The sequence below is a fragment of the Amphiprion ocellaris genome, chromosome 7 (assembly GCF_022539595.1).
Source record: "Amphiprion ocellaris isolate individual 3 ecotype Okinawa chromosome 7, ASM2253959v1, whole genome shotgun sequence".
Classification (NCBI taxonomy): domain Eukaryota; kingdom Metazoa; phylum Chordata; class Actinopteri; family Pomacentridae; genus Amphiprion; species Amphiprion ocellaris.
This window is the reverse complement of record NC_072772.1, coordinates 23,233,658-23,294,605: the sequence shown is the minus strand read 5'-3', so window position 1 is coordinate 23,294,605 and position 60,948 is coordinate 23,233,658. Positions and strand designations below refer to the sequence as shown.

The 60,948-nt window shown below is 39.1% G+C and overlaps 3 protein-coding genes across 4 annotated transcripts; 1 reads left to right on the top strand and 2 right to left on the bottom strand.

Moving 5' to 3' along the window:
• Positions 1-491: 491 nt before the first annotated feature.
• LOC111581229 (ATP-binding cassette sub-family G member 4-like) lies at positions 492-32,063 on the bottom strand. Of its 2 annotated transcripts, XM_055011871.1 has the most exons (16): positions 31,857-32,063; positions 29,580-29,650; positions 21,816-22,084; positions 12,790-12,907; positions 12,440-12,572; positions 12,243-12,293; positions 10,915-11,060; positions 9,283-9,406; positions 8,977-9,091; positions 8,725-8,867; positions 6,958-7,056; positions 6,667-6,835; positions 6,412-6,512; positions 4,602-4,760; positions 4,393-4,511; positions 492-1,972 (listed from the first exon to the last, which is right to left on the bottom strand). In XM_055011871.1, the coding sequence occupies exons 3-16, from the start codon at positions 22,069-22,071 to the stop codon at positions 1,747-1,749; spliced, it is 1,959 nt and encodes a 652-aa protein (XP_054867846.1). In that variant the 5' UTR covers positions 22,072-22,084; positions 29,580-29,650; positions 31,857-32,063; the 3' UTR covers positions 492-1,746. The 2 variants fall into 2 exon arrangements, with proteins under 2 accessions (XP_054867846.1, XP_023145099.2); XM_023289331.3 differs by lacking the exon at positions 29,580-29,650 and having other exon boundaries at positions 31,857-32,061.
• A 6,904-nt stretch (positions 32,064-38,967) lies between these two features.
• Positions 38,968-41,870, top strand: LOC111581215 (transcobalamin-1-like). The gene is made up of 4 exons (XM_023289306.3): positions 38,968-39,126; positions 39,212-39,356; positions 41,454-41,590; positions 41,670-41,870. The coding sequence occupies exons 1-4, from the start codon at positions 39,057-39,059 to the stop codon at positions 41,729-41,731; spliced, it is 414 nt and encodes a 137-aa protein (XP_023145074.3). The 5' UTR covers positions 38,968-39,056; the 3' UTR covers positions 41,732-41,870.
• A 12,910-nt stretch (positions 41,871-54,780) lies between these two features.
• LOC111581214 (transcobalamin-1-like) lies at positions 54,781-58,330 on the bottom strand. The gene is made up of 5 exons (XM_023289305.3): positions 58,088-58,330; positions 57,522-57,609; positions 56,830-56,971; positions 55,181-55,317; positions 54,781-55,093 (listed from the first exon to the last, which is right to left on the bottom strand). The coding sequence occupies exons 2-5, from the start codon at positions 57,580-57,582 to the stop codon at positions 55,032-55,034; spliced, it is 402 nt and encodes a 133-aa protein (XP_023145073.1). The 5' UTR covers positions 57,583-57,609; positions 58,088-58,330; the 3' UTR covers positions 54,781-55,031.
• Between the last annotated feature and the right edge of the window lie 2,618 nt (positions 58,331-60,948).

Here is a 60,948-nt window from a genome sequence, read left to right as displayed (position 1 = left end):
AAATAGTGACTGGACATAACTGTTTGTTACTAAGATTTGTAATTTTAGCATATAAGGCAAATCTACATTCAAGATGACAATGTTTGCTGTAACTTGATCAGGTTATCATGAAAGAAGAAAAAAGCCTTCTTGTTATCCTCTTAAGAGTTCCACTATTCTCGTCTCTGAACTGAACTAATCTATGTTGAGAACTGCATCATAGTTTTTCATGGCTGCTCAGAATTACCACCTTGAAAGACCTGAAAGAGGTTCTACATGGGCTGTTGTTGTGGTGAGAACATGAGAAAAGGTTCTTGCACTGGAAAGTAGCCGGTTCTTTAGAGACTGGATGTACAGCTCAAACATCTGGTGGTATGTGAGTGGAGCCGGTTGAACAGGTTTAGGCAAATGATTCCTCACGTTTTTCTGTAGAGGCATTCCAGCAGTTTCCAAGAAAAGGACGAGTGTGAGATTTCCTTTAAAGTAAAAAACCGAAGTAACTGACGTAGTGAGATCAGTGTTTATTGGAATATCAGTAAGTGTAAATAGCTGTACAGTATTCCTAAGAATATGTTTCAACAGAGAATGAATTAATGCACATAAAAGAGGTCATAACATCAAAAAAAGAAAAAGAAACAGTTAATACAATGTAACATACTTTCAGTTACATTGGATTCTCTTTGGTTGCTCTCTAAGTGCTCGAAATCTTTGTAATGTGCACAAGCATACATATACTTTTTTGGATTACATGTATTTCAATTGAAACATGAAACTTTAGATAGCACCAAACATGACTGCATGAGCATGTTGTGTCCTTGTGGCATTACTGGATGTAGAGTGGACACAAAACAATAACTGCATATTAACTTATCTATTCTGCTTAAATACATTAATATCATTGCATATACATAGGGTATTAAAGATAATACTGAACAGTGTAAAATGATTAAGGCTTAACGATTTTATTGCAACTAAGATTTGAAAGATTTTAGATCATATTAAGGAAGTACAAAAAATACTAAATTTCTTCAGGCAATCACAGTAAAGCTTAACTTACAACTATCAACATGTTAAAAAACAATTTTGCTCAACAATGATTTAAAGCACATGTTTTGGGGCTCCACTGTCACCCGAGTCACATGACAACAAGAATATTGAACAAAAATAAACTGTTTTCATACAGCAAGCATATAGAATGATCCCATGATTATTACTGAAAAATGCTCATTCATTTTCACTCTTTCAGGCACAAGACATCACACTTCTTCTCCAGTGCAACAGTTTAGCCTCAGTTTTTTTGGCTTAAAGAGTAATGTAAACACTCTGTTTTCTCAAGGGGGCAGTTTTGTGGACAAAGTCCCAACAGAACAGCAGCACAGTGCAGAATAAACATGCATGTCCATTCTTTTACTGCATCACTTCCAGCTTGCTCTCAAAACATTTCTATCTTATTAAGTGCACAGTATATGCTGCTGAATGTGGCTCAGTCTCACCGCTGATGTGTCTCTGTGCACACGAGTTAAGTCTTGATGAGGTAAAACAGGCGAATGTTGATTTGTAAGCTGACTCCTCACTGCTCTGCATCGTCACCTCCACAGCTGCTGGCAGGAGAACAGAATAAGATATGTATTCTGTCCTTTTAGCAGCAATAAGTAAAATGAAATGAAACAAATTCCCACATGACATGTTCTCTGTGCACAGAAAGAGTCCACGTCTGGAATGACAACAGGCACGACTGTGAGTTAAGGTAGATGAGCCCAGTGAAACCTATCTCTCAGACTTGACCTTGTAGCGGAGGACGAGGTAAGTGGCCAGTCGTAGGATGATGAAGAAAACACCGAGGACAATGAAATCTATGTAGAGCTTTGCATCTTCCACATCCAATAGCTGCAGAACTTCTTCAGGCTGTTGGAACTTACACACCTTCCCTGGACACTCCAGCTCTGAGCGGTTCATCCCGTAGATGGACAGGATCACGCCTTCAAAGCCGTACCTGCGGCAGAGACACAAAGACTGAGGCGAGGTCATAACTGCAAACAACTTGAACTCTGATTCTGTCACAGTAGCTCAGATGGTAACCTTTATAACCTCAAGCAGTTTCTATGCATTTTTTTGCTGCTGTCAAACTCTCTTTACTGTGTTAACTTTTCAATGTGATATAAAGTCATTCACCTCAGTGGAAACAGTGGGTAGAAGTAGAGAGAAGGGAAAAAAAATGTCTTTTGTGCAGCATAACATTGTTATAATAAAATTAATTATCACTTTAATTATTTATTTTACACAAAAAATCTAGAAACTGGACTTCACATGTACAACCTTTTCTCAAGTCGCCACAGGTGTTAACAATACAGGGGGTCCTCGACTTATGTCGGAGTTCTGTTCCTACGAATCGATGTAAGTTGATTTTTGCCATAAGTCGGAACTCCAGCGAAAATGTAAACAAAGCCGTTACATGCATCACTATATGATCAGTTCTTCGGAAAAGTCATGAATACCAACGACTTTCATGCATGTATGACTCATTTTACAAGAAGATAACAAAATATTGTAACGGGCTGATATTGTTGTTGATGTTGAGGTTTCAATGTTTATTGTTCAGTTCAAAATTTATCTAATGTCAGTGAATGTGCCAGGTTTAGTTAGCTCACCTCTGATTGGCTGAGAGTCAGCAGTAGTGAGTGTGTGTGTGTTGCTCCGTGCTGATGTGTGTGTCGAGCGAGAGAGAGCTGGGAAGACGGCTAATTCTAGAGCTAAGTTATGGGGTTTTTCTAGTTATTCTGGCGTTGGCTACGGCCCACAGTATCCTGTGTGAAGGTTCAATAAACGACCAGAGAACCAGATAAAGTCTCACTCATTCATCACAGAGGGTCGCTACAATATGTTGACCTGTTTTTACAACTTGACCCATGTTTGTCGGTGTTTCGCCCTGTTCCGAACGTTTCATTATATCTAATTTCACTTCCATGGAGATGGCTTTGCTTTTCTTCGAAGCACTGCCATCAGAAGAGTCTGACTTATGCTTGGAGCCATAATGAAGGACAAAAAGTTGGTGAATGCAGCACAATCCAAGGTGGCGTACAACCGGTGAATGTAAACAAAGTTGTCTTATAGCGCCGACGGAATCGTCCACTCACCAACTAGTTACACGTAACCAGTTCCGACATAACGACAAAACACTGTAGTTCGAGAACGTCGTAAACCGAGGACCCCCTGTACGTGAAAAAGCGATCTTTTTACATACTATAGAAATTCGTTACTTACATTTTTGCAGCCTATACAAACCAGACATTTACAGATTTCTATACACTACTTTGCACATCAACTTGAGAGAAATACTTCACCATGTAGAATGTATCTTCCAACAACATACTGACAGCTTGGTCCTCTGTATAGCCTTTTTGAGCCATGTTGCATTCATTTTATTAATCATGTATGGTATATTTCCTCGTCAGCCTCTCTAATTTGCTTCCATGCTTGTCTATTCTGTGTAAACATAGCCTGCATCCTTGAAAACAGTTTATTTTTGACAAAGTTTTGATTGAGATGTAGGACAAAATTTTGATGGAATATCACAAAATCTGCTGAGTTTATAAAATGCTTACATTCACTGACTTATAAATCATGTAATTTTGGTAGTGTTTTAAATATAACTCCCCAACCTGCTGGGTTTTAGGTTAGAAAGGTTTAAAAAGGTAATGGCTCTGCTAATCTTTAAACCTTTTTAGCAACAGGGTTGCTAAAAATGGTTTCATATTTAATGGTTCTAATGGTTTAATCCTTTGGGGATCATGAATAGTCAAACCTTTCTACAAATGTTGTGCCAACGAGTACAGTAGTCGTTAAACAACAGATTCAAGTTATTACAATATTGGGTTAAATAAAGCCACTTATTTTGACTGACATTTTGAATGCATTTATCACTAATGATAACATTGTACTCGATCAGTTAAATGCTATGACTAGGCTACACAGCTGTATTGTGCTGTGTTGTGAAGGGTCAGCACTCTGACAGTATGCCAGCAGTTTAACAACGTCATCTAAACCATTTCCCTAGGAGTGAAACCAAAATGGACATACCTGTAATGTCACAAGTAATACTTCATTTTACAGGTAAACTGTAATAACAACTACAGCACAAACTAATAAATTTACTGTCCACCTTTTTTCTGTCTTTTTTTTCTGGACAGAAACTAAATATGCTTGGTTAATCCAGAGCCTGAGTTTGTGTTATGATGCTTTGTTTCCAAGATTAATCAATCAGTTACACAAACCACTACACATAATACAGACAATAACAAACAGTTTAGTCATTTGATGATCGTATAATCCACCCAGCATCCATACATGTAAACCTAAATAAGTATAGTTGTTCCGTTATGTTTGTTAATGTGAACTGAAGCTTTGTGTACACACCTGACATAAGACACATAGGAACTCCACTGCAGATATTTGGGGATTGTGTCAAAGTTCACAAAGAATCCAGAGAAAAGCAGCACTGGGATGGCTGTGACAGGTCCAACAAATGTGGCTACCTGTGGGAGGATGCAGATGGCATGAGCTATATTATACTACTACAGCATGAGCTGAGGCATCTCCCAGTGAACAGTGCAAACCTGCAGTACCTGTAATGAGGTGGAGGCAGCACCAACCAGCAGGCCCAGGGACTGGGCTACCAGGGCAGTACAGGTGGACAGGGCGATGAAGAGCAGGTAGCGGGTGGCCTCAGGAGGCTGCTCTGTCATCCAGTACACTATGCTGCAGTACATGATGGGGCAGATGACCTAAAAAAAAAAAAACATCAATAACTTATAGTAAAGGAATAGTTCACCCCAGAATACAACATTTGTTCAGTCACCTTCAGAGCAAACAGCACTAAAGCTGGAGGCACAATGGAACACACACAACTGCAATAAACTGTTTTTTCATTCTAATACAGGCATGTTAGGAACAAAATGAACAATCAGTTTCAGTTTAGGAGCAAATGAGATATTGATGACTGAGGACACACATGCTGATTGTTACTCCGCCAAGGAACGTGGTGGAGTTATGTGACGATCGGCGTTGGTTTGTCTGTCTGATAGCAACATTTCAAGTCATACACCAACTGTGCAGCCTTGTCAGAGTACTGCGCTCTCTGTGCTTTTCTAGTTCATTGTGAGATGTCTTCTCTGCTCAGCACAGCAGGAAAGAGTCTGAGCTTCTGTCTACAGAACCTTCACTCATTGGATGAATTTGTTCTTCCCATCATTTGGAGTAAAGTCTAGAGGCCACTGTGGTAAATATCTAGGAGTTCTGCAGTTTCAGAAATGCTCAATGTCACCAACATAACGTCACATCAAAGTCATGGACACCACAGTTTTCCCCCTGAAGCTCCTGATCTGTACCTACATAGTCTTGCTGAGTCAGCCCATTCTGTAGAACATAATGGTCTGGCTGCTCCTCATCATTCTACTATGGGGGAAAAATGCTTAGCTTTATTTGTATTTCTAAACCAATCACAATCGCTTTGGTTTTCCCTCAAAATAATGGCAGACGGAAACCCGTCACTAAAATAGATCATTTTAAAAAAGAAAGAAAAAAAACCTAGCAGGGCTGCCTCACTGCAAGATCCAAAACCCTCCGCAAAACTTGAAATTCTACCAAACTGTTGTTTTCTGTAGTGAGGTGGATTCTAAAAACAGTAATAAGCAGATATCAGAAGGAGAGGAGAAATCTGCCTGAAATAAGCTGCCAATTACAGACTTATATCCAGTGGGTCAGGCTAGTACATATATGATGTAATTTACCTTTTGGGTTCTGTAAAGCGTCTTGAGACAATCTGAATTTTAATTGGTGCTATATAAATATAACTGCATTGAACTGAATTGGCTCAGTGGCTTGGCGGTTAGCACTGACACCTTGCAGCTAGAAGGTCCCTGGTTTACGTCCTGGCTGGGATCTTTCTGCATGGAGTTTGCATGTTCTCCCTGTGCATCAATGCATCCCCCCACAGTCCAAAAACATGTGGAGGGTAATTGGTGATTCTAAATTGTCTGTAGGTGTCAGTGTGCTTGTTTGTCTCTATGTTGTATAGCTAATGGATGGTTGACTTGACTGAATTTACTCCACTGCTGGCACATGATTGGATAATTGATAACTCCACGAATAAGCAGGTGTGCAGGTGTTTCTGGCACAGTGGCTGGTGAATGTACACAAATATCGGTAATCATTGACAGTTGATTGAAATTTGCTGAACAGTCAGAAAAGGACAAACACCGTAGAAACACTGGTGGAACACGAGCTACTCCAACAAACTGATGATGCCTTCAACTAACACTAGAGTGCAGTGGTGTGTAGCTATGTAGTTATATTTTGATATGTGTTATAGAGCCGTCAGCACCCAGGTCCTCAGTGAGCCCACCCACCTATCCAGCTCCAACACCACCAGCTCACCTGGAATGGGATATCAGCCATGGTCTTGGCCAGGTAGTAGGCTTTCAGACTGTACCAGTAGTTAAGGTGCTCCCTCAGAAACACAGACATCTCCAGAGGAACTGCCAGACAGAGCATTAAGTATTTACATACAGTACAAAAATCAATATCAACTCAGACATCATGGGATGCTAAAATTGGACCTCATTAATTAACAATGTGAACAATAAACAGGATGTGAATATGAGTCTATGTTCTCCTCTTGGTTGTACTCACAGGTTAACACAGTTGGCATGAGTGCTCCAAACATGAGGAAGAGCATAGAGAAGAAGAGGAATCCAGTGTTGTTAAACACCTTGCTGGCATCATTGCCAATGTTCAGATAGAGCAAACCTATTAACACACCTATGGAGATGTGGGACATCAATCGGAGGTGAGTCAAAACCTGGGAACAAAATGACGACAGAAAAAAAAACATCCAGTCTCAGACTCAAATGATCTTTGTACAAGACAAGACTTCATCTGATCGGTATGAGGTGGTCATGTTTTGAACGTGTCACCACCCACCTGGTCTCGACATATAGTTATGAAGGTTCTCTTGAAGAGGATACAGAACTGAGTTAGTGTACTTGTGGCAAAAGTATGGCTCTCCACGTGGCCGGTGTCCTGGAGAAATCAGATAAAAATCAACTCAGCACAAAATTGCAGCCAAGATCAGGTTAACTGGACAAAATGATTTGATCTAGAAACCAACCCCTCCAACCACTTTCCCACAGTAGAAAACACCATGGTCACATGTTTGGTGTGCATCACTTAGTTTGTGGTGATTCTATTAAATACCTGGAAATAAAAGCTGAAATGTTGATCTCTTGTCTCATATTCCTCTTTCGATGTCAAACCCAAATGTTTTCAGTCTACTGCAAAAATAAAGGAATTGGCCTCACTGGTCCAATACTTTTGGAAGGGAGTATATTTGATAGATTTTAGGTTCTCAAATGCCAGAATTTGATGATTATCCTTCTTTTACATCAAGTCCTTTTAACCTTTTGATGCGCAACATGGGTCAAAAGTGACCCAAATCCAATGGAAAATGGGTATCTCCTGACCCACACTGCATCAAAGGGTTAAGATCTTTAGCTTTTAGACTATGGAGGAGGACAAAATGTCACATAGCTTAATGTCACACAGGACTGTTGCAAAATGCGATGGACACGTTAATTTTTAATTGTTTTTGGACCAAACAATTCATTGATCAATCAAACAAATATCAATTAAAAATAACCCCCTTTTTGCTCTTCCTGATCCTGTACTGTATATAACTGATCCAGTTTCCACGCCGTGTTTCAGAACTCCATGCACTGTCCCTTTAGAAACCCTCAGTCTAGCCATGATTTGATATTTATAAAGCTCCTCTCTGCTCAGAATAACAATCTGATTTATGGCACTTTATTCTGATGCCATGTTTCTCACCATCACAATGCTGTTTAGTCAGCAATGATCTGCTGGAAACTTGACATAAAATAAAAATTTCTAACAGGAGAACAACGGCTGTAGGCTGATATAGTTGAACAAGGCTCTGATCAGGCAATAAATCTACCTAAGGGTCATCGGCTTCACTTGGAAGACACAATTCAAAAAAATCAGACCTTTGTACAAAGAAGTAACATGGTGCTGCCACTGATCTGCTTCAGTCTGATTGCTGACAAAGAAACAGAGCACAGTCTGAAATACTTGTTGTTACTTGCAAGAACAGTTTCAATATGCTCTAAGACCTCTAGACCCCACTATATGAAGCTACTACCGGTAGACTAAGCTCACTTAAAACAATGACTTAAAGAGCTAACTTGGTCAGCCAAAGGCAGGAAAATTCATCACCCAGCACCACTATTTCTTAACAGAGTTACTTTTTAGATTCTCTGAGTGTTCTGCCAAGAAAAGATTTGACCCAGAACCTCCTACAAAACCACAATAGAGTGGTATCAGTGTAACTCCTGGCAGGAAGTTGAAGTGTATTTACAAAATTTCAAACTATACCTTTAATGTAAATGTACCATCTATCCATAAACTATATCCACTATCCTTAAGAGGGTCATGGGAGGGCTGAAGCCTTCCAGTTGATACAGGAGTGACAGGTGGGTTAGATGCTGGACAGGTTTCCAGTCAGTCACAAAGATGGTTTAGTATGCACCATGTGTATGTACGAATAACATCAACTAAAGTAGAATCTATGTAAACTTGGCTCTGATATAGGTAAGGACCTCCTTCATGACAGAAAATATGAAGTAAAATAGAATGAGCAATGCCCAGTACATCAACACATTATGTCCTACGCACCATGGGGCACTTTGTTGCACAGACTGACTGCCCGTTCGTGTCGCACTGATTCTTCTTCTCCTCTAATGCACACATTCCACCCTGGACTGCTTCAAACAGCACAGGGTTCAGGTCTCCATATTCTCCTGATGCTACTTCAATGACTGAATCAGGGAGAAAAGCAGAGAGACGTCAAAATATGGATTGATTTAAAAATGCTTTTCGACTGTTCTCGGCAAAGTGTGAGAAACAGAAGAATAAATGTGGACATACTGAAGTCTGCAGGGTTGTGGTAGGTAGGACAGTAGAGGCCCAGAGTCTTCAGATAGGGGATGAGGTACGGGACTGTGCCTTTGTAGATACACTGTCCCTGGCTGAGGATGTAGAGCTGTGGAGGAACATGATATTCAATGCTTACAAGACCACAACTTCATAGAAACTTACAGAAGAGTTATAGAGCAGCTAATGACATGCACACACCATAGTTTCCCATAAAATTATCCATCCATCCATCCATCTATCCATCCATCCATCCATCCATCCATCCATCCATCCATTCATGCATCCATCCATCCATACCTTGTCAAACATCTCAAACAGTTTGGCGCTTGGCTGGTGAATGGTGCAAATAATGGTACGTCCTCCCAGTGCTAGGGAACGCATTAGGGAGACCACTTGGTAGCACGAAACACTGTCTAAACCACTGAAAGCAGAAAGGCAAAATACATGAGCAGTCATTTGAAAATAACAATCCATCTACCATTTTACACATTGGATCTCCTGTTTGATCTGTATGGAAAGTGAAGTTCAGTTCAATTCAATTCAATTCAATTCAATTCAATTTTACTTATATAGTGCCAATTACAGGTCAAACTGTCTCAAGTCGCTTTACAGAACCCATATGCCTGAACCTCCAGAGCAAGCCTTAAGGCAACAGTGGCATGATAAACACCCTTTTAACATGGAAGAAACCTTGAGCAGAACCTGGCTCTTTATGTGGGGGGACCCATCGCCTGCTGGCTGGCGGGTTGTGAGGGACAGAAGAGGTAGAGAGGTAGAAATTGTAACAATGAAAACAACACTGTCTCTTGGAGTCTTCGCTGAAAGTCAACTAACCTTTTTGTCAAGCATGGCAAAAAATTAATTACCAGGCCATCTAACGCCATTATAACTAGAACTGATGTAACATTTGTCATGACTCCTTTTTGTTGCAACAAATACCTCTGAGTTGCAGTTGAAGATTTTTACAAGATATTCACTAACATCTGTGTCACTGAGTCATTATAAGGCTGTTATTAACTCTCTAATTTACAGTATTGGTTTGACAGACGTCCATTTCTGTTGGAGATTTTCAGCTCTCACTCTGGCCTGGTGATAATGACAGAGAGACTTATTGTGTTGTGGAGCGGTTACTGACTGAATTCATTTCCTCAGGTGTACAATTAAAAAATACATTTGAGTTTAATGGGTTAAATTTAGTGATGGGCAGCCATTTTAAATATATCATTGTTCTTCACTCCTTTCTATTCCAGATAAATATGTCTAATCTGAGGAAATCTGATGAAAAATTGCCTGATCCACTGACTGCTTGTCTTTCCTGTCCCATGTCACTAAATACTATGTATGTTATCATGACCAAACCTATCAAGTCTTAATAAACCTGGGTTAGTCTGATGTTTACCGCAGCAAATCACTACTTTATTCATTATGAGAACTTTAATGAAAGAAAGTTTTAAAAAAAATGCTGGGATCTCAGTGTGCCCAACTGCCTGCATTTGCCAGATGGTACCACTATCATTCAGAGGATAATTGCACCATATGTCCAAATGTTACAAGACTAATTCTCATTACAAATATGCAGTGAGATGTGCTGCTTGGACTGAGTCTGCCTTTGGCTTCCTCACAATTTTCTCTTTTCTATAACAAAAGAATTAAAAATTTCAGTCCCAAAGTTCACATTGGAAATCATACATTAACAATAAAAAAATAATATTAATAATAATAAACTCTGCAAAGTATAATGCTAGTATAACTAGAAAACATAACTCGAAGTATTTGTATCGTACTCACATCCAAGCTGAGACACTGCTTCCTTTGGCTACACCTGCAGTAACCTACCGACTTTAGATTCAATTGAGTTAATTGGAGTTTAATTCAAGTCTTAATTTTGCATTTAATCAACAACAGCGCATCACTGACTGTCTGACTTACCTGGTGGGTTCATCAAAGAACATGACTGGAGGATTGTTGACCAGTTCAAGGGCAATGGCCAGACGTTTACACTGACCGCCAGACAGTGAGCTGGTACGAGTGTGAGCACAGTCAAGGAGCCCTAAAGCAGTCAGAATCTCATTCACCTGAACAGAATAGGGAAAAGACAGCTCAGTTCATCAGTTAGCAAATGAAAAATGGTCTTGTGACATTTATACCCACAAGCCTATTTTGAAAAACAGGACGATGGAGAAATGAACATGAAAAAAATGCCAAGTGGGTAAAAAAAATGGGGTTTTATAAAGTACAGCTGGGTAGAGAGAAATCTTCTGATTGAGTTTTTTCTCTATTCAGCACTGCCTGCTGGCTTCTGGCTGGATTCAAACTTGAAACCTGATTGATTGCAATGCAATGTCAAACCCAGCTGCTAGTTATAGTAAATGTCGTTTGACAAATTAGTCATTCCTGGTGAAGATATTTATGCCACATTATCATATGATAACTTTCCTAACATGTAGGACAGGCAGATCATGCTATCCTGTAGGTGTGACCCACAGTCAGCTTCAAGGCCGTTATCTTTGTTTCTTTTTCTTTGTAACAAAACACAAGACAGCCAGTATGATATACACCACTTTGAAATGCTACTGCTTCTTTACATTCTTGTTTCCAGAAGTCTGTCCCTGGCTCCTCCTTCCCAGCAACAAGACCGCAAGCTATGATTGGTCAGGAAAGAACATGTGGTCTGTCATTTCACTCACAGTACCACAGGAATGTATGGCACTGTAATCACCTGTGACCACCTTTTCAGACACAACTACTGTGTAGTTTGATCATAAGTTTGTGTTAACAGTGTAATGGGTGAAAGCATGTTTTTGTCACTTCTTTAAAGCCATACACTTCCAGTTTTAGATTATTATATCTCTTCTGCTGTCATGGTTTGAATGTATTTGTTTTGGACAAAAGCATCTGCTAAATCAATACAACATCACATCTGATAAGAATAGATTTATATTGGAAAAATCAAGTCTAAACAGTAACTGAGGTAGTTGATAACGCAACTCACAAAGACCATTGTCAGTTGCTTGACCGATAAGAGCTAAGTGCCGGCAAGTTTGGCACATTTCATCCAAAGTGGTTAGGTGTGTCAACAGAACGGAGTGTGTCAACAAAAACTGGGCATACCTCCATGTTAACTGGTACTGGCTGGTTAAGGATAAATATGGCTTACGTGTGTCTGAGGTCATGGTTTGGTATTCAAGGGCTAATCTTAGGGTCATTGCCTTTTTGTTGTGTGTGTTAAATTGTTAGATGTTATGTGTTTAGCTAACCAGTTCTTTCTTCACATCCATAGTTTCATCCAGCTTTAAGTTGGCTGAAACCTGCAGGAAAGAGAAAAAATGTGCCATAATCATGTGGTAGGAAAGCTACTGAACATCTAAACAGGAAGAATTTCAAAATAACATCAGAACGTTTCAAAATCAAAACATCTTGTGAGCCTGAGTTGAAGTATTGATTAGCAGCTCACCATCATGGCCTCCCTGGCAGTGAGGTGTGGCAGCAGCATGTCTTCCTGCATGATGTAGCAGGACATTTTCCTGAATGTCCTCAGGTCCCTGGGTTTCCCATTTACCAGGATCTGACCCTTCATCCCTGATTCCCTGAGCAGCATCAAGCACAAACACCTCACAGTTTAATGAGAAACAGACTGAACACATGATACACACACACATGGGCTGCTACACCAGTTGTACTACTCTGGGCGCTGTGTTAGCTATGCCATATGGTTGCACAAGAAACCTCTAATTTCTCTCATAACTTTGAACACACAATTTCAGTTCTTTCACCTTCAGTATGAGCAAATCTTTGCTCTCTCACCTGTATCCAGCTAGAATGTTCATTAAGGTGGACTTCCCAGCCCCTGAGGGCCCCATGATTCCTATCAGCTCTCGACTGCAGAACCTTCCAGACAGGCACTTCAATAAGGCTTTGAAACCTGGAAACAACAGAGCAGCCATTCATGATGCTGAACAAGAAGAACAAGGAAAATATCGTATTATTTGACAAGGACTTAGTGAATGCCAGCAAAATAAATACATTTACTTTAGGGCTAATTTTGAGACTGTCATTTTAGATTAAAAATATCCACTGGTAAATAAAATACAAAAAATCTAAATGATGAACCCTCAATACTTGATATACAAATCAAGATGAAAGAAACAATTAAGATAACTGTTACCTGAAACAGTATCTTTACATCAAGATTAATGTAATGAGGTTCACGATAAATAGTAAAACTGAAGTCATCACAATGCAGGCGGCTCCAGAGTTGCAGATAGTAGAATTTAACTGGTTTTTAGCAGATGAAACATCAGCAGTGCATATATTTATCAAGATAACATATAATTAAATATTAACAACGGTAGCAACAGGATTATCCAAATCGTGTTTGATGGGGTCAGGTGTCTCACTGGTGAGTGAGTGCTTTCTTAGACAAACACAGCACACCTTCTAACTGTACTCATCAAACTTAGAATGTTATGATGTATCAAATCTGTTGTGCTGAGCATCCACTGTCTGCTTTTTTGATATATGCAAGAAAAATGTACTTTTATGTACAAAAGTTTTAGAAATGCCATAATAATCCAGCTGCAGAATTTCCTCAGTCAAACGAGAAAAGAGCTGGTCTCTGCTTTAGTCGATGAGTAGTTACACTACATATCACCATACAGTATCAAATGCTACACTTAAGTCTAACAGCATTAACACAGAGTTCTCATCTGCATCAGCTTTCAACATGACAATATTGTTTACAACCTTTGAGAGCAGGAGTATCGCTACAGTGCTGCATAAAATGCAGAAAACTGAAAAATAAAAAACACAGACTTCATGTCAAAATCCAATGGTCATGCACAAACAGCTGTGCCACCACACACAAAATGTGTGTGTTTTTTTTTTTAATTGCCTACAGCAGACAGATGTTTTGGAAAAGACTCAGTCCAACATCAGCAAGCAGCACTTTGCCCTTAAACAGCTCGGTTGAGTCCATATGGTTCTTGGTTTGTGTATCATTCACCTCATGTCTGTACTCAGTGAAACAAAAGTGTGTTTCTGATTTTTGCTTGGCTGACTGAGCTCTGGTCTCATTTGAAGACACTTCTGGCTGGAGATTTTACAACACAGATAATCAGCATTCACAAAAACAACACCTTTTTTACCTATAAGGAAGCGCTAATTCAAATTAGGTTTAAATCTAATAAAGAAATATGTTTAACATGCATGAATTTTATCATTATTTATTCCTTATTTTACCAGGTAGGATCAGTTGAGAACAATTTCTCATTTACAGTGATGACCTGGCATGAGGCCTCAGCAGGAAGAAAGATAACAAACAAAGAATACATACACAAAAGGACACACAAGTGTTTAAACAGAGATTAAAAACAACCTAGATTAATGCTAGCAATTCAATGAAAACAGTCAGCATGTGCAGCGGTCAGCTAGGGTCTGCTGCAGCTTCTCCTTAAACATGTAAGGTGATGGAAGAGATGACAGTCTGAGAGATTTTTGGAGGGAATTCCAATCGATTGCTGCAGCAAAGCAGAAGGAATTCCAGCCAAAGACAGTGTGAATCTTGGGAATAGAGAGTAATAGGAGGTCACTGGACCTCAGGTGGTAGTTGTTATGGGAGGGGTGTAGGAGGCCAGAGAGGGTTGAATGGGTAAAACTATATGATTTATGTAACATCTGCATATCTACCAATTTAAGGTTTCTTGGGGCATAGAAATTCTGTCAGACAGACAACAGCACTGTATGAAATAATCCTGCCCTGAAGTGAATAGGGGTTGAGCAAAGTCAGCAATCTAGGTTTATGAAGGACAGTGCGGCTATTTTTGAAGACTCTGAAAACCCGAAAAATGACTCCCAGTGACCATCACATGACATTATGCAATAAACACACCTGAATATATATCCTGACATGTTTAGATGCAGATGAGTCTCAACAAAATACTCCAATGTTTAATCACATAACTGAGAGATGAATTGCAGTTTGTGTATTACCGGGTGTACCTGACTCTGAGATGACGTTCCCTCAGTGACAAAGGCTTACTAGCTAGAACTCAGTGTGTTTGGGACAGGCTTCATGCATTTAATTATAGCTGTGTTGCCCTTTTCTCTCGGTTTGTCGTCATTTCTACTAAATGGTACAATGTGTTTTTTTTGGTGACACATAATTTTCAATTTTAAATAATGGAACGTGACATAAAGTTGGGTAACTGGTTGCTTTTATTTATCTATTATCTCATTGTTGTTTTTATATCACGCAATGAGTATATACTTGCATCTCATGCACATTCACCAAGTCTATATAAATGTGCAGCAGCATGATGAAATGATGAAGGCAACATTTATATAGATTTTACTTGATTTGTGAGAGTATCCTATATTTTTCCTAAGGTTATGATTTGACTTGTCTACCTGATGTGAAAATTTGCAAGTCTACAATGGAATGTTCATCACATTTACAAGACCTGACTCTGCATGTTAATGCAGCTACAATTGCTCAGACATTCCTCTTGTGAGTCTAGTGTCAAGTCAGTATTGGTTGCTGCTAATGTTTCATATTGATCATGGGGCTACTTGTATCTGGCATGGTGATTGTTTCAAACAGAAAACTGCTGCTACCATCAAATGCCAGAAAAATGATGAAATTCACTTGGTGCTTCATTAAACACTGTGTGACACATTCTATACTGTGGCTGTGCAAACACAGTCAGAGAGCTTTTTATGAACCTTAACTGAACAAGTTGAAACACATGAATGATACTTCAGACTAGAACTGAGCAGGACATCAATAAAAAGCTAAATATATCTGTTACTCATCTACAGAAGTGTTTATGTGAAGTTTCTTTAAGGTATGACAAGAAATTCCATTTGTAAATCCTGGCACACACTTGAATTCAACACTCCTCACCTGAAGTACCTCTCCTCCCCTCTGTCCTCTGGCTCACCCAGCCAGCTGCATTATTGATGTCCTAACCTGTCTCAGATAATGCAGCACTTACTGGAAACCTCAAAGGGTGTGCTCTTTACATCAGACTCATACACAGAGACCAGCCAGTTCACAGCATCTGTCACTTCCCGAACACTGATACTCTGGTCTCCATACACTAGCTCTTTGCATTTTAGGGAGAAAGTAAAACACTCTAATAATCTAAATGTTGAATGAGTAACTTCCTGCTTGCTTTCGAGCAGAGGATGTTAGTCCAACAAATGAGCAATTTGTGTGTGGACAGGTAACAGGGCCTTTGTCTTATTAGCTGCAGCACAGTGCAAAGGTTGAGGACTAATTTCTGTTTAAGGCTGTCAGAGTGAAGGAGATTGTTAAAAATAACAGTACAACTGTTTGTACCAGCAGTACAAACCTGGAGAAAACACACTGCTGTTGTTCCCATGGAGGCATGACTTAAAGAAGATGTCAGTTGGTCTTTCATGGTTTGTCCATTTTGGTCCAGAGAAAGATACAATTAAAGACTGTGGTCAAAAAGCAACAGTTTGCTTACAGATATATACTTCTCAGGATTTCTGTGAACTCTTGCCTCATTTAGAACTGTTTCACTCCCTGCATTAGTTGTGACAGTGACTCTTTAGCTTTGTGTTCCATCCTCACTGTTGGGTGTACAGAATGGATATTAAATTCAAGTCAGCATTCTTGACTGCATCTGCACTTGCAAGTATTCTCCTTTATGCTATCTACAGTCATGTGAAAAATAAGTCCCTCCCCCATGGAAACTGTTGACTTTTTAAACAGACTTAAATGAGCCAATATTTGATTCTCTTTGATACAGTGCACACAGATGAAGGTCATATTCACAAACAGATGTATCATAAAGCATTTTGTACTCATTTTATAATTTAAATAAACAACAAACAGTAACATGTGAAACACCACCTGGGAGAAAACCCTAACCCAGGGCTAGACCTTTCACTCAAAACCTGGTTCAAAGAAGCTAAATACTTGGGGCCAAGGGAGTCATGTTCTCTATCAGTTGGGTGGCTTACGACCCAAGTTTTCTTCCAAATAGGCTCAATGCAACCTTTAAATCATGGCAGGAGCATGGTCTAAGTTTATATCTGGACTTCTTTAGAACAGCCTCACTTAAAAGCTTCCAAGAATTGAGGGATCAGCACGGCTTGGCCAGCCAGGATTTCTTTAGGTCCCTACAGTTGAGACACCATATTGACAAAATAGTAAATAAAGCAGACCTGGAAAAATCAAGATCTAGACCTGATATATTAGGAGTCTTTATCTCAGCTTATAGGGCAGATGCAGGTCTCAGAACAATCTCCAAATTATATAAGGGTCTCCAAGAGTTAAATGGGTTGAATACACCCCGCATAAAAGAAAAATGGGTAAGAGAGGAAAACTTTATCATGTCATTGGCAGAATGGGAGGATGTAAATGGCAAGCAATGGAAAACAGCCAGTTCGCTGTCTTGGAGAGAGTTTGACTGGAAAAGATTCTTTATAACACCAGCTCAGAAACAATTCAGGGAGAGGCAGGCTGCTTGCTGGAGAGAATGTGGAAATGTGGGGTCAGAGATAGCATGGAAAGGTTTTTGGAATCAAGATTGGTCTTCATTTTCAGGTCTTGTACTTGGGTAAGATGCCACCCAATTCACTGGTTGCCCTAAGACATACTTGTCTAGAATTTTGCTGGTTGCCAGCAGAAAAGCCATTACAAAAAAAATGGCTGTCAGGACCCATCCTCGATAGAAGACTGGTTCAATGTAGTGTATGAAATTTTTGTAATGGAGAAATTAACATTTGCACTCAGACTCAAAACAGACATGTTTGATAAATGTTGGAATTGTTGGATTGAGTTTATTAGCCCATACAGATCAGACTTTAAATGACATAACACAAATTGTACTCTGGTTCTCTGCTTCATAGTTTTTTGCTTTTTCTTTTTTTGGTGTGTATGTATGCGTTCTATTTTTTTTTATTTTTTAATGCTTGTTCCATGTCTGTTCATTTAAAAAACTGAAAAACAGCTTGTAACTTACGTTTACAAGATATTGTGTATCTGCTGAATTCTTTATGGAATAAAAAGAGAACTAAAAAAACAAAAAAAAACCCCCAGTAACATAGAAAAGTAGTTTCTCACATCTTCCACCATATTAGAATCAGGGGTTCCAGATTAAATGCCATTGATTATAACCTCATTAGGAGGTGACCGGTTGATCAACACATCCTGTTTAAACCTCTAACATCTGCAGTTCTTTGCTACTGAAGTGTGTGGTGCCATCATGCCAAGAACTATAGAGTTCTCTAAGGTCTCAGAAAAAAGTTTGTGGCTACCTGAATCTGACAAGGGGTTTAAAAATGTTTCGTGGAAAAACAATCCGCAAGTAGAGCAAAGGTTTGATCACAGGATCTGCAGGTAACTCTGCAGCTGCTGCATTTACAATGTATGTTTAATTTATTGTTAAAATGGGACAGTTTGTATTAATGTACATTTCCATGTAATTATGAGAGATTGTAGCCACGTGGCTAATTTCCATCTCAAGTCCCAAAGGCAGATCAAAAAATAAAGAAATTAGAAATAAAATAATATCATAACTGAACAAAAACACACAAAAAAGAAAAACAACCAACAACCAATAACACGTAGTGCACGTAACAGACAAAAACAGACAAAAGCTGGGGAACCAAGGCAATCACAAAAAGATTGCACTAATCTAACCTGTAGGAAAAAGCTCTGTAGTCCATAAAGAACATTAGAGCAAAACTACAGTTTGCCATTGAAGATACAGGCAAAGAACACATAGAGTTGTCTGGTCACAGTAACAGTCGACATGTTTGGTACAGACCAACGGCAGCTTTTCAGGAGAAAAACCTCTGCGCTGTAATTTTGCTCAATAATGACAAGACATTTACTTCTGCTAAAAGAGTCTATACTAACTTCGAAGGCCACTTACTTTTTTCATAGAATAATATCAGTTATTTTTGTTCAATAAATGATTGAAAATACAAATTTTCCTCAAGGTGTCATGATGTAAGCACACCATCTTTATCTTTGCATGGGTACTTATTTTATCACATGACTATTTAAATATAGATGTAGCAATTGAAGCCTAAGCTGAATATCAATCATTACCTTCAGTGCAAAGTAAATAACTTTGATATGTAGTGACTAAAATACACACAGAGGTAGCACACATGCATTGTCACTAAGTTATGACTATGTTGTGCAGTGTGCATTGATCATCCATATGAAATCCATGGACATTGATGGATCCTGTGAAGGTCAGTATGTCACAAACAATCAGGCCTCCTCTCCCTCCTCTGTCTCCTCTTTGTATGTGGGGAAATGATCTGGACAAGAAAGATCAATAGAGACCAGGGTTTGCCCCAATAACTGGACGCTTCAGTTCACTGCTACAGCCTCAGTCTGTCCATCAGCCATGTCCTACTGCTTCAGTTTATTGTTGTTTCTGAATAATCAGCAAGAAACACAGGAAAGACAAATATTCCCAGTAATAAAAGAAGCTGTGTTACTCTGACTGTCAGAGAGTAGAGTGACTGCAGGGCCAAATGGAGGTAGATGAGGACTGAAAGAATTAAGAGGAAGGCTGCCATTAAACTGTCATTTTTAATTCCAGCAAACGTTTTATTTATGGCTGGGACTTTAACGTGATAATTTTGATTAATTAATTACAGCGAAAATAACGCGTAAAAAATGATAACGCAATTAATTGCATCCTCCTAGGTTCCCTCATTTCTGGCACACCGGTAACTCTGATGAACACTCCAGCCCAGTAGGTGGCGGTAATGAACCTAAAGTCAGTTTGTAGCCATGAAGAAGAAGCACAGGAAGCACTGAGTGAAGTCAGGCACTGGTAAACAGTGAAGGAAAACGAAATTGAGCTTGTTTGGCAGAAAGTTTTCTTTTAAAAATCTTCCTGATGGCAGCTTGGATAAAAGCCTGGTTGTGTGTAAATTGTACAACAAAGAGTTTTCTGATCACTGCAGCGCTTCAAGCCAACAGTATCACCTCAATGTAAAACATGTTGCTGTTAGCACCAGAGCTAACGTTAGCCACGACAGTCATGCTAATGGCTAACGGTGCAGCCATCCCATAATAGACCACTTTTCTAGACAGTGCTTGAGTTTACAGAAAGTCTTAAAATGTTGAATAAAATCGCTATAATTGCACTTAGATTTTGAAGTAATCTGTGAATGTAGCAGACATGAAAAATGCAGATAAATAGAAATGAAACATTTTTGTGGTTTAAGTTTTTACTCCATCGAGGCTCTGCCTCCTTGAAGGAGGAATAACCTAAACAATAAAAGTATCTCTTTTAATAACTTAATTATAAACATTTTGTTTATAAAAAATACAAAAATAAAAATTTATATTCCTATAAAAAGAACCATCAAAATTACACCATTTATCAGACCCAGAAAAGATAAAACAGAATGAATCTCTGGATTTTCAACTTTCTGAAGCTCCTTGAACTACTTATGCTGATTTTATGTGCCATACAGTGGAAAAAAAAACCAACAAAATCCAGGCTTTAAGTCATCAAAATCACTTTTTTCTGTATGTCCCATTTTCCTTTTTTAAAATAAATTTTAAATTATAAACACGTATATGTCTTTTCATTGATTCAACTGTCAACCACAATTTTATTTGAATTGAAAAACCTCGTGTCAAATATGCAATTATTGCGATTAATTAATTACAAAGCCTGTAATTAATCAGATAAAAAAATTTTTATCGCATCCCACCACTAGTTTTATTACATGCTCACTGTGTTCTAATTTGTTTGTGGCTTCAGAAAAATATGTCTGATTTCAGAGAATCCATTATTCCTGGTACAGTTAGCTGAAACTATAACATAAACAGCTAAAAACTCCAGCAACAAAGGTTGTTTATTACAGAGGGTTATGAATGAGTGGCAACAAACAGGGCACAGTCAAAACATTTTTGGAGACTTTCTGTCACCATGAAGCTGGATTGTCATTGGAATTTGTTAGTTTACATGTCTTACTGCCAAAACATTCAATTTTTTTCAGTGCTAGTACACTTCATAATGGTGTTACTTTTAAAACAACAACTAAGTAAGGAAAGTATGATTGTACCTTGCTGACATGTTTCGACTACATCTGCGATCTTCTTCAGAGCGTCATCCGACGTGTGATGACGTGTCCTTTTTATCAGGTGACCAGTCTGACAGATTCTGACAGATCTGTCAGACCTGTATGCAGCAGGACGAGGGGGCTACACCTTCTCACATACCTGGGATTCCATCATCCAGAGACCACTGGACGGCTGGGGGCATGGCCGGTCTGACAGATTCTGACAGATTTGTCAGATCGGCCACATGATAAAAAAGAACACGTCATCACACGTCGGATGACGCTCTGAAAAAGATCGCAGACGTAGTTGAAACATGTCAGCAAGGTACAACCATACTTTCCTTACTTAGTTGTCAGTTTAAAAGTAACACTATTCTAAAGTAAAAAAACGACAAAATGAACATAATCCAACTAGTACACTTCAAACCATCAAAACATCTACTGTGGAAATATCTTTGGAAAAACGATGTTCACTCTTCTAGTAGTCCCACACATATGGACAACTTGTCAAGACATTTAAGGACAATGAAAGACCTTATAATGACACGTTATGCTGGGTTATCCTCTAGTTTCTCATCTACCTGTAGGTATTGAATTAAATGTTACTTAAATAACCTTGATGTATATTAAATTGTGTGCCTAGTTTCACTCTTTTTCTTCTTGATTATAGTGAGTATATCTCTTGACTACTTTTTACAAACTGGTTAGAGTAGACATGGCTGTGTTAAGTGTATAAAGGATGGGTAGATATGTGTTACCTCTCCTCCTCCAGCATGGTCCCTCCTGGATGGTGTAGGAAAGGTTGATGAACTCCAGGTCCACGGCTAAGCGTTTGGGTAGGTGAGAGAACCGCTGCGCATCAGTGATCTGGTTCTCAACCTTCTTCAAATGGGTCAGAAAGGACGCCTCCTGCTGTAGCTGAGGTTGAGCTAAAGGCTGGCTGCCTCCATTACACATGATGGCTTCCTCCATGGGGAGACTCACAGAATCAGGTTCCAATGCCTTATTGTCCATACCAGCTCTCTGACTGAGGAGAGGAGGACGGGGTGAGAGGAGGTAAAAGAGCAGAGATAAGAAAGGAGAAAGAGAAGGGAGGTCAAACTTCATTATCTGCTGACATTTCTAATTTTACACTTGCAACTGGGGATTTGGTGCCTTGCTGGTCTATTTAGAGGTAATTTAATAAAAGTTCTCCATCAACACTGAAACAACAGAACAGCAGAGTTGAGCCAGCTGCAGCTCTATTAGTGCCAAAAAAAAAACTGAAAGAGGCTACTTTTTGTTGGTTGGCTTTTTTTCAAAGCATTGCTTGGTGTTCACTGTATAGTTTAATGAACTTGACAGTGAGCATAGCTGCTTTTGTAGGTAATAAACAAACATGAGGCTGTGAAGGAATAAACACTGAGAGTGACACCAAATCAAACACAGCAACATCTTGGATTTATGATGTCTCAGTAATATTTCATTTTTTCATCCATTTCAGTCTCCCCACACCCACATACAACATGGGGCTGGTAACTTCCTGCATTTTCATGGATGGAAAATCAAAAACAAAGAGAAGATAATTATGGGTTGTTACATTTATCCACTTTAGGGACGCATACACCTGCCCATACAGACATAATATACTGCATGTACATAACCAGAACTCATGTAGCTCCATATGTACTTTGGATTCCAGAAAAATGATGTTTCGTAATGTTCTCACCCAGCAGTCTGAAGTCAGAAAAAAAGGATGGCTGGGTGCACAAAACACCTAAACAACACAGTTCAGAGCATCTTATCTCCTACATCCAGTCCACATTTTAATATTTAAGCAAGATATCAGTCTCTCCCTAATCTTAACCAGGTGCTAACTGTGACTGCAACCAACAGTTGTTTTCATTATCAATTAATCTACCGAACATCCATCCATCCATCCGTCCGTCATCTATACACCGCTTAATTCTAATTAGGGTCGTGAGGGGATTGGAGTCTTTCCCAGCTGACTTAAGGTGAATGCAGGGGACGCCAGGGGTCCGTTTCACGAAGCAGGTTTAGTGAAAACTCTGAGTTTGTTGAACCTGCTTCGTGAAACGGACCCCTGGACAGGTGACAGTCTATCTCAGGACTAAATATAGAGACAAACAATCACACTCACATTCACAGCTATGGACAATTTAGAATCATCAATTAACCTCAGCATGTTTTGGACTGTGGGAAAAAGCTGGAGGACCAGGAGAAAACCCATACATACACATAACAGGGATAGCATGCAAACTCCATGCAGAAAGATCCTAGCCCCACGCTGGGACGTCAACCACGGATCTTCTAGCAAGGTGACGGTGCTAACCACTGAGCCACTGCGCAGCCCTCTGCCAAATATTTTCGTCATTATAAATTCAATCATTTTGAGTTCACAAAATTTCAATTCAATTCAATTGTATGTATATACCGCACATTCGCAACAGAGGTCATCTCACTGATGACAGATGAAGACCTTAGAAAACTATGCAGAAAAGCCCAACACATCCAAATTTTTGTTTGGTTTCCCTTGAAGCAACGACTGATAATCCTAAAATTGCTGCCAATTAATTTTTTGTGAAACAACTAATCTAGTATTTAACTAATTGCTGCAGCGCTACAAATTTATTTCTCAATTACAGTATTAATATTGTTGGCAATACATTCCCTTCAAATGAATATTTTCCTGAAATTTGTTTAGTCTGATTAGGAGTTTCACAAAATAAAATTCAGTCCTACAAAGTTTTCATAGTAACTAATAAAAAGACCAATTCCTCCACTTGATTTTTCTAAATCTGACTGCTTAAGCCATATAGTCTTCTGAACCTTAAGCCCCATTCAAATATGGTTTATTTCACAATGGGAGGTGGGCTGGTTTAAATATTTCTTGCACTTGTCAGTGTTGAGCACATTTGTGGTCAAACTGTCTCCCCATCTCCCTATCGTAACAATTACAGCCAGAAAAAAACCCTGTAAGTTTTCAGCAGGCTTGTCCCGAGCAATGTCCTTGAATTTTAAAGTGAATCTCTGGGTTTGTTGTTTGTAAGGTCCTCCCTGCTTTTCAAGTGTGTGTCCCCAACACATAGACCTTTTGGACAAAAATTAGGCAATGGAAAAAATTAAAACCATCAGAAGAGCTACTTCAGGTCAAACGCAGCTTACATGATTCATCTGTAAAATGTTTCTCATCTGTAAAACATTTCTCACTGTGTCTCAAATCATGTTATTCTGGACTTACACTTGGTATTTTTAAGGCATAAATGTATTCATACTGAATATTATGGCAATTGCAGTGCACTGTGAGCACCCACATGGTGTACTCATAATGGCTAAAAAGTAGAATGTAAAGCTCTGGGCCATTCTTACCCTCGATGGTCCCCATCCTAGCTATGTAGTGGAAGTGAAGGGGCCTCTTACCAATTTTTTGACTTGTAAAATTTTTTTATAATACTGTGTTTCATATCCTCACATCATCCTAAACTATTTATTACTGTGTACAGAATGATAAATTATTAGGGACTACAGGGGATTTATAACTTCCTCTAGCCATAATATTAGTCCAGTCAGAGTCTGGCTTCAAACTGCATTTCTACAAAAGACAGGGACTGTGGACTTTGTCCATCATCTCGAAACATAAAATTTGTGAAAAATTTGTGTAATGTACTGAACAAAAAAGACAAAAATGCTAACTTCAGTGAATACAGTTAAACATTTCAAACTGCGCTCTCCTTATTTAAATGTCATTGACTATGTAAAGCCTAAGTGAATGTATCACCACGCTAAGTCATATCAGTGCTTACATCTGTAAGCAACTGCTGATTTTACCATTCAAACACTGTGACATGCACTGACAGTTATGCTGTAAGTTAAGTACAAAAAGACATATGTGCGCCATGATTGCAACAGATGGCCTTTACTGTCTTTGATTAGTTTTAATCAGGTAGTATCAAAGTTGAACTGACAAGTATCTCTTAAGAAGCTGCAAAACCCACTGAAATTGGACAGTGACGATCACTCAGTGCAGTTAGTCAAGCTTGAGGATTTGGTGTTCGCACATGTCCTGAACTGGTTACAGTTCATCATTAGTTCAGCTTCAGCACAAATTTATATACGTTTCCTGGGAAAAGACAACTTGGGTACGACCACCGTCACAAAATCCGTTTCCATTGTCCTGGCGGGACTCTAAGCAGCAGAAATATGCAATCTACCCTGTGATCGTGAGGTGATTAATGATCATCGAAATGGAGATACCTCTAATCTACTTTGTTCTACAAAGACCACTGTAAAAATGGTTCCCAAGTCTGAGGTGGTACAGTAATTTGTCCTTTTTGAGACAGAAGTCTCATTTAATCACTCATGGGGTTCTTAATCCCTCTTGGGGATTAAAATCAACTTTCTTTTCTACCCTTGATCTGCTTGGAGCAGGAGGGGGCTGGAGTTACTGGCTTGGGAAAAATCTGCAGACTCAGGTACACTACCAAGCACCAAGCCAAGCTAACGTATGGGAATTGACTGCTTCTTCACTTGCCCTCCAGATCACACCTCCATGCAGACACATTTCACTGACAGCATGGAGGGAGAAGCCAGAGAAAAGTCTGTTCTGGGTGTCAAAGGGCGCTGATAAGAAGGAGGCAGGGAAACAGAGAGGCATGTTACGTATGCCAACGTGTCACGAGTCAAATTGGATGGAACTGCACTGTACTGGGCGAGAGGAGAAGGAAAGAACTCAGTGACCTGAGATCATACTGCTGCAGATTATCTACTGTACCACTGTTACACTTCCATTTGACTTTAAGGCTTGATGCCCTAAATAGAGCTTGATTAAAGAACCATTAGAATCAAATCAAGTGGTCTGGCCCACAGAGTTATATGGGGACATCAAAGTGATGATACAAGGTTATGCCACTTGCCTGGTTTCACTGGAATGAACTCAGAACAAATATCTAATATGCTGATTTTAAGAATCATTTAGCTGAGAAAGGGGCTGCACAGTAGCTTGGTGTTTAGCACCGTCGTCTCCCCGGTTTGCGTCCCGGCCCGGTCCTGGGATCTTTCTGCGTGGAGTTTGCATGTTCTCCCTGTGCATATGTGGGTTTTCTCTGGGTTCTCCGGCTTCCTCCCACAGTCCAAAAACATGCTGAGGTTAATTGATAATTCTAAATTGTCCGTAGGTGTGAATGTGAGTGTGATTGTTTGTCTCCATATGTAGTCCTATGATAGACTGGTGACCTGTCCAGGGTGTCCTAAGTCATCTGGGATAGACTCCAGTCCCCCACAACCCTAGTGAGGATTAAGCAGAGTATAGATGATGGATGGATGGACACTTATTTGCCTTATTGCCAGGAGTAAGGCAAGAAGACTGACACCAGTCACACAGTTTCACTACTTACTAAACACTGAAACCAGAGCAAAAGACCTACTCCTGCCATACTTTAGAAATGTCTAGAAATGTCAAAGAATTCCCTTTAGACTACATTCAAACTTAGTGAGCTAAATCTGAATGTTTTTTTTTTCTTCTGTTTTGGGCTGCAATGCACACTAAGCCACATTTTTTCACTGCTAAACCTTAGCTGAGGAATTTTAAAATGTGTTTTAGTTTGGTTTAGGATTCCAGACTGATGTTCATTACAGTGGTTGCACTTGTGGACCTAACTTTTTTTTTTGTTAATTTATGTGCATTAGCCCATAATTTAGATGCATCAAAGCTTTTCATTACACCTTTTGGTGCAGAATTACACATTTAAATTGTTACCTTTTCTGTCATTTCCCATACACACTGGCATCCTAACACTTAATGAAAATGAATGTAAACAGAAATGACTTCTTCTTTGACTATACTATAGGCAGTGGTAAATATTACCATTTCTAGATCCTCAGTGCTTTGGTTTGCCGCTGCCTGGTGCTGTGATGCTGTGGGGTGGGGGCTGTTCTGTCGGTTACACACCTGTCATGGCAGAGGACTAGTTCCTTTGTGACACTGTGTTTTTTTTTTTTTTTTTTTTTACAGTTTCTATTTGAAATGTTGATACTTCAACAACAAAAGTACTGTCTCCAGCCATTTTGTGTCATCCTCTTTGCAGTAAATGCATAATGTTAATGATTTATGACGTCCTAAAGATTCCCATGGGTTAAGACTTTGGTTTTGGTGGTGGTAGGCAGGGCATGATTGATGTGAATGTAGAGACTCACGCAGTTTAGCCGGGAAAGATGTCTCTAGTGTAACTGGTAATTCACTTACTTACTGTAGTGTAGTCAACTCAAACAGGTGTGGGGCCAAAAGTCAATTGAAAGGAGTGAAATAAGTCATTCAAATGCAACCAACAAAACTATTTAGTTGCACCTGACAGATTTTTATTCTTATGTGCCACCAAAATTACGGTTATAAAACTATTACGGAGCCTTGGTCTGTACAAGGAAAACTGAGCTCGTTAAGGTGGCCAGCATTCATGAACCACCTTAAAATCTTTGTCTCAGCTTGCTCAGCATCTGTCGTATGCTCTAATGCACGTTTTTTTTTTCCTTACCAGAAGAACAGAGATGAAGAAGAGTTTTAAACATTAGCTTTGGCATTTCAGTGTGGACGGAGCAGCTGGATGCACGCTGACTTCTCTGACTTTTAGTTAATACAGACATACAGTAGTATGGGTCATACTTGAAAATGATCCATAGCTAACATGCTAATATAGCTGACAGAGTGGGGCGTCTGTGAGGTCTACAGCATAAACTATCAATGTAAAATAGTTTCATCAAAAGTCATACAGCTTTAGACAGCTTCTGAAGACTCTAAATTTCAGGTGAAAAATAATAATTTCCCATTTAACACCAGCTCTTTTAACATCAGCTAGTGCTACCACTGATGTGCATTGATACTGATTTATGTTGTGTTCTCTTTTCAGTATTCTGACATTGTGTATACTGTACGTGCCATTCAATTTAAGCAATCTACAATGACATTTTACCAAACTAGAAATATAAAATGCACCACTTTATGTAAAATCACATGAGAGCAGTTTTGAAGGAAGACTCTCAGATTGCTGCCTGAACAAATGTACTTTTTCATTCAGTTGCCCCTGTGCTTCCAGAGTTAAAAACAGGGAATAGAGTGTTTATTCACTCTGATCAAAGTCATTGCACCATAAAACTGGCATGAAAATTACACTTTCTAAATTGTTGCTTTATTCGTGTTGTATGGCCATTCGAATATCACATAATTCCCCACCTAAGCCAAAAGGTTACAGCCTTAAATGTCACAAGAAAAGAACAAAGTGATTTCACATAGCCACAGGAAAAATGAAGAACAGGAGTATTTTTAAACATTTTGTCAGAATCCTCCTTTAGTCAGGTCTATTTATATGTGAGACATAAAATTTTTTAACTTGTTTCAGCATTTAAAAGAAAGTGATTGACTGGAGGGAGAAAAAAAGCTTCCGTTATCTCCACTCACAGAGGAACAACTCATAAAGATATCTTATAACAAAGTCATAAATCAATTAGAATCCAGGCTTTTTAAAAAAAGCATGGCTTTATGTCAACTGGCTGTCTGCGTTTGTAAGAGACACATCTATGTGTGCAATGTGTCAACGTTTGTAGAGTGGTGGTACCACAGAGCTAAAGAAGATTTGGGAATCATAATATGTAAATATGTATTTTCAAACTGATGTAATCTCCATAGAAGTGCAGTAGCACATTTTCTTTCCAGGAAAACTTGTGTTTTTGTGAAAGCTACAATTCAGCTACAATTCTAAAACAAGGCTTTATGAGGATGTTTGACCTTGTGTGCTGTAGCCTGGTGTAAAACCCTTCATTTTATCAGGAAGAACCGATTTGGGCATCCTGCAAGAATGGAAATAGCTGGAACTGTCATGACCATTACTTGTAATGGCAGCTTGACCTTGTCATGAAAAGATATGTGCTCTTCCTTTTCTACTGCTGTAACTCTTGACAGTAGCGGCCACATGCAGTAGTGTTTGTCCTTGTATTTGATAATGTTGGCATTTTTTCATTTGTGTTTATGTGTTTACCACTCCAGGGACAATTCAACATCTCATCAATGAGATATGAGTGAAGATTTGAAGTATCACTACCCTCTTAGTTGGATTTTGCTATATTTTTTACACCAGTGGTGAAATATTCAGATCCTGGAGAAAGTAGAAATACCATAGTATAAACATGTACCATTACAACTACCAATATTATCTACAAAAGTACTTCTACAATTGTTAGACATTATTGCTAGTTGCAAGTTGTCAATGTGTAGCCAATTTTAGGTACTTTGCACACTACTGGTTAGTTGAAAAGTACTGCTTCTTATAAATTTCTTCATGTGTTTTGGATGTAAAAGCTTATTCAGGAAAGTAAGTAGTACAGGGCTTCTGTACGGTTTTTGCCTTTTTATTACCACACACAATTCAATTCAGTACCTTTTTCACAGTCATCAAAGGATGTTGAAAACAGAAATGAATAATTTTGTATTAGTGACATCACTTATTAACACTGACATATATCACAGACTTACTTACGTAAGACGTACTTGTCTGCTGTATGACAATTCCTTGTAATATTGCTGAATTACTGAGCAGGCCTTTGGAGTCTGAAAGGTTAGAGAGTCAGTGAGCTCTGGATGAAGAGACTATGAATAGTTCTAGTTTAAAATTCATGCAGCGTTATTAATAGACTACAAAGAAAGTATCCGAAAGAGACACAAAACGACCACCAAGTAGCTTAAAACAACCGCACAAATCTGCAAAATGTCCATAGAGAATCAAAACGATCGCAGAGTTAAATGACCATAAAGAGGCTTTATACAACCACAAAGAGGTTCAATTGACATTAGCCTGAGGGTCTTAAACAGGGGCCACCTTTTACATGTCTAAGTCCACGGTCCCATCATCTGATAATGGCAATGGAAGGATTAACCAATTAACATATACATTAACATGTAGATATATTAATTTATTTCTTGCAAAGATCTACACTTGTCCATTATAAGTCAATATGATTCATAACAGCTGTATGTAGCCAGGACTACTGTAAGGCCTGACAGCACATAAGAACTAATACTTTGAGCCTTTAATCGAGGAAATCAGGCTCACAAGAGTTTATATGACTTTTTTTTAGACCTGCTGTAACTAAAGCTGTCAAATAAATTCCAAGCGTACCTCACATTTGTACTTTAGTGGAGTACTTGAGTGTAATTACATAGTTACGTCCCTGTATTAATATTTTCATACAGTCAAGGACAGCATGGCTGCTACTGACTGTCAACATTACTGTACATGAACAAGAATGTTTGTTCTGAACAGCTCTAAGGCAATGAGCACCTCGAAAAGATGACTCACAGACTGCTAACGCCTTGTCTCACATTTTATCTGCTAGATGCTTACATCAAGTTTACACAACCACATCAGAAAAGATAAGGGTATTTCCTAAACTCTTCAGTAAGGTCTAATTGTTCTGTCAGTGAACAGCGGTAAGACTGGCTGTTCTTACATAACATGAGAAGACTGAACATAAGGATATTAAGATCAGGCCCAGGGAAGTAGGCTAACACTGCTGGTCTCCCATGACTTTGTAGGAATGAAAGCTAATTCACTGGAGAGGCTTTGATAGGGAAAAAAAGCCCTTAAAAGCTTCATTCTGAGTCAGAGCTCCAGCATACAGCGGCTCCATAAGCTACAACAGCACTTCTACACACAAGGAGTTAAAATCAACTGAGAGGGGGAAGGGTCGTCTTTCTAAGAAACTTTAAAGGGAACTAAATAACTGTGGCAGTATCCAGGCCTGATTAATCCGCTATTATGTAAAAATCTGTTTGAGTTAGTTTTTGTTAAAGATGTACATTTTCTTCATGAACTTTCTCCATTTCTAGATAGCATCCTATATAACTATGCTGATAAACATAATTTCATCAGCTCTAGTCAATTGATTATTGCAATTATTACAGCTAAAAAATAAAGACATAATAAAACAAAATAGGTTTTGGATTTTCAATTGCTTTCTTTCACTCTTAACAGATCATTTCATGCTAATTATCTGAGACTGAATTAAATGTAGCATCAAACAGTAAATCCACTGATGTGTCCCTCTGTACCTGTTAACTAGGCTGTAGCTCTGATAGATACTTATCTTTAGCATCACTGGAGCTGCCCATGAGACAAAAAAAATAGTAAAGACACCGTGTAGATTCCAGGTCAGGGAGTTTCTTTTAGCCAAAACTGCTCAAATGATTTTTAACAGGGTTTCCAGCAAACAAATAACCTTCTGGGAACGTTCCCTCAACATTGCTGTGTTCACAACAGACTGCAACTTTCTTGGAAGTATCTACAAAACCCTTTAACGACCGTTCCCTGGAGATTTTATATACTGTATATGAGGAAAAAGTTAGCTGAAATGTCACAGCAATATTAGTAATGAATTAAAATGAACGTGACATAGCCTCGCTATGATTAAGCGGCATTAAAACGTTATTTTAAGCTAGCTATATTCTGAATGCAGTGCTAACGCTGAATACCACACATTACACACGACTTCAAAACATTTTAAGTGTATTCCAATGCAGTTTTACCAATGCTAACACTGTAATTTAACAAGTGAAATTTAATTTGCTGTACGTTATAAGTATCTACTTGTTTGGCTTGACAGAAGTGTGTGAACCCACTGGAGAACATCCACAGTAGACAGAGTTGAGAGTGGACAGGGAGCCAGAGGAGGGACATCCACCGTAGGGACAGAGGACACATTCAGGATGAACAGAAGACCTGTCAGGACCGGACAAAAGAGGAAAACTAAGAGCTTACATTGACTGCTGTCGACTGAAGTATCGCCGTCCTCCTCGGTGTGTGTCAGGATGTGGTTATCCTCCCTGGCTGCTGCATTCACTATCAGACGCTGTCTGCTCCGGTCTGCCGCATCTACAGCATCGCTGCACGCTGAGCGGCCAGAGCGGAGCCGGAGGGCGGAGCGGCCGGAGGGAGGAGGCCGGAGGATGGAGCCGAGGGATGGAGGAGGGACACGCGTCAACTGGCCCTGCAGTCAGGGCTGGGTCACATTGGGGGGAGAAGGACTCCTCTGCTTCATTGAAATGTGGATTTCTGCCTTTCTAATCTTCATCATGGATGACAGGTATAGGCTTATGTTTATGTAACCCACATTTCTCCAGTATAATTGCAACCTGCCGGCCTTTTTTCCCACCAACTCCTATATCAAAGTGTAGCTCCAGCAACGTTAACTAATACTAATTCAAAGTGAGCTACACTACCGTTCAAAAGTTTGGGGTCACCCAGGCAATGTCATGTTTTTCATGAAAACTCACACTTTTATTCATGTACTAACATAACTGCACAAGGGTTTTCTAATCATCAATTAGCCTTTCAACACCATTAGCTAACACAATGTAGCATTAGAACACAGGAGTGATGGTTGCTGGAAATGTTCCTCTGTACCTCTATGGAGATATTCCATTAAAAATCAGCCGTTTCCAGTTAAAATAGTCATTTATCACATTAACAATGACTAGACTGGATTTATGATTCATTCAATGTTGTCTTCTTTGAAAAAAAAGAATTTCTTTCAAAAATGAGGGCATTTCTAAGTGAGCCCAAACTTTGAATGGTAGTGTACAATGAGTCAGTAGACATGATTGATTCCTCCGGTTTGTTACATATGAAACCCTAAAAGTCTGAATCCATGTTTTTGAGGATGTCATCACTACACTGCAGTTTCAAGGTAAAAACATTCAACCGTGGTGTTGACTGCCTATTTTACTCTTATTTTTCTTTCAAAAATAAGGACATTAATCGGGTTGAGTAATAAGTCAAAATCTCGATTTCCGAATTCTTATGTAAATGTGTCTTCATTTCTTTCATCCTTTATGACGGTAACATGAATATCTTTGGGGTGTAGACAGAACAGGACAGTTTTCAAAATTTTCTGACATTTTATCCACCAAAAACTAATCAATTCATCCAGAAAACAATTGACAATGAAAATAATTGTTAGCTCAAGCTCTACAGGATTTTTATGTTAACAAAGCTGCTGCAGTGTATTAGCATAAAATCTGATAAACATACTGATTACTACTGAGTTTTGGAATTGTTGCTGAATTTTATGTAACTGCATTTATTTAGATAATTTTTTACTTTAAATTGTGGCAAATTAGTTATCATACAAGAAATTCATTGAAATCATTAGAAACTGGAAGTGTTTCATGTTTTATTTTATTAAAGTAACACTTCAAAACAGGACAAAAGTAATTTGTTGTTATTTGCTATTCTCAGACCTTGCATCTGCATTTCATTCCAACTATAAGTAGACTCCAGCCACTGAGAAAGAGTGCAAGATGCAACTGAAAGCTTTGTGGAAATGGAATTTTTGTCAGGACATAAAACCGAATTAACCTGTTTCCTATCTGGTTTTCTAGATACTAAACTGGTTCGAAACTATCAAGCAATCAAAAGTAGTTCTAGTTTGTGTAAAATTTATCGAAATTATCTTCACATAATGCAAAATATTTAAAAACTGCTGCATCTCTACATAACAACACATGCAGACATGTAGTAGACATCACCCTTCCTTCATGTTTCATTGTGTGTTCCACGTTCAGGCTGCTCTGACATCCTGCTGAAGTTGGAGACACAGCTGAATTCCTTAGAGTCTTTGTGACAAATATGGCAACAAGCCACGACTTGTCAACAGGGACCACATATCTCACAGACTCAATCTAGCTCTAAACGTGAACCTAGCATGTTCTGACACGGGAAAACACACACGCACACACACACACACACACACACACACACATAATGCCATACAATGCACAGATGCACAGTATTCTTCCGGTGCCCCCCACTCCTCTTGTCTCTCATCTATCCCCGTCCCTCTAACTTGCCAGAGGGAAGGAATTCTCTTGTGAACACACCAGGTGTCAAACAGGGATGATGAGACATTTCAGGCTGGTTGCTTCACACCCTGCAGTGACGTCAGTACCGAATAGATATATAAACAGCACTTTCAAAAAGGTTTGTTTGCAAATAGACATTTACAATGGCTCTGTGTGCTGAGTAAAAATTGTATTCACTGTGCCTGTTTCCAGTGAGAAGTTACACTGACATACCTGGGAAAGGTGAGGTCTGTTTAAAACACTGCTGTAGACAGGCCACACCAGCTGATCAGAAGTCCCTCCTCTGAAAAATAGATGTAGAAGAGTATGTCCCAAACTGAAAAAAAAGTTTTGTTAAAGTCAATAACTAATTTGAAATGACAAAATATGAGCAACTATTGCCTTTTCAATGACTAATAATAGTGAAAAGCCTTTAGGAGGGTGCTTCAAAAGTTATCAGTCTCATTCGGAAAGAAGAGACATAACTCCCATTTTGGGGGGTCACTGTACACTATAAAGCTTTATATTATTGTCTACAAAATTCAGCTTTCATGACAACTTACAGTATATATTTACTTATATTTCAATTCAAAGCATGGCATTAAGGATGTCATACTTTTCTTATTAAACACACATGTGTATATGCTGTGAAGTATAAAAGAGACACAAAAGAATACTATTCATAAAAAAAAGAGTGACACAAACTACCGTTTAAAAGTTTGGGGCCACCCAGACAATTTTATGCTTTCTATGAAAACTCACACTTTTAATCATGTGCTAACATAATTGCACAAGGGTTTTCTAATCATCAGTTAGCCTTTCAACACCATTAGCTAACACAATGTAGCATTAGAACACAGGAGTGATGGTTGCTGGAAATGTTCCTCTGTACCTCTATGGAGATATTCGATTAAAAATCAGCTGTTTCCTGCTAGAATAGTCATTTACCACATTAACAATGTCTAGACTATATTTGTGATTAATGTTATCTTCATTTTAAAAAACTGATTTTCTTTCAAAAATAAGGACATTTCTAAGTGACTCCACACTTTTGTACAGTAGTGTATATTATGAAAGAGTGATATATGTGATATGCACACATTTTTCAACTCTGCAAACATGATTTGTATATTACAGCTGTGTCACACTTGGCTTATGTCATGGGTGTGGAAATTGCTGTCACAATGGATTTAGCAAGGATACACCTATGAATCTTCACTCATGGCTCTCCTGGCAAGCCTTCTCTCTCCTCTGGATGCATTTTAAGAGTTGAGATATCCTTCTGATGGTGCACCAAGATTGATTTCCTATTTAGTGGCAGGAAGCAAATGGAGATGAGGAAACTGAAAATAGTGAAATGAGATCAGCCTTCATTCAGTCCATTCTCCAGTGATCCACCCTGACCTCTTCAGGCCAGCCACTCCTTTGTGCCAATCCACTTCCCCTGACACTGCACAACTGCATTTCCTGTGTCCTTTGGCTAATAAATCTAGAAAACATCCAGCTTTTTCCTTTAGAAGCATCCAGATTAAGTTTCTGCAGCAAAATTCCACTGCAGGTATGCCATAAGCAATGTTTTTCATCAACTAGAAATTAATGGCTTGCCAGATGAGTGCAACTATAACAATGTACACGGACTAGGCTATTGCAAGGCCTGTGCAAAAAAAAACCACCTAGGTGACGAAAGTTTCTGGTGCGCCGGGGAAAAAAATGAAATAAAATAAAATCTTGCTTCTCACATATTCTTATTGACCAAACTCCATCTTATCTTATCATCTTGTACCTGGGACTATATTGTACCATATCATCCTAACAGAGCCCTTCGCTCTTAGACTGCTGGTTTACTTGTGGTTCCCAAAGTTTCCAGGAGCAGAATGTGGGGCAAAACCTTCAGTTATCAGCTTCTTCTAACGGGGAATCAGCTCCCAGTTTGAGTTCTGGCGGCAGATACCCCCTCTACTTTTAAGATTAGGAATAAAAACTTTCCTTTTTGATAAAGCTTGTAGTTAGGGATGCTTAGGATCAGTTGATATATCCCTTAGTCATGTTGTCATAGGTTTAGACTGGTCAGCGACTTCCCATCATACACTGGACTCCTCTCCCCTGCTCTCCATTTGTCCCTCATCCATACAGGAGAAGATTACAATGATACCATTGAATATCACTCACTTTTGGACTTCTCTTTCCATAGTTTGTGTTTTGTTTTCTCTGCAGGTGTCTGGCTCTGAAGCTACAGCTCTCTGATCTGCAGTCACTCGCCTCACCAGTTTCCAAAGTATTATTCTCTTATGTTTGTCTGCTTTCCATTGGCTATCCCGATATCCTCTCCCAAACCAACCCCTACTCCTATTTGAGATGGCATATATTGTGAACTGGCGCTGTATGAACAAAAAGAACTTGGACTTGTAGAGTGCCATGACCAGCATGTCAGGCAAAGGCCTAGATGTGACTCTTAATCAGAGCCTGGGTCTCATTGGTCTTAGAAATGGTCCTTTAATGCTGGGCTAACTCACTTTAACACATCACTCCTCGATGGTTGTTTCAGGTTAGCTTCTGTCTCCGCACATTTTGCATCTTTCAGGGGCATCAAGTCATCCTGGTACAGCTACAAAATACAGACGTTGTGGTGACTCAAGAAGGTGTCATACAACTGGTGACAGTCAGTGGTGCAACCCACAGCAAGCCTCCACATGAGGAGCCATATGTGTAAGTAGACGGTCATTTGCTTCCACTCTTTAAACATTCTCTTCAGAAGTGTTGCCACAGCAGTCTCTATCGACATATTGTATCTGACTGGGAGACATTTCAGCCACTTTGTAAACCTGGATCAGGACAGTGCTTGCAGGCTTTGAGCTGGGACATGACTACTTGTCTATGCTCATTACTAACATTGTTTCCCCAGATGCTGGGGCTGTAGTTGTGTCCTTTAAGATTTCAAGCCACCATTTTCATGGTATCCAACTTTATAAACTGAAACATATTGTGAAGTGATGATGGCATGATCTCATCCAGTCTTTGCAGGATATCCTGGGCATAAACCTACATCAGCCCCCTGTGCCTGGGGGACAGGACACATGGAAAGTGCAGGTTCAAATGTCACAGACAGAATCAACCTGATGTGACAGCACTGAGAATCCCCTTGTAACCTTCCACTTGATCTGACAGCGACAGTTTTTGAGCCCTCATTGATGCATTCAGCTGGCTAAATTGCTGTTATGCAAGTTTTGATGAAAGGAGGCAAGGGAACTGCACCCTGTGGCCAATGCTGAGCGGGTAGACGATGCCATGGCACCAGTTGATAACCTTCCAAGTGCATCTTTGGCAGGCCAGATACTCACATGCCACAAAGTATGCTTTCCCCACAATCCTGGTCATTTAATCTTCTGAAACAGGCCAGCTAAAAATTATTTGTGGTAGTCTGGATGTGGTCAGGTCAGTTTAACTTGCAACAGCTTTTGTGGCAGCAGCAGGGAAGACCAAAGTATTTTTCCAGTGACAGAGGATTACTGGTCTTCAGTGGTCCCTGTGGAGGATACCAAAGTTTGGTCGCCCTGGCGGAGAATGAAGTGCAGACAGTATATAGGCTGCAGGATTTTTATCGGTGTATAAATCTCAGGTATGTAGGTGAACTGGTAGCAGCAGGGGAACAGAGTGTCACAGCCCGATAAACACACACACACACACACACACACACACACACACACACACACACACACACACACACACACACACACACACACACACAGAGAGAGAGAGAGAGAGAGAGAGAGAGAGAGAGAAAGGACAAGGCAAGAAAATGTATAAGACAAAGAAGAAAAACTACAGAAACACTAGGAATGACAGAGAAGCTCAGTGAATGCAGATTCTTCAACACAGGTGCACTGCATGTTACAGTTAAGCGAATAAGGGCAATAATGCTCTGTAGCATGTATAAAATGCTGATAAGGGCCACTTGATCCTGACTTGAGATCAAGATGGAAAAACAAAAAGTTCTCAGTGACTTTGAAAGAGCGTTCTTTGTTAGGGGATGGATGACAGCAGCTTCAGTCACAAAGACTGCTAATCTAGTCAGTGTTTTAAAAGGAACTGTGACTAAAGCTACATCTGAATTTAGGTCTACTGAAAAGACATTAGGAAATAGAGTCAGAGATCGTGATTGACAACACACATTTGATTACCCAGATGCTCATGTATCTGTGTGACATGTAAGGAAAACCAGAAGAGCAGCTCTTCCTCAGGTAACCTGACTGAGAATATCAATGCAGGATGCTATCAGAATAGCTAGGGTTAACCCTAACCCTAGCTATTTGCAAACCTATATTGTCTGTTGTGAACCGTAGTATTAAATAACCTTTCATGTTAGACATTACAGTATGGCTCCCCAGCATAAAGGATGCTAACTTTCATATGTTGGGCCTTTGCATGATTAGCACAATCACCAACATTATATGGACAATATTAGCTAAAAAAAATATATAAGGATAAATTCAGAATTCAATAAATGCATTGTCTACATTACATTCGCAAAAATGTAGTCACAATTAGCATAGCTTGTCAATATTAGCTCATTAGATAGCTAGATAGTTAACAAAAGTTAGCATTTTACCTAGGAAATCTCATTTATAATTTAATGTTAATATTCCAGAAACTTCTTTGCTGATATGGACAATATAGAGGTTATTGGGGATGCTGAATCCCTTTTGGACATTTTCAAAATTCTGATTGGCTGTTCTGTGGTTGTGTTTTCTAAAATTGTTCAGGGTCCCAAACTGTACAAATATACCAAGTTTTATGCACTTAAATCACATTAAATCACTGTGCCCTGAAATGTGTCATGAAAATACGTCTTGAAAGGGTCATGGCACAGAAAGCTGACTCTACACATTATGCAGCATGTTGGCATGGTACTATCCCCTGTACAGTTAAAAATTATCAGTACAAATATGATTTCATAACTTCAAGGTGACATTTGAATGAAAACTATTATCAGTTTTATAAAGCTAAGATCAACACAGTTCTGCCGAACCCAGTATGCAAACAGTGATGACTGCAATAAAACCCAGGTAGTGGAAATACAATTTGCAGTTGCCTCAGCTAAGTCGATCGTCCAACAGCCACAATGACGATGCCTGCTCTCCTCTCTGCAGCCCTCATGCTGCTGCTGCTTTCTGGCACTTCCTGGGCTGTGGGTAAGCTTCAGAACTATTCATTAGTCTTTATTTAATGTGATTTTTAATATTGTTATTACCTGTAGTCTTTGTCACCACCATTTAGACAGAAAACCAGCTCCCATTACTGTGGTGGTGGAGAACACTTTACTGGGCACCGCTCCGTTGACTTACACCACTGACGTAGTAGCTTACAGAGGGATCCTGCTGGGTGCTCTGAACAGACTCATGAGCTCCAATCAAAACTTTAAGTAAGATCATAGCATCATCGGTTGCCTCAGTGTGACAATTCACAAGGTGAAACTGTTTTTGTACATATAAAATTTTGTTTACAATGTTCTATTAAAAGTAGCCAAACTTGTACTTTGCAATTCAATCCACAAAATGCTTATTTTTGCAAAGATAATTTCAGTGGTGTGATCTTCCTCTTCCTCACAAAAAATCCTCAGACACACATGAAGAACTGAGACATGTAACACTTGATATTAGTAAACTGAACTTTTTTTGCACACACTAAATGAGTATGACTAATGACTGATGTTGTTGAGCCTGTCTGACAGAAATGATATATGTATAGAGCAAACTTGCAAAGGAAAAATGTTTTGAAGGACACAGAATGCAGAGTGGCAAATCACATATACATTGATATTTATGTAATATGTTCTTTGACGATATAAGTTTTTTAACCAAACTACACAACTTTGCAGTACAACTTATCGGCTATAGAATTCAACAATTCAACTGTCCACTGGCATTACTAGATTAAGTTTTAGAAAAATATGGTGGTCTGGTTTAATATAGGAACACTGCACGCTGCCTTGAGACACAACATGTTTATTCATATAAACTCTAGACCACAACCTCTCACTAACTTCTGAGTCTGGATGTCAACCATTGTCTGTGGTGAGAGAATCAATCATCCACCCTGAGCACCACTGCTGACTGTTCTACTTTGGTCAGTAAAACAAGTCATTGCATCAGAAAATTTTCCATGCAATGATTGCATTTTTTATTTTTTATTTTTTTACCATAAACCAGTTGAAAAAATTATAGAAACAGAGTTTGACCCACAGAGAAGTAACAGGAGTTTATATAGAGACACAACTCAGGACATTTCAGTTTGACTCTTTAAAACTGTGGTGTTGAACTACATTAAAGAACAGTCTTCAGTGGCACAATGTCTGACCTGCAGTGATGCAGATAGGTGCTCCACAGTGTCAGTAAACTGTGACAACATTGTTGGGTGTGTTTACAGGTGCAACAGAACACACCCATCATCACTGCAGCTGCCTTTAAACTTTCAGCAGGAGGGTGCAGTACAAATCTGCTATTCAGTCTCATAATAATGTCCTCTTAAAGGCAGCACTGAAACTGGCTCAGTGGAAAAATCTGCACCAGAGTGAACAATACACTGTTTTTATATGAAGCATACATTTTATATAATAGGGTTGAGTATGTCAGCATTAAGTGTGAAATAAATTACAGTACCCACATTTACATCAGAAGAAATCCATACACTGTTATGAAACAGAACACTAAGAAGAACAGCTGTATCAAACAAAAAGGCAGAATTTTTAAGGTGATAAAGCAAAGCTAGGAATCTATATGTGTTGGATTCAGTTCAGAAGGTAATCGATGAATTAGGCTCGTCTCCATGAACTGCTTTGGAGTGAACTGGGCTGCATAGTGTCACCAGAAGGTGGTGGTATAATCTACGTTATAAATGACTGTGATAAACAGAGTAGAAGAAGCTGGAAACAAAACCAGGACTGTCTTCTGAATGGTATACTTTTTTGTTTTTCTAGTCTGTATTCCTATGACCATGTGTATGAATTAAGTGTGTGCTCTTAACTTGAGCTTGTTTTTGTGCACACAAAACACTGTGACTGTGACCTAAGTGTGCTGAGGATTGTGGGTCAGAAAGGCCAGAAAAGCATCCTGGTTTGCATCCTTCAAAATCCATCTAGAAGTAGAAGGACATTCAGTTTTTTTTGACAGACTGCATTTGACACAGTGTTGCTATAGAAAGTTGTCCCAGTTATTTGACAACCACACAGACCTTTTCTCATCTAATGCATCAGAATGTGCATAAAAATACATTAACCCTGATGTTAATCTCTTAACCTGCCTCTTTATTCTTGTGAAGATGGCTATGAAAGTCCTCCAGTTTTTGGTATTTTGACCAAAGCCAAGATATTTTGACTCCAAGTTTGAAGTGTTTGACAGTTTGAACACGCAAGAGAGCCCATGAACACATTTAACATTAACACAGATTCCTGATCAGTCAGTGAAATTAGAGAATGACTCTGACAGACTGCTGATGATCCATCTTTGTTGTGTTCCTACAGGTTCACCTACACAGAGGATCCAAACTATGGCCCATACCTGGAGAGTGTGAACGGTGTGGCTGGAAATGATAAAGATCATACCTACTGGGAGCTGCTGGTCAAGAAATCAGACGGCCAAATCATAAGACCAAATGTTGGTACGTTCATCATGAAAATGCCTGTCAGTCTTTCTTATTGTAAACACAATAACAACATAATATTTAATACTGCTTGCAGGTATTGGATGTTACATTCCCAGCGTGAATGATCACATCATCCTGAGATTTACAACGTGGTAAAGATTCATCAGGCACCATACAACCACATGAGATCAGAGCCAGGTGGAATCAACTGTAGTTTAATGTATTCCATAGATGAACAACATGTAGGTGTTTGTTGTTGAGTGACAGTGACATTTGAATAAACTATCCATCCATGTGTTGTCCTCATGGTCTGAAAGGTGAATACAGAGTCTCAAGAAGTGTCTCAAAGAAGCATCTGGTATCATTGTGCTTTAAATGTGTGATGGAGACTTTTTTAATGCAGTGAACACCACAAATGAAATGTCATTCTCCTCCATTGCTCTGAGGGTGGAGGCAGAAACCTTGATAAGTGAAAATCTGTCTGGCTGCACTGCTAGATTCTACCACAGGTAACCAACAAAATGTGTTTTTTGGTTGATATGAGTGAATTACAACTTTAAATTGAGCTGAAAAATGCTCCACAGAGACCCTGCTGTCTTTAAAGGGTCACTGAGTGTCTGTAAACGTACATGATCTAGTTGACAGTTGAAGGAGAGACAACTAATAGGAGGAGATAGTGTAGTTACATCTAACAAATCCCTGGATTAAAGTCAAACCTATGACTGGTGCTGCTGCAGTGAGGTCTTCTGTCCACAGTTCATGGGTTGTCTGCTCAACCAGTTGAGCTACTTGAGGAACAATGTTTTTAAGATGAAATGCTCACCACAATTCAAGTCAGTGTTTTACCTGACATTCATCATTTAAAATAATTGTGATGTTGCTTGTAAAACAATATTTATCATGTAATTGAATATCTACAGCAGATTCCTTTTACTGGGTAAAATCATAGGAATTATCTTCTAACAACACCAAGGCCCTAACTCCTCACTATGGTCCAGACTGCAGTAAATAGTCAATGATTTGAATTATTTTCACCGATGCTCCCTTTAAACTCGATTTGTGGTTTTAAATGAGATTTTGTGTCTTTGAATTTATTCAATGTCTGACTAAGAAACGAGAATGGGATATAACATAAGCAACACACTCCTCACTGGCTCCATCATTATTAAACATCACATCTTTGGAACAATGGCTCCATTTTTATAGTTCCTTGCCACTGTAAAATTATTTTACAACTTTTTTGTCTGTTGTCCCTTTCAGGTTCAAGATACCAGCCAGTGTTCTCATCTTGATAATTCAAAATAATTCAGTTTCTCTTGAAGAGCTTTCTTCCTTGTTATTTGATGAAGGTATGAAGGAAGAAGCATTTAAAACATTACATCTGCCAAGTTGTAAAGTTGTAAAGCTTCCTCATTCTCTACCGCAGCTGATGTAACTCTATATGTCTCAACACCAACTCCTCCACTGGTCTGGTTGCTTTGTCTACCGTCATCAACAAAAGTTTCTATACACTTGTAAACAAGTAACCCTACTGCCTTTGTCACAAAAAACAATCATGCATTTTGCTTCATTCATAAATTTGTTAAAGGTCCTCTGGAAATTTAACAAAATCTGCTGGGTTATAAATATACATACAATGCCAATGTTTGGTCCTTTGGCCAGATTCACGTTAATTAGACGCTTTTGGTAGCTGTCTACGATCATCATTGTCATCTGACCACAGAAATTTCCTCCAGAAGGCCTTTTCTTTGTCGATGTGATCAGCAGCAAACTTCAGTAGAATCTTAAGGTGCAGCTTCTACAACAAAGGCTTCCTTCTGACAGGGCAGCCTCTCAGCTCATGGTGATGTAAAACACACTTGACTGTGGGCACTGACACTGGTGTTCTAGCAGTTTCTAATTCATTCAGACCTGTTTTTGGTGATCCTTTGTTGACTCTTGAATATCCTGACCAACTGTCGCTCAGCAGCAGATATAGTTTTTTTCTTCCTGATCGTGGCGGTGACACAACCGTACCATGAACTTTATGATTTTGAAATGTGTGGCGCTTTCAAAAAGCTCCAAGTGATTTTCCTGGCTTTTCAAGTCAATGACTTGCTTGTTTCTGTGCTGAGCTCCTCAGAATTTCACATTGTGACTGATTCTAATGAGTGTTTCAAATAGGCCCTATTAAATTGGGTCAGAGGAGTCAACAGACAAATCCAAACAATCCGAGATATCAAAATGAAACGAGTATATACTTAAACTAAAAACAACTAATGGACACTAATGTATCTGTTTTAAATGACTTACTCTGTAAGAAACAAACCTCATCTCACTAAATGTTGGTCAGTGAGCAGGCATTTGTGCTCAATGATCTAGTCTCATTTGTTCACTGACAACTGACAGATTAACGATTTAATGAAACATCAAATATGACTGATTTATTTCATTATGTATTTCACTAGCGGGCTGCACAGTGACTTGGTGGTTAGCACTTTCGCCTTGCAGCGAGAAGATCCCCGGTTTGCGTCCCGGGATTTCCGGGATCTTTCCACATGGAGTTTGCATGTTCTCCCTGTGCATGTGTGGGTTTTCTCCGGGTTCTCCAGCTTCCTCCCACAGTCCAAAAACATGCTGAGGTTAACTGATTATTGTAAATTGCCCGTAGGTGTGAGTACGAGTGTGATTGTTGGTCTCTACGTGTAGCCCTGCAACAGACTGGCAACCTGTCCAGGGTGTCCCCTGCCTTCACCATAAGTCAGCTGGGATAGACTCCAGCCCCCCATGACCCTAATGAGGATTAAGATTAGTGAGGAATGAGCGGTACATAGATGATGGCTGGATTTCACTAACATTTTATTTATTTCAGTTTGACACATTCTGAACAAAACAGCAACCGCCATCAACGGTCAGTTACTCTCCTCTTCCACAGTAGCCAGTGCACTGTGGAAGAGGAGAGGATATGTGTGCACACATATCTAAGGCTGAAGAAGATCCAGCATACAGTGCACTGTAGCTCCATCAGTTGACTTGCCCTGTGTATTTGTATCATTTGTAGATTCTCCAAGAACAGCAACAAGTGCTATCAATACAGTTTGCTTTGATGCTTGTTGTGTCTCTAGCAAACTGTTTAAATATGGTGTCAATTCACTCTGAACAACGGTTGGTTGATAATCTATTTCTGAAATATATACGCATACAGTTGAAATGAGTCTGATCCATGTTGATGTCCCGAGATTTTTAGTTGTTGCTTCCACCCAAACCTTTCTGATGGAGCTGCGGTTTGAATCCCAGTGTGGGTAAATCTGCAGAACAACTAGAACATTTAGCAAAACTGGACCATCTGTCTGTTAAAGTGATGGAATAATGTCATTCAGACATAACTGACTTCATGTCATACTCAGACATAACAGCAGATTTACAGAAAGAGCGAGACAGTGGGAGCTAACAGAGAGGTTGACTCCACTGATCCTTTTTCCATTTTCATTCATCGATGTAGATGTCATGAATGAAAATAAGTGATGTACTACATATTGTTCATATTGTCATTGCATGATGCATGTGATTTAAATGATTAATTTACATAAGATATTTGCTGTCCCGTGAGCATACACGTTCTAGTAGTAGTAGCAGCAGTACAAATGACGTTGTATGATACAGGCTGTTGTCTAATTACTCACTTCCTTATAGGATAATGTGACACGTAAAAGATCAGAGCAGATCTCAGATCTTATATCCTGTATGTAGCCTCTCAAGGATGTGCTGACTCTTCCTTGTCATTGGGAAAACCCCCACTGTCAACAGCACAAACGCTCACAATTTGCTTACCATTCTCTCAGAGTGGCTTCATGCTTTGAAACCAGGATGTTCTGTCAGAAACTTAATGTCAGCGGCGAAAACAAAGTAAAATCTGTCATCTCCTCAAAGGAATGAGAACTATTTCTCCAGTTGCTTCCTCATAGGTTATTGAACCTATAAAAGCCGATGTATGGAAGCAGTGATATATTCCATTGTTCCATGATAGCTGTTGCTCTGCACAACAAAACGACTTTACAACAATGGGGGCTCGGGTCAGCTTTACCTTGGATATCATGGACCCTACACGCCCTGAGCCACTAAATGTGACAACTTACATTGTTAAAACAAGCCGTGGTCGGACTCTCCTGCAGACATTGCAAGCATTTCAAACAACCAATGCTAATTTCAGGTGAGTTACACAAAATAATGCATGTAGTTCATAATAATGTGTGAACATGTGTATTTTAAGCTTAAAGTCACAATGTATTATACTGTATGTTATTTATCTAATAATTAAGTAGCGATATCTATATCCAATTTATGTTAGTTATCATTACATTGTGACATAAACATGTTTACGGTGAGGCTCAACAAATACATCAGGATTCTTAACATTAGACTCTTTTGTTTCTGGGAACATGCAAGTAAAACCTGAATGATCTCTATCACTTTATCATGTTAAAGACTTCAGTGTCTAATCTATCTGTATTGTAAATAAAGCCAGATCAAAGCGGCTCCACAGTATTTTGAATGGATGGTCTCTGCTACTATCATGCAATGCCAGATAGCGGGCATTAGTTGGTTAAGTTCTAGAAAAAGATAGTGGTCTGGTTTAATACAGAAAACCTGCATGCTGACTTCAGAAAGAAGATGTTTATTCATATAAACTCTAAACCACAATCTGTCACTAATTTCTGTCAAAGTGCTTTTTGCTGTTAAAACCCAATCTCAGACAGGAGTCTGGATGTGAACCATCATCTGTGATGAGAGAATCAATCATCCACTCTGAGCACCACTGCTGACTGTTCTACTTCAGTCATTAAAACAAGTCATTGCATCAGAAAATTTTAATCCAGTGACTGTATATATATATATATATATATATATATATATATATATATATATATATATATATATATATATATATGTATATGTATATGTATATATGTGTATATATATATATATATATATATATATATATATATATATATATATATATATATATATATATATATATATATGTATCTTAAAGAAGTTGGAAAAAATACAGAAACAGACTTTGATCCACAGAGAAGTAACAGGAGTTTATATAAAGACACGACTCAGGACATTTCAGTTTGACTCTTTCAAATTGTGGTGTTGAATTGCATTAAATTGAAGATGGCCGTAGGGGGTGAGCATGTCAGTATTAAGTGTAAATTAAGTTACAGTACCAACATTTTCATCATAAGAAATCCATACACTATGATGAAACAGAACACTGCTGATACTGCTGTATCAAACAAAAAGGCAGCATTTTTAATGTGATAAAAAGCAAGGAATCACTATGTGATGGATTCAGCTCAGAAGGTAATTGATGAATTAGGCTGGTCTCCACGAACTGCTTTGGAGTTAATGAACTGGATTGCATAGTGTCACCAGAAGGTGGTGGTATAATCTACGTTATAAATGACTGTGATAAACAGAGTAGAAGAAGCTGGAAACAAAACCAGGACTGTCTTCCAAATGGTATACTTTTTGTTTTTAAGTATGTAGGACCACAGCCCTTACAGAATCTGTCTTCTTGTGATCATGTGTATGAATGACATGTGTGCCCTTAACTTAAGCTTGTTTTTGCGGACACAAAACACTGTGACTGTGGCCTAAGTGTGCAGTGGATTGTGGGTCAAACAGGCCAGAAAAGGAGAAGGACATTCAGTTAATCAGTTTTTTTTGGCAGACTGCATTTGACACACTATGAATTGATATATAAAATTGGCCCAGTTATATGACAACCACACAGACCAGAATCAGAATGTGAAAAAAAAATACATTAACCCTGATGTTTATCCCTTTAACCTGCCTCTTTATTCTTGTGAAGACAACAATGAATGTCCTCCAGTATTTGTTTTGACCAAAACCAAGATCTTTCATGAACACATTTAACATTAACAAAGATCAGTCAGTGAGATTAGAGAATGACTCTGACAGACTGCTGATGATCCATCTTTGTTGTGTTTCTACAGGTTCACCTACAAAAAGGATCCAAAGTATGGCCCATACCTGGAGAGTGTGAACGGTGTAGCTGGAAATGGTAAAGATCTTACCTACTGGGAGCTGCTGATCAAGACATCAGACGGCCAAATCATAAGCCCAGATGTTGGTACGTTCATCATGAAAATGCCTGTCAGTCTTTCTTATTGTAAACACAATAACAACATAAAATTTAATACTGCTTGCAGGTATTGGATGTTACATTCCCAGCAAGAATGATCAAATCATCCTGAGATTTACAGCGTGGTAAAGATTCATCAGGCACCATACAACCACATGAGATCAGAGCCAGCGACAGAATCAACTGTAGTTTAATGTATTCCATAGATGAACAACATGTAGGTGTTTGTTGTTGAGTGACAGTGACATCTGAATACATAAAATATCATCCATGTGTTGTCCTCATGGTCTGAAAGGTGAATACAGTGTCTAAAGGAAACAGTTGGTATCATTGTGCTTTAATTGTGTGATGGAGACTTTTTTTTAACCTTTTGATGCGCAGTGTGGGTCAGAGAGAAACCCATTTTCCATTGGATTTGGGTCACTTTGACCAATTTTGTGCATCAAAGGGTTAATGCTGCGAGCACCACAAATGAAATGTCATTCTCCTTCATTGCTGAGGGTGGAGGTAGAAACCTGGATAAATGAAAGTAAATCTGACTGCACTGCTAGATTCTACCGCAGGTAACAGATAAAATGTCGTTTTTGGTTGATGTGAATGAATTACAACTTTAAATTGAGCTGGAAAATGCTCCACAGAGACCCTGCTGTCTTTAAAGGGTCACTGAGTGTCTGTAAACATACATGTTCTAAGTATTAAATAATAGGGCTTTAAACAATCATAGGACTCAAAACGAGTCACATTTAACAGATTCTTTAAAAAAAAAAAAAAACAACAACTTTTGACCTCTATGAAACTGACAGTTGAAGGAGAGACAAATAATAGGAGGCGTTCCAGTGCTGAATCAGAGACTCACGCGCAGACAACAAAAACACGACAGACAGAATAATATTTCCAGTTATTTATTTACAAGTGTATCAAGATACAGGAATACTGAGTAGTGAACAGAACTGTTCAAGACTAGCTGGCCCTCTAGGTGTGAGGTGAAATACCAAAGGTCTACCAGAATACAGTCAAAAACAGGCGAACTCTAAACTACCCCAAACCAAGTAACACAAGGGGCAGAAAAGCTAAACAGAACAACACTGTAGTTACTAAACAGACTCAAAGCCAAAATGGCTTCACTGGAATAAGTAAAAATGTACAAAAACTGCTTACACAATGTGGAAAGCCAGAGGCTACAGATGCCGACAACAGCTACAACGCTATACAAGAATGCTAATGCTACATGAAGAAAAACACCAAACTAACAACTGAACTGGGTGCAGATATAGAGCTGGTAACTTAGATGGAGACTGACTGGGAAGCATATAGGGCTTTTCCATTAGGATCTACTTGACTCGACTCGACTCATCGCGTCTCGTCTCGGTTTGTGAGCTTTTCCATTAGGACTAGCACCTGGTACCAGGTACTATTTTTAGTACCAACTTGGTTGGGGTTCCAAGCGAGCTGAAGCGAGCCCATAATGTGACGTCTGCAGGGTGCAGGCCACTGATTGGACATGGAGTGACGACACATGAGAGCGACTCCTGCACGAAAACCAAACCCGGCATTAAAAAAAAACTGTAAACAGTGACAGTACGTATTGCTCTTCATGGAACTCTCTGTTCTTCAAAATTTTAATATGACAGCCAGACCTGTACCGTGGGCGAATGAAGAGGTTGAGACTTTTCTGTCTTTGGTGGCGGACCAAAGAATACAGAGGGAGCTGGATGATGCGACTGGCTCCGAGAAAGTTTATCAGGAGGTCTCAGAGTGGATGGCCACCCACAGATACAGAAGGACAATGAAGCAGTGTAGGGAGAAGCTGAAAAAGCTAAGAAAAAAGTCACTATCGGTCCATCAAGGACCACAATGGCCGGCGTGGGTCAACCAGGAGGTATTGGAAGTGGTTTCACTATTTACTGGCACCGCACCGGCAAGCAACGGGAGGGAGAGCGGCCTCGACTCCGCCGCTGCGTTATTGGAGAAGTTCGAGGGTGGTGAGTGTTTTGTGACTTCAAGAAACTTTTAGATTATTTATCCCATTGGTGGCAAGCTCCCTTTAAGCAAACAAGTATAGTTTGAAAGTAACGTTGTTGTCTCCTGTACGCAGACAGTAAGCTAGCTAGTTAGCCATCAACGCTAACTCCGTGCTCTGCTTGTATTTCGTGCTGCTGTTTCTTACGTTTAGCTCTCAGAAGCTAATACTTCAGTCAGCATGTCAACATCATCTGACGAACTAAGCTAGTGGTCGTACTGGTTTATTTTTTTCACAAGTTACAATGTCGTGCTTTTCATGTACTTAAGCTGAGTGTTTATTTCTTTTCAAGAATCCCTTTCCACGTGTGAAGCCTACTCCATCTCCATCATGGAGCCCCCAGCTCCCCTGCCTCCTCTCCAGCACCAGCAGCAGCTTCCACTCCAGCACCTGCTTTGACACCAGTACCAGCTCGGACACCGACACCTACACCATCAACATCAACCTCCAGCATATGTCACAGCAATGTCTTATCACTGGTAAGAAATAGTAAACAGAGACCATGGTTGATTTTCACATTATTATTATTATTGCAGGTGTAAATGCCTGCAAGCATGATCAGAACAACGAGACCAACGACCAAGAATTCAGGCAGGTGTAAATGCAAACTGTGCAGCAGCCAGCTCAGGAACGCCTGATGAAAGCTACATGTAGCTGCAGTGACACATAAACAGAACACATGCAGCTGCATTTATTTTCCATTGACTTAACAAGTAAGTCACTCTAATAAATTTATTTTCTGGTGCAGTAGTATCTGCAACCATTCTTCTTATAGTCACTAGGTAACTGAAACTGAATGACTGGATGAAAATATACATAAAAATAAGAAAACACAGCTGTTCTTAGCAACTCCAAAATGTGCGCAAGATGAAATGAAGTTTCACACCACATTGTTTTTAGTTGTGGTAGAGGAGGTACTCTTTTGTGCTTCGGTTAAAGTAAAGAGTGCCAAAAATTTATTCAAGTAAAAGTATCAAAGACATGATCATGAAAGCTGTGGTGTCCTTCAAGCTCCTGGGGACTACAATCTCTCAAGACCTGCAGTGGGAGACGAACATCCACTCCATCCTGAAAAAGGCTCAGCAGAGGATGTATTTCTTACGACAGCTGAGGAGACATGGCCTACCACAGGAGCTGTTGATCCAGTTCTACACTGCAGTCATCCAATCTGTCCTGTGCACCTCTGGATCAGCCACACAGCAGGACAGAAACAGACTACAGCGCGTAGTGTGGACTGCAGAAAACGTCATCAAAGACCCCACACACCCTGGACATGAACAGTTTTCCCCCCTCCCCTCTGGCAGGCGCTACAGAGTCCTGTACACAAAAACATTTTCTTCCCCACTGCCATCACCCTAATAAACAGCTGAGCCATTCCTCCACACCTGTACAATAAACAGTATTCCAATGGACATATACAGTATTTTTTTTTCACCATGAGCAGCATTCTCTGCTTTTTGCACTGTATCATGCAATTATCATTTGTACTACTGTGTTTATAGCAATTATCATTTTGCTAATGTGTTTATATATTCCTTTCTAGCTGTAAATTTCTGTATATATTGTGTTATATTTAATTTTACTACTATTTTTTTCCTCCCTGTTCCTCTTTCAATAGTTTCTTTATTTTTTTTATTATTCTCTTCCATATTCCTAGGGTGACACCAACAGCTGAAACCAAATTCCTTGTATGTTGTGTACGTACTTGGCCATTAAAGCTGATTCTGATTCTGATCACTTTTCTGTCTTTGGTCTAGGCAAGAGGAAAAGGGGCCACAGCAAATTGGACCTTCCAGGGGTACTTGCGGAGATGCAGGCTGAGGAAGAGCGGAGCCGTGCCCAGCGTGATGAACACATCCAGTTGCTCCTCAGCGAGGCACATGAAGCAAGAGAGAATAAAGCGGCCTTGCGGAGGGAGGAGATGGCCCAGAATGCTGCCTTCAACCATGCGTTCCTGGATGTGCTGGGGCAGCTGGTGCAGGCAGTGGGCAGCCAGCGAGTGTGAGCGAGTCCACCTCCCAGAGAATTGAGAATTAATTGTATATAGTTTTACTTTTAGCCCTCCATTGTAGAAGAGGCCCACCACAGTTTGTACTTTGGACATTGTAAATAGTTTTGATTTTACTGCTGACTAATAAACTATTTTGTGACTTATGTGGTTGCATCATAACTTTTCATTTTGTCTGTTAAGACACTGGTAGTAAGAGTCAACAGTCTGAACCAAACAATTCTGCATTCCCTAATAATGTATTTGTGTTTAATGGGATTTAACATGTTTTAACACAAACTACTTTATGGTTCATAATTCTGTTGACTGAATTACACCAAAGCAATACTGATTTATCAAACTGGAACATTCTTAAAACAGGTGTTTCAATGTTTTGGCATTTAATTTGCCATTTAATCTTGCTAACCTTCACAAATAAACAATAGCATAGACACATCTGCAAAAGGTATAAAAGTTTATTGTTAGAACTACATTCAACAAAACAATAGTGGTCCGGTGACCAAAAAGCAGAAGTATAACAAGAAGAATAGCTTTTAACTTTTGCATGACACGTACTGCATCAGTGCATCCTGTACATCTCTGTCCTCCTCCTTTACACCTTGTGCCACTGCAGGCTCATGTGCTGCTGCTTCAGGTGTATCCTATGAAGTTTCATAAGAGAGCCATCTGAAACACATACACAGCATACATATTTTAATACTTAATAGCGATAAATTGCAGCCATTGCAGGGTTGTACATGGGACTGATATACGATAGCTAGCGAACTAGCATTAGCTTATCCTCCTATGTCATCTAGTTTGCATTCTCTTGTCTTCGACTTGATAGTGCTGTATCGCCTCCCAAACTCTCCTGTGGGTGTCCTGAGTGTTTCGACTCGCCACTCTCAGCTTTCTGCGACTCTTCTTTTACTTTGAATGTGACAGAAAGCCACAGACCGAGCAGCAGGTGTACCATCTCCTCCAATGTTGTGTTGCGTTTGTGTCACACACAAATTACGTTAAGGGACTTTCGAGCCACTGTGCTATGACGACTCCACCCACGATGAAGTGGTAATCAATATAATGGAAAACCACCTAAACCGAGCCGAGCCGAGCCGAGTCGCACCGAGTAGGTCCTAAAGGAAAAGCACCAAAAGTTGAGGAGTCAGGCAGGAATGGAGACGGAAGGTGGACAGGTGCAGCAGCTGAAGGGTTGAAGGTGTGTGGGGATCCGGGTGGTACAGACGATGGAATGGCAGACGGATGATCCAGAAGAATGGTGGCAGAAAGGTGGAGGTCCAGGACTACAGGGTAGAAGAACATTTGTTAGTAATGCAGAGTTCTAGGGAGCTTGACGGAACCGTGATCAGAGTACTGACTGAGGTAGTTTGACAGTCCAGCGAAGTGTAGTGAACAGCATCGGGCTTATATAGCATGGGAGAGTAGTGGCAGCTGATCATCTCCACCTGATCACAGACTGGCCACGGCCAATGGCAAGGCTGGATAGGTACCTATCCTTCTCCAGATGGCATGTTTCAGCTCTTTCCATAGATGTTCAATAGGATTTAGATCAGGGCTCATAGAAGGCCACCTCAGAATAGTCCAATGTTTTCCTCTTAGCCATTCTTGGCTGTTTCTAGCTGTGTGTTTTGGGTCTTTATCCTGTTGCAAGACCCATGACCTGCGACTGAGACCATGCTTTCTGACACTGGGCAGCACATTTCTCTCTAGAATACCTTGATAGTCATGAGATTTCATTGTAACCTGCACAGATTCAAGACACCCTGTGCCAGATGCAGCAAATCAGCCCCAGAACATAACAGAGCCTCCTCCATGTTTCACAGTAGCGACAGTGTTCTTTTCTTGAGATGCTTCATTTTTGCGTCTGTCAACATAGAGGTGATGTGCCTTGCCAAAAAATTCCAGTTTTGTCTTGTCTGTCCATAGGACATTCTCCCAGAAGCTTTGTGACTTGTCAACATGCAGTTTGGCAAATTCCAGTCTGGCTTTTTTATGATTTGTTTTCAACAATGGTGTCCTCCTTGGTCGTCTCCCATGAAGGTTGTTTTGGGTTCTTTTGTTACCATTTGTATTATCCGTCTCTTCCATTTCTCATCAATTTTCCTCCTGCAGCCACATCCAGGGAGGTTGGCTACAGTCCCACGGATCTTAAATTTCTGAATAATATGTGCAACTGTAGTCACAGGAACATCAAGCTGCTTGGAGATGGTCTTATAGCCTTTACCTTTAACATGCTTGTCTATGATTTTTTTCTCATCTCCTGAGACAACTCTCTCCTTTGCTTCCTCTGGTCCATGTTTAGTGTGGTACACACCATGTCACCAAACAGCACAGTGACTACTTGTAACCCTATAAATAGGCCAACTGACTGATTACAAGTTTGTAGACACCTGTGATGCTAATTAGAGGACACACCTTGATTGAACATGTCCCTATGGTCACATTATTTTCAGTCTTTTCTAGGGGTACCATCGTTTTTGTCCAGGACTGTTTCATGACTGTTTCATATTTTTAAAAATAATTCTGTTGAACTACGGTTAAAAAGCAATTTCTGATTTTCATTGCTTAATCTTCATTGAATTTTTATTTATTATTTTGTCAAATTCAAATTATTTCTGTGACCATTGTGGGTTTTTCTTTCATTAGCCGAGAGGTACCAACAATTTTGTGCACCTGTGTAAATAAAGGGCCTAATGTGTACTTTCGCTGACTGATTATTGTTGAAAACTTGCATTGGAGTTTTAACAACATCAAGAAATAAATGATGAGAAACACATTTGTGTCTCTATTTTCTCACTCTGATCAACACACAAACTGACAACAATTTCATTATTGCCATTTTCATAATCATGTTTATTCATGTTTATTCATACATTTTCAATTTTTCACATTACCATGATCAGATCCTATTATAAATATCCATCCACCATAGTAATCGCTTATTTTCGTTGTGTCTCAATACATGTGATGGCTGCTTGATGTCAGCAGCCTAAGAGGAAAAATGAAACTCTTCCAAACATTGGTTAGTGCTATAAAATAGTTTTATTTCAAACAAGGAAGTTTGACACCAGTCCATTCTGGCAGCATGCAGACTACAGATTAATAATCAGAAAGCTTCATATGTACTTCTGTGACTTCTTTGTCAAGTTGAGAAATTACAGTCAGGACGTAACAGGGAATGTATCCAACTGTTAGCTCTCACTTAACATTAAACGACAAATGCATCTTAGCTTCTTAATAACCATGAAATTCTAATCATACTTCAGTTGATTCTTCAGTATGTGCTATATTTCAGGATGATTTGATCATTTGCAGCAGGAATGTAACATCCAATACCTGTGAACAAGACCCACAGAATATTATGACAGTGTAAGTTGTATTGTATGTAAAATGTGAGTGAATTTATTAGCTTGGCTGACTCACCAACATCAGGTATGATGATGCTGTTGTTTGGTTTCTTGACCAGCAGTTGCCAGTAGGTTCGCTCTTCGGCACTTCCAGCCAAACCATTGACACTCTGCAGGAAGGGGCCGTAGTTTGGATCCTCTGTGTAGGTAAAGCTGTCAAAACAACACAGGAGGACTTCTTGAAGGATTAAGATAAGGCCATTTATTTTTAAAACAGTGCTGTCCACCTCTAATACAAGGACGGTTCATGTGTTGGTACCACCCTTTTCAAAGCAGCGTTACAAAGTGCTTTATGAACCATGAAAAAAAAAAAATAAACGAAAGAGAAAACTATACTACATATAATCCAGCGCAGGGAACATTCCCCTACAAGTTCAAATAATACTGTAAAGTTATAATCTGATGTTCAAAGAACATTTTAAGGATATGTATCTTTTCTAATCAAGCTGATGCAAGGTAAAAAAAATTAACTAAGACACAATGTTTGAGCTGTAACATTCAGAGGATGTTTGAAGGATGTTGTCAGGGCGACAGATTATGTTATACAACAAGAAAGAAAGAAAGTTATTCAACCAACATTCACATTATGCTTCCAAGATGTTATTGAAGCCTCAGGTGACACAATTTTTTAAAAAAATCAAACGAATTCTGTATTGTGATGTATTACCAAAGGTGGAATGTTCTGCCTGCAACATGCTGAGGATGTTTTAGGAATGTTGTAAGTGAAGGAAAAATTACTCTCTTTGCCCTCATTGGGGTACTTCCTTGTAGCTGTTATATGTAGACCCTATGAGTCACCTCAAATCATTCTATAGGTTGATCCTTGTTCCTATTCTGCTTCTCCCAAACTGAGGCTGGGATTAATTCAGGCCCTCTCTGTACTTGATGTGGCCCTGAGAAAGGCAGATGCTGCGAAGAGACATGTTGTACTAAAAACATGACTTGGATATGATTAGATATTGTCTAGTTGACGTTCTTTATATCAGTAAACCTTATTCTCAACATAAGCCATCTCAGTTTCCAGAGTGTCTCTGAATCTGTCTCCTCGTTCGTCTCTCGACATCGCAGAATTCTCTAACACTGTTACAGAACGTTGTTCTGGAAAACATTCCCCAATGTTTCATAATGTTGTATGACATTCTCAATGGGACATTCCAAAAACTTTTTAAGAATGTTGGGGATAATTGGTCTAACAGTGTTGCCACTGAGCATTTTTACAATGTCTGTAGACGTCCCATCGTCAAGAGGAACATGCTTGGAATTACAAGAGAATCCCCTAAGAACAAGAGCATCAAACTCATAAAATCTCAGAAGGATCTATTTTCAATCAGTGAAACCTGAGAGGTGTTGTTCTGTAGCAGATAAAGGTGTGAACAGTAGAAAGGCAGTTTCTGTATTCTGTTATGGGATAAAAGTGTGGATTAGTTTTAATGGTCAGAAAAATACAGAGATGATCTCATTGTGACATCCTGAAATAGCGTTGCTTAACTGGAAAAACCATGACTGTGCAAGATTAGTTAACGGACAATAAAAGAACAGATTCACACCCAAAAACATGAGGCATCAGTCTGAATCACACCTTCATAGAACTCGACAAAATGTGTTTCGCCTTTTAAAATAGACGATTGTCGAAAAGAAAAGAAGCAGTTGATATGATGGGTTTACCCGAAGCCTTGGTTAGACGCTTGCAGTCTGGTCAGTCCACCCAGCAGGATCCCTCTGAAAACCACAAATGTGCTGTAGGTCTGGTTGGGAGGGTTTGTGACAGAGTTTGCTACCAGGACAGTGATGGGAGTATTGCCGAAGCCTGAGAAAAAGAGGCCATTGTTAGAAAAGAAGATAGGACAATATGCACTGTTATAGACAGAAGACTCATCGAGGGCTGATCCTCCTCCTCACCAGACCTGAGTGACATTTCAAGATGGAAACTTTGAAGGAAAAATTACTCTTTCCCCTTTCTAAGGTCATAATGGCCTTCAGAGAGGCAGACCCTTCACGAGATTAGATATTGTCTATTCTGATGTGACTAATCAGACTAGTCTCCATATTGGTCTGTAATCTGACCTTCTTCCAACTACAATATCTACCCAAAGATCAGACTGAGTCCTCAGAACTGATGCTGGCATTGCTTACATGTACTGCTGCTCTGTTGGTGTCACGTCTCCTGATCAGTAAACTTTACTCACAACTTAAGACATCTGAGTCTCCAGTGTCTCTCTGTGTCTGCCTACTCATCCTCTCTCAACCTCGCTGAAATTCCACAACAAAAACAAGAAAATAATATCATTACATCTCTGTGCTTTGGCTACAATTCTTACTTTGGCCACAATATAAGAAAAAAAAGAGTTGAAATTCACTTTTTGCTGGAATCACAGATATCAGTAGCAGGGCTGCAGTGAGGAGAGCAGTGGCCTTCATAATTTACTGTTGGACACCAGAATGCACCTGAACAGGAAACACACAGACATGAACACACATATACACAAGGAAACATCATCTTCAAATCATTATCTTTGAAGAAAATGCTGGAAAAGGTTGGTTTTCATGGTTTTCATCAGTAGATGAGTGTCTTAAATACTTTAGGCAGTATTGTTGCTGAACAGCCAGTACAGTCATTTTGTCTTTTATTTTCATTGCCAAAGATTTACCTGTTACTTTTAAAATCCAGGTACTATCAACATTATCCATTTATCCAGTATCATCTGTCTGTAACCATTTGCAGCACTTTTAGCTGAAGTCAACATCTTAAACAATGTGTTACTTTCAACTCTTTAACAATATTTAAAAACTTTTTGCTAAATATCTAATCTCTTACTCTGAGGTAATGATTTGTAATTTTTAGTCAACTATGTGGTTATTTGTTACTTTTAGTTAAATTCAATCTTCTATTTTCACTTAACTATTTACAGTTTTGTCTTCCAACCTGTATCAGACGTGTAGGACTGCAGGAGCTGGTCAGGTAGTTTTGAACTGATGATCCTTCCTCTTCGAGTTGCTTCAGGTTCTGTTGGAAGAACTCCATGTCAGCTCCTTTTATAACTCTCCTCCACCCACCACATGACACTGAAGCAACAAATCATCATGTTGCTGAAAGAAAACTCCTCTTTAATATCAGTAAATCAGGTCATAAAGAAAGACTTTTTACAAGAGAAAGGAATGAGGAACTTGAATTTTAGGACATTGCCACATAGACGATTTGAATGGGTGTGTCTTCTAGGGACACTGCACTGGCGAAACACCTACAGTCAACAAAACAGGTCTGAGAGGATGACTACTGTCTATCTCTTCCTTGGGCAACAATAACACAATAGCTTCAGACACTTCCCTTGGCAAGTTTTACATTTTTCAAGAACACTCACATAAATAACAGCCATCATGTTAATGTGTGAGCCAAACAATCACAAGACTGATCACCTGGAATGAGAAAAAAGCAAGGATAAGTCAAACATGTTTAAATGTAATCTTGCTTATGGCCACTAAAGTTGGACAGAATGAACAGTGGTGCTTTTTTGTTGTGTTCCTTTGTGCCTGACGATCTTATTTCTAACTTCTTTTTTTTTTAAATCTGGTCTTCAGCAAGTGAAGCATCTGATCAGTAAAACTGTTAATAGCTGACAGACTTGGCTTGTCAGTCCTATTTTGCAACAGTTTGTCTTTTAGAAGACAAGTTATTTAGAAATAGGCCTAAGAAATCTGATGAAGAAGTTTCAAAAGCAGAATTAAGTTCAGTCAAACATGCACATGTGCTCACCTCATCTTGCCCATGCATTTCAAAAGACAAATCCTCCACAAGCTGAAATGTCTGATCGAACATTACGACATCAAAGTTTTAGTTAACTTGATTATCATCAGTGTACTTATGAGTACAAACACAATATTTTTAACCCTCTGAACCATCGAAAAATCTATTAAGAAAAAAAAATTACACAATTTATCAGAGCCAGAAACCATTAAAACAGAAATAAATATCAGATTTTTGAAAACTTAGCAGTCCATGAATGTGCAATGTGTAATGTATGGTTCTGTCCAAAAAAAGTCAATCAAAGCATAAAATCATAATCATTTTGTTATACAGGTCTCATTTAAAGTAAAAGCTAAAGGAACCCTTTTGTACCAGATCCTGTAGAAAATGAAAAATTCTGTTCTTCTCAGCGCTATGGTTAAGTCATGACTGAGTTGGCTGCAATTAACGCCATGTGACAACAATTCAAAGACATTTAGGTTGAACTGCAGGCTGTGTTCACACAAAGCAAAGAAGAGACGGGTGTGGAAACAAATTATAGAGACTGAGAGGAAAATTCAACATACAAACAGAATGGTTCAAAAACAGTAGACAGAGGAGAAAACTGTCTGCCAGTTGTTTTAAGATACATTCAGCATGGTGAATATCTAATATCTAGACGGTGTGTAGATGGGTGTGAAAAATGCAGAGTTTGTAGTGGTTGTAAATATGCAAGTAGTTAAATATCTATTGCATGTGGAGCCTAGCTTTTGTCCAGCATTGGTACTATATTTGGGCACTTAACAATAATAAAAAAAGGTATTTAATTTTCTTTTTTTGTTCTGTTTTTATGATTTATGGTATTATAACTTTGTTATACTGAACCACATACATTTCTAAGTTGTCACTACTTCAGGCCATGGTTGATCTGTTTCTATACAGGTGCAGGATTTTATATTTTTGTCTCACAACCAGTAGTCTTAAAAATATGATTATGGTATTCAGATTGTGCTCATACACACTTGGATACAGAGCTTTCAATCAGCCACACTGTAGTAGCATTTAGCATGTTTTAACTCACTCCAAGAGAGGGTCTTTCTAAAACGATTTGTTTCTGTAAAATAGGCTAATTTTTAAACTAATCGAGTGTCTCTTTAACTTGCACAACAGAGAGATTCTGATGTTATCTGTAGCTACAAATCCTAAACCAATGCTACTTGGATTATGCGAATAACTTTATATTGCATATACACCACCATTCAAAAGTTTGGGGTTACTTAGAAATGTGATTATTTTTGAGAGAAAAGCAATTTTTTGAAATGAAGATACCATTAAATGAATGATAAATCCAGTCTAGGCATTGTTAATGTGGCAAATGACTATTCTAGCTGGAAACAACTGATTTTTAATGGAATATCTACATAGAGGTACAGAGGAACATTTCCAGCAACCATCACTCCTGTGTTCTAATGATACATTGTGTTAGCTAATGGTGTTGAAAGGCTCATTGATGATTAGAAAATCATTGTGCAGTTATGTTACCACATGAAGAAAAGCGTGAGTTTTCATGGAAAACATAAAATTGTCTGTGTGACCCCAAACTTTTGAACGGTAGTGTATATACAGTAGTTTTGAAACATAAAACTCTAGGTAGCAAAAATGACAGTCCCTGCAGTGTCACACCTTTTCTTGTTTGTATGACTTATTTTTCCTAATGTTCTAATGTCTTAATGTTGGACACTGGCTGCCTGCTGCTGTCTGGAGGTTGGTGAACTGTGTAAAGGGAAAAAAATGCTCTGAGCAGGTAAAGCTCAGATGCAACTAATAATGTTGGTGGTTTTCCAGTGAATCAACATGCATCCTGCCAGAGCTGCGAAACTGGTTGTACGTATTGTTTGCAATTTCACTTGTCTTTTGTAAAAAAAAGCCTGCTGGACAAATCTGGAGATTTTTTTCACATGTTGCGCATCATCTCCACAAGAGGGAGACATACTACAAAAAAAACATTTTTCATGTTTCTATATTTCCACTGATGAGATGCAAAATTTAACCTCCTTCTTTTC

What these genes read in the sequence shown, in the direction of transcription:
- LOC111581214 (XM_023289305.3), bottom strand. Translation starts at nt 57,582, where the DNA reads ATGAAGGCCACTGCTCTCCTCACTGCAGCCCTGCTACTGATATCTGTG. An exon ending in ATCTGTGATTCCAGCAAAAA is followed by an intron (nt 56,972 to 57,521) that starts GTGAATTTCAAC and finishes TCTTTTTCTCAG; the next exon opens with GCTTCGGCAATACTCCCATC. An exon ending in CATCATCATACCTGATGTTG is followed by an intron (nt 55,094 to 55,180) that starts GTGAGTCAGCCA and finishes TCTTGTTCACAG; the next exon opens with GTATTGGATGTTACATTCCT.
- LOC111581229 (XM_055011871.1), bottom strand. Translation starts at nt 22,071, where the DNA reads ATGGACAATAAGGCATTGGAACCTGATTCTGTGAGTCTCCCCATGGAG. An exon ending in AACATTCTAGCTGGATACAG is followed by an intron (nt 12,573 to 12,789) that starts GTGAGAGAGCAA and finishes GATGCTGCTCAG; the next exon opens with GGAATCAGGGATGAAGGGTC. An exon ending in TTCTTTGATGAACCCACCAG is followed by an intron (nt 9,407 to 10,914) that starts GTAAGTCAGACA and finishes TTCTGCTTTCAG; the next exon opens with TGGTTTAGACAGTGTTTCGT.
- LOC111581215 (XM_023289306.3), top strand. Translation starts at nt 39,057, where the DNA reads ATGACGATGCCTGCTCTCCTCTCTGCAGCCCTCATGCTGCTGCTGCTT. An exon ending in AGCTCCAATCAAAACTTTAA is followed by an intron (nt 39,357 to 41,453) that starts GTAAGATCATAG and finishes GTGTTCCTACAG; the next exon opens with GTTCACCTACACAGAGGATC. An exon ending in AATCATAAGACCAAATGTTG is followed by an intron (nt 41,591 to 41,669) that starts GTACGTTCATCA and finishes TACTGCTTGCAG; the next exon opens with GTATTGGATGTTACATTCCC.